Genomic DNA, 71,652 nt, shown 5'->3' with positions numbered 1-71,652 from the left:
AATATTATTGATGGCTCTACAGTCACAACACATTCTCCACTTGCCATCTTTCTTAAGTACTAATAAAATAGGAAGAACATAAGGGCTAAGACTCTTTTGAATCCAACCCTAATCTAATAAGTCTTTTACTTGAGTCTCTATCTCCTTTGTTTCTTGGAGATTTGTCCTATAGGCTAGTCTATTTGTAAACTAGCCTCAGGCACAAAATCAATTTGATGCTCAATTCCCTTAAAGATGGAAGACCAATAGGACCTTTTTAGGATATTTGAAACCTTTTGTAACTCCTAGATCCACCAATTTCGGATCACTTGCCAAGTGGCATGTCACGCCTCCCTCATTTGCTCCATGTGCTAAATGTGCAAAGCAAGGAAAATGCTAGCTAGCTCTCAGCCTAGCCTATTGAAATTGCGCTTGGATGGATCCAATTTCAATGGTTAGGTGATTCATGATTAGCAACGTCAAAAAAATCCATACCCGTGGGTATCCACGGATAAAACCTGCAACAGGTAGGAAATGGATATTGTAAATGAATACTTGCGGGTAATAGGTACCGATATTTTTAATACTCGCATGTTAACGAGACAAATACAGGTATCATAGTATCCGTACTCGTGAATACCCGTACCCGCTATACTTTAATTTAAATTAAAAAAAAATAAAAAAAAAACATGATGAAAATTTTAACATATTGATTTTGAATGAGTTATTTTTTTATCTATTAGATTTAAAAAAATCATTTATTTGTAAACTGTCATTCAACACTATTTAAATGAGTTATTTGGACTTTGTTTAAAATTTTTGAATATTATGTATTGTATTTTAGTTGAATTTATATTAAAATATGTTGTTAAATATTTATTTTTATATTTTTAAATACCCGCGGATACCCGTGGATATCCGTGGATATTATTAAAAAATTATGCGGGTACCCATATAACGGATACCCGACGGATATGGGTACGGGTACGAGACAAATATTTATCCAGTGGGTAGGGTATGTGGGAACTACTACCGTACCCTACCCGTCCCGTTGACATCCCTATTCATGATCCAAGCTACGTTTTATAGTTTTTACAATTTATTGAAAGCTTGGCCTAATACATAGCCCAATTTAAACTAGACTAATAGACTATTAGAAAGCTCATCAAATCTTGATATCCTCCTTGGCCATGATAAAAGCATTTGAAGCTCATTAAGTCCATGGTGCTTTTGAAGCTCCATGTCTTGTATTCTTTTAAGCATGATTAAAGTGACTAGGACTTTGATTTCACCTATGATTGGACCTAAGTCATCAAATGTGCTTCAATCTATTAGAGCAACCATAAAATGTATTTAGAACTCAACAAAATTAACTAAATCACGAAATCCTAGTGAAAACCAAAGAACTGAAAAATAGTGTTGAGGTGTTGTGAAACAGGTTCCATGAATGTGCAAGACATGAATGATTTGAGCTATGGAATGAATCAAAGCAGGAATTGGCAATGAAAATTAGTTCGAACATTTGGGAAAATAAAAGATGCTTCGCGAATGGCGGCAAGAGAAGCCTAAGAGTTATGTCTTCTCAAAATTAAGAAACCTCCAATCAGAACATGCCACTTGTCAAAAAAGGTAAGTGAAAAAACGTCTATCAAATATCATAAGAAAGTAATCACAACTATAAAAACCCCTCATTAACGAGGACAAAGAAATTAAATGCTTTTAAAGGACTGCCCAACAAAATATTGGATCGATCTAATGCTAAGAAAGGCCAACAATGTGCCAAGAATTGGTTGATCTAGTGCCTATAGAGTTGAAAAACCGAGTAAAACTCAATCATATGCTAACAACAACACATAAACTCGTTCATTAATAACTGGGTCTACTTGTAATAGTTATTAAATTTTAAGCTCGAGGATGATTCAGAACTCGACCACACGTCAATAGTGAAGTCGACCTACCTTGAAAACTTCTTGGCCAAATCTAATAAGAACATACACATTATGAAAACTAAATAATTATGAGTATAGATATTAAAATGTTAGTTTATATATATATATATATATATATATATATATATATATATATATATATATATATTATAAAAATGAGAGGATTCTCTCATTTATGTCTATATTTCATAATTCTAATTTTATTCTTTATAATATAATTATTTATTAAAATTTTAAAAATTAACCGTGTTTCTCATAAAAATGTCTATATTCTCTTCTTTTTTTTTCCTATTTATTGATAATTATTTTCTCATGTTTTCTTCATTCATTTTACTTTATTTCTCATTTATTTTTTGACTTTATAATATTATGTACATTTAAAAATTTCATAAACACAAACGCTATCATATATATATATATATATATATATATATATATATATATATATATATATATATTATATATATATATATATATATATTATATTATATTATATTATATTATATTATGTAAAGAAATTTTGATTTTTCACATTTCATAATTTTAATTTTATTTTTTATAATATAATTATTGGTTAAATTATTTTTTTTCTCTAAGGTGAAGGATGCAAATTTGGTGACAAGTGACATTTTGCTCATGGTGAATGGGAACTTGGTAAACCTTTTGCTCCCTCATTTGATGATCATCGACCTTTGGGACCTCCATCAGCTGGTCGAATGGCTGGTCGAATTGAGCCTCCTGCCTTGGCTGGTAGCTTTGGCGCCATTTCTACGGCGAAGATCAGTGTAGAAGTTTCTCTGGCAGGAGCTATGATTGGGAAGGGTGGTGTGAACTCAAAGCAGATCTGTCGCCAAACCTTAGAAACATTGAACTTGAGGGAACTTTCGAACAGATAAAGGAGGCAAGTAATATGGTAAAAGATTTACTTTTGACTGTTTCAATGTCGGTGTTCCTGGTGCCCCTGCTCCACCTGTGTGAGAATTTTGCAAAAGGGTCTTGCACTTTTGGAGATCGATGCCACTTTGCTCATGGAGCTATGATTTTGTTTTTTGAACTTGTATTAGCCAGGTCTATTATTATCATTAATGCAGTTGATGTTGTTTTGCATTGTTACTTAGTGGTTGGTACTCGCATTAATTTTCCTTTTATAGTTTTGCCGAACTAAGTTATTTTTCAAATCATCTTTTTTGTGGTTGCAAAAATGAGTATCTGTTCTTTTCCTTCACATGATAATTTCACGACATTAAATCTCGTGCTTGACGTAAGAAAATGCCATGTTTTTATTTCATTTATTTTGCTTTTAATCATAGGTTTGTTCTGTGTTCAAAATGTTTGAATGAGAAACTTATACAATGACGAAAAAAAAAACGCATTTGAACTGCTCGACATCTAACTGGGTGGAATTTTATAATTTATTCAAGCAATCGATCTGAGTATACTTTTTAAGTGGTTAAATTGTATAGTCCAAATATTACTTTTAACTTCTCCAAAGTTATATTTTAGAAAAAAAATGACTTCCATTGTATAATTTAGAAATCAATTTTTTATTTCTTTTATTGTACAATAAAAAAGAGAAAATGAATTTTTTTTTCTTGAGAAGGCAGGAAAAAATATATGAAAATAAAATATATGTCCTCAAAGATGGAAAGATTTGGGAGAGAAAAACGCAGGAGACACTCTTTATTACCAATTGTCTGTGCTTGGGTAAAATTTTTTTCAATAAAAAATGGTAACTTTGGAAAAAGAGAATAGAATCAAGTTTCTTTTATTATTTAGAATCTTCATATATGTGTGGATAACACATACATTTTTTTCTAGTTTATTCTATAGATACAGTTGAAGAAAAATTTGATTAGTGCTCGAGCCGGATGATGAAAAATTATCATATCCGGTTCTTTTGGAGGATGGATCTATAAGAATTCACCTATCCCAATAACAAAAAAACCTGACTTGAATGATCCTGTATTAAGAGCTAAATTGGCTAAGGGAATGGGTCATAATTATTATGGAGAACCCGCATGGCCTAACGATCTTTTATATATTTTTCCAGTAGTAATTCTAGGTACTATTGCCTGTAACGTAGGCTTAGCGGTTCTAGAACCATCCATGATTGGGGAACCTGAAGCAAAATAGCTATTAAACGATTCTTTTAGTTTACTAGAGACATCGACATTTTTTTAGCTCGACGGAAATTTTCTTCTTTTCCTAAAGATTTTCTGAAATAGAAATAGAGAACGAAGTAACTAGAAAAAAAACATAGATTGTTAGAATATTGCTCTTCTAGAGGGATCATCTAAAAAGCAAGATATTTGAAACCTATTCATACAAAAAGGCTGACATAGATGTTATGGGTCAATTTTTTTTATTGTCCATCTCTTCATTCCGTAAAGGAGCCGAATGAAACAAAAGTTTCACGTTCAGTTTTGAATGGAATAAATTTGAAGTGCTGTCATGCAATTATGAATGCAAGAAAATTATGTGCACCCATTGGAATTCCTTTGAGATTAATTTCTTGATCAAACTGATATAAAATTCAGAATGAATGTGTAAACATGAGTTCAATATACTGGACAAAATTTAGACTTAACTACAATCCCAACCTACCTAATCCAATTCATATCAAGACATAATACAAGAGCCATGACAGATTCGGGATTCAAATCACAACAACAAACCAATTCAACTCATCCACTTCTAGATGCAATGTTAAAGCTTGATATGCCATGTATATGAATTAAGTGGTATGCATAGAAAGCTCTAAAATAGAAACTCACAGTTGTTAAACTGCATAAACTTATCAAACTACTTGAAATATGGTGGTGTGGATGCAGAATGTGAGTGCAGATTAAATAGCATGGATGGATTAATGATGTAAATATTAAAATGAATTTAAGTACTGCGTGACAACAATAGATGAAATTATAGCAAAGTGCTACATGATAAAATGCAGAATATTAATTTCACCAAGAATGTCGTGTGAAATTATAGCAAAGAGTGTATATAACATATAGCAATAACAATTAAGCACGTGACAACAACAAAATACCATATTAAACTCACTATGCATTATTAGATTTGTTGTGATAAAGTGCTACTACATGACAAGAAAATCAAAGTCCATATTTTATATGCTAGCAGAGAATCAAATTTTGGCAGCAGAGAAATAATTAAATTCAGAACCAGATTTATGCATCAACATGATAAATGGAATGCTAAATGATGGAAGAAAAATGAAAAGATGAATTAAACTAATTGAGAAGAAGATTAACCTAGATGTAGTGCTAAGCTAAATAAGAAAATGCTTGGAATGTCATGATAGTATTCAATCAGTGCAAGATAGTGGCAAATAACACAAGACAATAGTGAATTTATCACATTACAGCAGCAGAGCACTCCCCATTAATTCATACCAGACCGTAGCATATGCAAAATGAGTTCAAAACAAATCATATGCAATTAAATAAACATTCCAACACCTAAATGAATAAATATTTTTCACATATAGAATGCACCTCCCACTAATTCATATGCATGAAAGTAATCCAATCTATGTTGCAAAACTGAATTCATATGTTAAGCATCCCACCGTGAATGGAATAAACTTTAAGTGCTATCATGCAATTATAAATGCAATAAAATTATGTGTACCCATTGAAATTCCTATGAGATAAATCTCTTGATCAAACTAATATGAAAATCAGAATAATGGTGTGAACATGAGTTTAATCAACCAATTCACAACAACAAACCAATTCAACTCATCCACTTCTAGATGCAATGCCAAAGCTTGATATACGATGTATGACTTAAGTGGATATGCATAGAAAGCTCTAAAAAGGAAACTCGTTTTGGTTAAACTGCATAAAGTTCCTAAACTACTTGAAATATGGTGGTGTGGATGCAGAATGTGAGTGCAGGTCAAATAGCATGGATAGACTATGAATATGAATATTAAAATGAACCTAAGTACTCTCAAATAAAGATGGATGCATTGATTTGAATATATATTTGATTTCATATAATCAAGCTTTCACCTTTCTTATACACTAATCATGAGAGTACGATCATATAATTACTTTTCTTTTCCCCCTTCTCTGATCATAATGAGTCCCCTAAGAATGGTTATTCGCTCCTCTCATTCTTCCTTCTAATTTTTATGCTTTTCTTCCAATTTTTTCCCTAAATTACAAAGTTTGGTATCCAAGTTTTTCTTCCAACGACAACAGTGGCCAAAATAGATAAAAAGGAACAAAGAATGAACAAAATAGGAGGTAGAAGGAGAAAAATAAGAGAGTTTGGTACTCACTGTAGTGGTTGTTGGTCGTCGTCGTTCGTTCGCTGCCAGAATACGAGAGAAGTCGTCCGCCGCTGCAAAAATTGATGGAGAGCGCCCACTCGCTGTCGCAACACGGAATACTTTCCCAAACCCTTAATCGACAACACCCGCTTGAAGAATGAAAGCTATTGTGGTTGGAAAGGGCTATGTTCTTGTGGTTGGAGAACGCAAATGCTACTACAGTAGGAGTCGCGGGTGCTGTTGCGTGAGGGTTGTAGAAGAGAAAACACGAAGTTATTGCGCAGGGGAATATTTTTTTTAATACATATGATGCGTGAGGGTTGTAGAACAGAAAACGTGAAGTGTATGGCGCGGGGGAAAATTTTCTTTATTACATATACGTCCTGTTATACTTAAGCGCTCTCTATTTTGAATACATAGAATACACTTTTTTATTTAAACGCTCTCTGTTTGATCTATTTAAAATGTTTAATTTTATTTTTAAAATAATTAAATATAAATAGCGTTTATTTAAAAAAGCGCTATCTATGGATACTCATTTAGACAACATTTATCTAATAAAGCGCCGTCTAATGTTCCACATTTCCATTTATAGCGCTTAATTAAATAAGCGTTGTCTAAAGTGCGCTGTCTATTGTTAAATTTGGCGTAGTGTACCATTGTCACGTCTTGGACTGATGAATTGGTCATTGTGGCACTTGGGACAACTTGGTTAGTACCAAGTTAATGTTAATTTATTGCAGTAGTGGGACTAACCCAACTGTTTGATTCAAAATTTCATTCCGAAAAATGTTATTAGAGAAATTCCGAAATTAATAATTCAAAAATCAAATTTACAAGGGTCAAAAATGGTCATTTTTTTGAAAATTGATGGGGTGAAGTTATTGCCATTACTTGTTTATTCTGAAAATTGGGCCGGTGTAACATATCCAAAACAGAAAGCCCGTACCATTAAACGCTGAAACTGAAACCACATTCTTTGCAGAAATCAAGAGTGAAGAAACGATAATGAGACCTGTTTCTCAGAAATGGGGCTACATTCGAATCATGGCCGGTACAATCCTTGGAGGCATCCTCGGATTCTACGTTATGCACCGTGTTGAATCTAACTACAAGGTTAGCATACCATCACTCTCTTCTTTCTTCCCAGTTGCTTCTTCTGCCTCTTCAATTTTATGGCTTTCTGAAGCTAACTAATGGAGGCTTGAAAGAATATTTTGAAACCCTTTTCCCTTTTCTCTTTAAAGATTTTTTTCTTTTTTCGTGTGTTTGATGTGGGTGTACTTGTGCTGTGTGCAGGAGAGAATGAACGAGAGGCTGAGAAACTATGAGGCTGAATTGAGGAGGAAGAAGGACGAGAGATTGAACGAGTTTGAGGAATCCTCCAAGTTTTGAAAAATTGTGGTTTTCTTTTCTTACTTTTTGATGTTCTCTTTTTCTTTTTATGTTTGATTTATGAGAATAATTGGAAAAATTCTATCTTTGTATACTAGAACATCTTTAACGATGTATAGTTTCTCCCTTTTCATATGCTGTTGAAAGGGCTTAAAAGCCTTACTATTAACCCAATTTCATAGAACTGAAACATGCAGCTTGCGTCAAACCTAAGAAAGAGATTTGTATAGTAGAAGATAATGCAGATAAATGTATTATGTTTGAATTTAATGGTGATTAATTTATGTTGGAATATGTTTGATCATATGGCAATATGTAGCATGATTCTAATTCAAATCAAACCAATCCCGTTTCAGTCCTTTGATGTCATTTTTCTTACATTACATGAATGCATTTGTTCAGGATCATTGTATAGTTGAAGGGCTTCAGTGGTTTGTTCATGTTTCCTCGGCATCAATTTAATAGACGCCCCTTTGCTTTGTTCATGTTTCATCTAATGCTTAATCAATACAACCTAGGAAAGAACCATTGTATTAAGAGTAAATATTATGTTAAAAATAAGTTTCATAGATATAACAGTCATACTTTCATTTTATCCTTTATCATTTTAAGTAGTTACATTGATTAACACTGGTGGTACTCATCTCTTATTATCATGTGACATCAATTTGGAGTGACTTGTATCTCTACTGAATTTGCTGATACAATGCAGTTACAACACAATTTAATTGTCTTTCCGCTTATTTCACACCTTTTTTGTTAATGACTTAGAGGGCTTGAATAAATACTGTATCTTTTTTCATTCGCTGATAATTCAAGTTGCTAATGTTGAAAAAAGCTCAAGTATAGCTAAATGTTCAAGAGAACTTGAAATTTAGGAAAATTAAATGAAGTGAGATGTCACTCACTCTAAAAATTGTTGGACACATATTGTTGTGGAAAAGAAACATCTTTCACACGCCCATACAATTTAGTTGGACACATAATAATTTGGAGTCTTATTGTTTTTGTCCACGAAATCACTTCAAAAGGTATCTCTTCCCTAACAATTTGTGGTTTTAAAAAATTATGACTACTTTCAGGTACATATCGAGAAAATTGTATATTATGATTCCAACGAAGGGTAGTTAACAAATGCTCTAAATTAAAGAATATAAAAAAAAATATTTTGTACGTTAATTAAAAAGGTTTTAATAACTATTGTATTTTTGATTGTGAAAACAAAGGACAATGGATAAAATTTAAGAAAATGGAAGATATATCAATTTACGTCTACTTTAGACTCATTTTTCATAAGTGTTACCAAACTAATGATGATAGCAATTTATTTGCGTTAATATGGTTGGAAAGAATTTGTTCAATGTTTTGAAATGTAAGCCAACAAGCGTCGTTATCCAGAGGTATATAAAGTTTGTTGGAATATAAACTCTTTGAGAGAATAAATTAGACAATAAAAGACTATTATGTCTTTCAAATTCATACCTCTTGGGTGATTCCGAGCATTTGGATTATTTTGAGACAATATAAAACTAGAATTTGAACAGTTTTTTGAACTAGGAATATGGTTCTCTTTTCTCAGCCTAGGTAATTGAAGTGGATGCATTACTACTTCCCTTGGTGAATTACGAGATTTTGCAAATAGCTTTTAAGATAAAGTTACAGTTTGATTTTAATTTTCTAAGGATTTCTATATGAATGTGAACTCCAAAATGCTTACTCTTGTACAATAAAAAAGAGAAAATGAATTTTTTTTTCTTGAGAAGGCAGGAAAAAATATATGAAAATAAAATATATGTCCTCAAAGATGGAAAGATTTGGGAGAGAAAAACGCAGGAGACACTCTTTATTACCAATTGTCTGTGCTTGGGCTGTCATTTTTACTCGCAGTTCGTGGGCCAGCCGTGATCGGTCCCATTTTTTTTACCCACGAAAGGCCCCCAACTCCAAAAGCCTCGCATGAGATGGAATGGGAGAGGGCTAGTGTGGTTAGTCCACTTCTCTTCGTTCAAAACATTTTCTTATCTCCGCAAGATCTTCTCACTGAGTCCTTCAACACGAAACCCTTACATTTCTTATTCTTCGGTGCTGGAGCTTGACAGCAGCACACATACCGGTTCCCGAGGTGGTACAAGCGTGGCGGCAGCGATAGCATCGAGAGAGGTTAGCGTTCATTTCAACTACGTCAGAATTAGATAGAACTATTATGTGATATATGCCTTCTATTTATCATTGAGTTTGTGCAAACACAATCATTGCCAAATCGCTTTCTGGTCCTCTTTCACCAAAGATTAAAATTGATTTTTGCTGTTTTTTTAAAATTATGGTGAAATGAAATTAATGGAGATCGAAATTTCGTGTAGTTAAGACCAACATGATTCATCACATCATCATTGATTGACAGCTGTTGAACTCACAGAATAATTGAGACAAATTATTAATGGCATTGATTATTCTGCGTATCCAGCAGCTTCATTATGCTTTGGTAAAGTGTGTACCAACTTCTTATGCTCCAAAGCTTGGCCTATTCCTCTTGGGTGATTCCGACCATTTGGATTGTTTTGAGACTATAAAACTATAATTTGCAAATAGCTTTTAAGATAATAAAGTTACAATTTGATTTTAATTTTCTAAGGATTTCTATATGAATGTGAACTCCAAAATGCTTACTCTTGGACGCAAATTTAAATCAAAAGATTATATAAGTATGAAAATTTACATTTAAGACAAAGATGATCATGTAAACAATCATAAAATGGATTTAGAACAAGATAAAGATAATTAGATAATTAAAAAGAATAGAAAAAAATCGTAACAGATGAAGGACTCATGTGATTTATGCAGTAACATCACTTGGAAGATGATTCAAGATATATAAATGATGATGATGCAATGTAAGACTCAAACTAAAATATTTATTTTTTTTCTAACAATCCACTAGTGTAATAGTATTGTCCTTACCAAAATTTGGAACATGAATATTTTGGCCAAATTACAAATTTAAGTAGTGGCTTAAATTCTTCTAATAAATGGAAGCTAACTTTTTGTTATTCCAAAGGAGAAGATCACCTGCTATGTATAATAAAAAATTACATAGAAATATTTTAATGATTTAAAATATTAAAATTCAAATATTACAAAAGATACACAATTAAAGAATATTGTTTTAAATACAATAAAATTACGAATTTTAAAAGTTAAAATAGTAAAGTAAAGTAAAAATAAAGAGACTAAAATCGCATGAGAAATTAAAAGAGGTTTAATTCTACCCTATGCCACCCTCTCTCATCAACCAACTGCTTCGTCGCTTGCGCCATCACTGTTTTCCGGTCCGTGTCACTGTTTTCCGGTCCGTTCAGAGGTTAAACTTCCGTTAACTTTCTTTTTTTCTTTTGTTGCATCAACCGTATTCAACCTTCCATATATGAATTTGGGGATTGTTATGTGCCAATAGCTGTAAATATACGAACATATGAAGAAGAGTGATTGTTTCCTATAAATCAATGTGTATTGGAAAAAGGGTTTGGAAGGATCCTTATGGGAGAGTTTGCAGTAGAGAAAGGCACCGTTAATGCCCAATGAGGGTGTGGGACTGAGAGAAAGACATATCTTACTCTTTTATTTTTTCGATTTGATGTTGTTGTGATATTTCTATGTAGTTTTATTGATGAGAACGTTTTATTTAAGCTTGAATTACTGGTACATTTGATATTTATATATATATATATATATATATATATGTATATATTTTGTGGAATAATTCGTGAATGGTCATACATATGGAATTGCTAGGTTTTCCCATTTAGATATCGTGTGTGGGATGTGAGTTCAGCTAAATTATTATTGGGGTCAAACATATCCTGACAACTTCATGTAAGTTCCACCAAATTAGTATGTTAATTGGATGCAAGCTATGGCAGTTTAAGACAATGTATGCTGAAGATATCCTGACAAACTGGTGGAAATTGGAATTGAAATCAATCAGATTGGCAAGAAATCTTGGAAGTTGTTTAGAGTGATAGGATTAACATTAGATATTAAATATGAGTAAACTTGGGGCCAAGAGATGATGCAATTAAATTTTGTATTTGAAATTTTCTAGTGCTTTAGCTTTTGAAGTAGACAGTCAAGGATAAGATTGATTGGAGGAAGCTATTCTTTTTCCTCTCTGGTGTGGATGAAGAAACTAACTGCAAATTAAATAGTTTTCATAAACTTATTTCCCTTTACATTTTCATTTTTTATGCTCCGTTGAGTGAGAAATTTGAAGTAGCTGCAAGCACTTTTAAGTTGCGATCTTTGAGCTTATGTATTTGTTCTATGCTTTAGGTGTTGGATTCCTGTCTTAAGGCTTTCATGACTGTTATTTATGGTTATTCTAAATTCTTCATGTGATGTGCTCTGTCTCTTTCCATTCATATCTCGCTTTTTTTTATCCAGTTTTTCTGTTAAGATGTTTGGGTTTTCTTTGTTTTAAGCTGTGGGATGATAGGATAACTGTGTAATAGCTGTAGTTTTGTAAACAATAACACTGTGCAGAGAACTCACGTGAATTTATTGGAGGATTTTTAGTAAAATAGTAATCTTTTTATCGAAATTTGGAACATGAACATTTGAACAGATGGTAAAATCTAAATGGTGATTTAAAATATAAAAATTAAAATATTAAAAAAGATACACAATTAAAGAATATTGTTTAAAAATAATAAATTACGAATTTTAAAAGTTAAAATAGTAAAGTAAAGTAAAAATAAAGAGACTAAAATCGCATGAGAAATTAAAAGAGGTTTGATTCTATCCTATGCCTCCATCTCTGATCAACCAACTGCTTCGCCCCTTGCGCCGTCACTGTGTCGCTACATCACTGTTTTCCGGTCCATTCAGAGGTTAAACTTCCGTTAACTTTCGATTGTTTCTTCTATTGCATCACCGTATTCAACCTTCCATATATAAAATTGGGGATTGTTATGTGCCAATAGCTAGCTGTAAATATACGAACATATGAAGAGTGATTGTTTCCTATGAATCAATGTGTGTATTGGAAAATGGGTTTGGAAGGATCCTTATGGGAGAGTCTGCAGTAGAGAAAGGCACCCTTAATGCCCAATGATGTTGTTGTGTATGTAGTTTTATTGATGAGAACGTTTTATTTAAGCTTGAATTACTGGTCAATTATATATATATATATATATATATATATATATATATATATTTTTTTTTTTTTCTTTTTTTTCTTTTGACCTAGAATAATTCGTGATTGGTCATACATATGGAATTGGTAGGTTTTCCCATTCAGATATCGTATGTGGGATGTCAGTTCAGCTAAATTATTTTGGGGTCCAACATATCCTGACAGCTTCATGTAAGTTCCACCAATTAGTATGTTAATTGGATGCAAGCTAGGGCAGGTTAAGACAATGTATGATGAAGCTATCCTGACAAACTGGTATTTGATTGCTCACGGGGAAATTGGAATTGAAATCAATCAGATGGGCAAGAAATCTTGGAAGTTGTTTAGAATGATAGGATTAACATTAGATATTAAATATAACTAAACTTGGGGCCAAGAGATGATGCAATTGAATTTTGTATTTGAAATTTTCTAGTGCTTTAGCTTTTGAAGTAGACAATCAAGGATAAGATTGATTGGAGGAAGCTTTTTGTTTCCCTCTCTGGTGTGGATGAAGAAACAAACTGTAAATTAAATCGTTTTCGTAAACTTATTTCCCTTTACATTTTCAATTTTTATGCCCCGTTGAGTTAGAAATTTGAAGTAGCTGCAAGCACTTTTAAGTTGCGATCTTTGAATTTACGTATTTGTTCTATGTTTAAGATGTTGGATTCCTATCCTAAGGCTTTCATGACTGTTATTTATTGTTATTCTAAATCCTTCATGTGGTGTGGTCTGTCTCTTTTCATTCATATCTCGCTTTTTTTATCCAGTTGTTCTGTTAAGATGTTTGGGTTCTCTTTGTTTTAAGCTGTGGATGATAGGATCACTATGAAATAACAGTAGTTTTGTAAAATTAGAAGTTAATTTAATTAAGGACATTAGTGTCTTTCTCAAGGTTTCATCAACAACCTTAAGGTTACTTTAAGCTATATTGATTCTTTAGGAAGACCAATGGTAAGAAGCCAGATGGAAGAATTGGGATGTGTGCATATTATAATAAAAGCCTTTACATTCTTTTGTTGTGATTTGTTGTTACTGGTGCATCTTATTCCTATTGTATGTTGTTATATATCTTCCTTTAAACTTTTTAAAAATAGTTTCTTTAGGGTAGTGATAAATTGATGGAGATGTGACAATGAGCAAGGACAAGGATCCACTTGAAGAACTTTGAGTACTTATGACAAGGTCTAGAACAAAGAAAGCAAAAGAAGCTCTACAGCAAGTGTTGTCAATATTATTTGAGTACAAGCCCAAGTTTGAAGGAGAAAAGACAAAAGTTGTAAATTGCATTGTGGCCCAAATGAAAGAGGACTAACGCGCCAGATAAATGTAGTTTCTTTTATTTAAATAAGGGCCCAATGTTTTGTAAAATTTGCTGACCATATTATGTTTTGGGTTAACCAATTAATGGGCTTTAGTTTTGCTTTAATTTCAAGTGTAACAAGGGCCCATTTGACATCTTAAGAACTAGCCTTTGGAAGACTAAGAGGACCTTGCTAAATACTTTTGGATGACTTTTGGCTGCCACAATTTCAGTTATAATCAGCCATTAAGTAATGGACCATTATTAGCTTGATTGGATTATTATTAGCACTAGTAGGATATAATAACAATTAATGGTCTTTTGTAATCCTAATGGTTAAAGCTCCTATATAAGCTGAACAATTTCTTATCAATGAAATCAAGTTAAGTTTTGTTTAGAAATTCAATTTTCTATCTAATAGTGAGAGTGATTCTCCTAATTCTTGAGTGATTCAAGAACCCTTGGTTGTATTAAAGGATTTTGCCATTCTGATCATGTGGTGTTTTTGGGTTTTGTTGTGAGTGCTAAAGGTGTACAAGTTGATGCAGAAAAGGTCAAGGCCATCCAATAATGGCCTGCACCTAAGACTGTTAGTGAGGTGAGGGGCTTACATGGTTTAGCAAGTTTTCACAGGAGATTTGTTAAGGATTTTAGTACCCTGGCTGCACCTCTAAATGAAATTGTTAAAAAAAGATTATGGGTTTTAAATGGGGAGAGAAACAAGAGGAGGCCTTTGCTGCCCTTAAGCAAAAGCTAACTAATGCACCTATTCTTGCCATGCCTAATTTTGCAAAATCTTTTGAAATTGAGTGTGATGCATCAAATGTGGGTATTGGGGCTGTTTTGCTGCAAGATGGACATCTCATTGCTTATTTTACTGAAAAGTTAAGTGGGGTTGCCCTTAACTATTCTACTTATGATAAGGAATTGTATGCTTTGGTTATAGCTTTAAAGACTTGGCAACACTATTTGTTACCCAAAGAATTTGTCATTCACAGTGATCATGAGTCCTTGAAATACTTGAAAGGACAAGGTAAGCTTAATAAGAGGCATGCTAAATGGGTAGAGTTTTTGGAGCAATTTCCATACATAATCAAGTATAAAAAGGGGAAAGGAAATATAGTGGCTTATGCACTTTCTAGGAGGCATGCATTGCTTTCTATGCTTGAAACTAAATTGTTTGGTCTTGAATCCTTGAAAGACATGTATAAGGATGATGCAGATTTTGCTGAAATATATGTTGCATGTGAAAAGTTTTTTGAAAATGGTTACTATAGGCATAATGGATTCTTGTTTAAATCAAATAAAGTGTGTGTGCCTAAGTGTTCCATTAGAGAGTTGCTTGTGACTGAATCACATGAAGGCGGTTTGATGGGTCATTTTGGGGTTCAAAAGACTTTGGAAATTTTGCAAGAGCATTTCTTTTGGCCTCATATGAAACGTGATGTACATAAGTTTTGTGATCACTGCATTGTTTGTAAAAAGGCTAAATCTAAGGTGAAGCCTCATGGATTATATACTCCTTTACCTGTTCCTTAATATCCTTAGACCGACATTTCTATGGACTTTGTTATGGGGCTGCCTAAAACAAAGAATGGAAAGGATTTTGTCTTTATTGTTGTTGAAAAATTTTCTAAAATGGCACACTTCATACTTTGCAAGAAGGTGGATGATGATTGTATGTGGCTGACTTGTTTTTCAAGGAAATAGTAAGACTTCATAGACTATCAAGGAGCATTGTGAGTGATAGGGATACAAAATTCCTTATTTTGGAGGACCTTGTGGGGTAAGATTGGTACTAAATTGTTATTTTCTACTACTTGTCACCCACAAACAATTGGTCAAACTAAGGTAGTCAATAGAACTTTAGGCACATTACTTAGGACTGTTATAAAGAAAAATCTTAAGTCTTGGGAAGCATGTTTGCCTCATGTTGAGTTTGCTTATAATAGGGTTGTCCATAGCACAACTAATTATTCACCTTTTGAGATTGTATATGGATTTAACCCTTTAACTCCTCTTGATTTGCTGCCTATGCCTAACATTTCCATGTTTGAGCATAAAGAAGCACAAGCTAAAGTTGACTATGTGAAGAAGTTACATGAGCAAGTAAGGGGTCAAATTGAAAAGAAAAATGAAAGCTATGCAAGGCAAGCTAACAAAGGTAGAAAGAAGGTTGTCTTCCAACCTAGAGATTGGGTTTGGGTGCACATGAGAAAGGAAAGGTTTCCAGAACAAAGGAAATCAAAGCTTCAACCAAGGGGGAATGGTCCATTCCAAGTGCTTCAAAGAATCAATGACAATGCTTACAAAATTGATCTGCCTTGTGAGTATAATGTTAGTTCCACATTCAATGTGTCTGACTTATCCCTTTTTGATGTAGAGGAAAAATCTGATTTGAGGACAAATCCTTCTCAAGAGGGAGAGAATGATGGAGATGTGACAATGAGCAAGGACAAGAATCCACTTGAAGAACTTGGAGGAACTATGACAAGGTCGAGAGCAAGGAAAGTAAAAGAAGCTCTGCAGCAAGTTTTGTCAATATTATTTGAGTACAAGCCCAAGTTTTAAGGAGAAAAGATAAAAGTTGTAAATTGCATCGTGGCCCAAATGGAAGAGGACTAACGCACCAGATTAATGCAGTTACTTTATTTTTAAATAAGGGCCCAATGCTTTGTAAAATTGGCTGACCAAATTATGTTTTGGGTTAACCAATTAATGGGCTTTAGTTTGCTTTAATTTCAAGTGTAACAAGGGCCCATTTGACATCTTAAGAACCAGCCTTTGGAAGACTAAGAGGATCTTACTGAATACTTTTGGATGACTTTTGGCTGCCATAATTTTAGTTATAATCAGTCGTTAAGTAGTGGACCATTATTAGCTTGATTGGATTATTATTAGCACTAGTGGGATATAATGACAATTAATGGTCTTTTGTAATCCTAATGGTTAAAGCTCCTATATAAGCTGAACCATTTCTTATCAATGAAATCAAGTTAAGTTTATTTCAGAAATTCAATTTTCTTTCTAATAGTGAGAGTGATTCTCCTTGTTCTTGAGTGATTCAAGAACCCTTGCCTGTATCAAAGGATTTTGCCATCCTCTATGTATTGCCTCCTTTGGAAAGAGTGATTATTTCCTTCCATTTTCAGATTCACCCCTTATTCCTTTCTTCTCACCCAATTTTCAAAAAGAATACCTAATTCTGCCCACAAAAAGATATCTTGTGGTCATAACTGGTTCTAACCCTAAAGATCCTAAGTCAGTCCTTGTGCAATGAGAATCATATCATAAATCCTCCTAATTGTTGTTATTTCTTTGATGGAGACAAACCCAAGTTTGCTTTGTTTTGGACTCGTCATCGTCTTCATTATGACGATTGGCCGAGAACGATGACGACGGTCAAGGATAGTAGGATTCTTAGTCAGTTAGACACATTTCCTCGTCCTTTTCCCGCTCGTCAGATGGTGGCCATATTGAATTCCACTCACCCATGTGTTGCTATGCTTGGTATGTATTCGATCTATTTCTTCAATATGTGTTGTAGCTCACTTTTTATGTGTTTTCTATAGGGCTTATGGCTTCTCATGAAGGTATTGGCACTAGCAAGAAGAGTCACTTTTAACAACTGCGTGACCAGTTAAGAGCTTGCAACAAAGGAGCTGGAGTCTCCAATGTTCAAGTTGATACTCCAGCGATAATGATCGTTGAAGATGAGGTGAGGAGTCCTCAAACTTCTCCACCTACTAAAAAGGAAAGAAAAAAGAAAAGGTATCAGGGTGTTGGTACATCTCGACATACTTCTCTTAAACGTCCTCGATTGGAGGAAGATAAAGCTTATAGTTATAGCACTTTGACATCAATTTGCTTTTGCGACGTGTGATAGTCAGAATGTAGTTAAAAATATCCAAGGGAGAATCCTGGGTCGAGTATACCTCAACGAAAATCTGGAGGTATTTTGTTGCCTTTATTTATGAAATTATTGGTTTATGTAAAGTAGGGGTTGTAAAAGTCATCATAAGGACAATCTATTTTTTCATGTCTTTTGCATTTCATGTAGAGATGGTCTCTACAGAGGCACTTAGGTGATGGACCTATTCGCAAGTTTATAATGTCGATGAGGCTTCTATAGAGAATTTTTTTATCTTTGTAGGGATGTGTATAGGAGGTCTCTATAATAATATTTTTCACCAAGAGGTGTAACGTAAATCTCTACTAAAATTTAATGTGTATACCTAGTGAACCTTGGTGGTCTAAGGGGGGGAAGAGGTCGAGAATGTCTAGGATGCCCCATGTGAGGTCCCTATTTGGTGTTATCCTTAGCCTTGATCTAGAGAGTCGTCCCCAATTAGGGACACCTTCCAGGCATTATTATGAAAGGCTTAGTGTCTCCAACTGGCATGACATTGTCTTCATCTTCCACTTTAGGATCCAGATTTCTTGCTTCAAAATCTCCTTGTGGAATAACCATCTCCACATTATTAGAAGAATGATGAACATGAGGCGCTGAAAGATGCAAGTTGGCAATATAACATTTTCACCCTATCTTCTAATTGACATGAATTATGATAATATGAACGAAGATATTCAAATATCAATATTATACATTATACATTATACATATATTACAAATGAATATATTTTAAGTTAATGATATATTAAAATATACATATTTTATGTAATAATGTGAAATAAGGATTTTGATATGGATTTGTGGTTTTGATTGTGTTATACTATGCATATATTGAGGTTCAAAGATTTTCGGATATACTTTGTTTTATTTGATACTATATGATAATATATGACTTGCGGAGTTGATTGATTTTGTTTGGCACTTCAACGAGTTGAGGTTATTAAGTCCATTAAAATTTAATTATATATATGATCATTTGGTATGCAATAGTCTTGTATAGACTAATAAATATATTGTGTTTTGTTGATAGTGCAACAACTCTCAAGAATAATACTTTTTCTCTCTTGTTTGATTATGCTAGAAGTCAATATTAGCATTATTTCTAGTACTACAAATATAATTGAAGGCTCTAGAAGAACTATTATACTTCTATCAAGAAGTTTAATAGAAACTTATTAAGTTCCAAGGATATTCGTGTAAATGGATATCATATTAAGACAAACAATGAAGGAGATATAGAATATCTTATATTACTAAACTTGGATGGAATGAAAAATGTGTATTGGAGAAATTATCAACGTTCTCTTATGGCTTGTACTACACATATATTAGTACAATTGAAACACATGTCATTGTAAATCAGAAGTTTATGAATCAAAATGAATTCTTTGTTTGGCATGATTAGTTGGATGACTTGTACTACACATATATTAGTACAAGTGAAATGAATGTCACTATAAGCTAGAAGCTTACGAATCAAAATGAATTTCTTATTTGGCATGATGAGTTAAGTCATCATGGATCAATAAAGATGCGAAAAATAGTTGAAAACTCATGTGGACACCCACTTAAGACTTAAGAGTCAAAAACTACTTCAGTCCAATGATTTCTCATGTATTGCATGTTCACAGGGAAAGTTTATAATAAGACCATCACAAAAAAAATGAGTCAATCTCATTTTGAAAACAAATATCAAGTTATATTTGTGGTTTAATACACCTATCATGTGGGTCATTTAGATATTTCATGATTTTAATTGACACATCAACTAGATAGTTACATATTTGTTTATCATCAACTCGCAGTCAGACATTTGAAAAGTTATTAGAAATATTAATCAAGTTAAGAGCTCATTTCCCAAATTATTCGATTAAGAAAATTTGTCTTGATTATACTAGTGAATTTACATCTCATGCCTTTCATGAGTATTCTATGTCAATCGAAATTGAACATCCAATAGCACATGTTCATACTCAAAATGGACTTGCAGAATCATTAATTAAACGTCTAAAACTAGCACATGTCTTCACTTACAAAAAAACATTGGAGTAGAGTAAAACATATACTTTGTTACCTTAAGGGTACAAGAATATGAGCTTATTTTTATTCAAAATCATATCTAACGGGTTATGCAAATGTATGTTATTTATCATATCCTCATAATGGTTTATCACAAACACGGTATTTGTTCACATTTGGTGGCATAAAGATTTCATGGTGGCCTGTGAAATAAACCGTAACAACAAATCATGCAGTATTTTTAGCATTACATGAGGTAAATCATGAATGTGTTTGATTAAGGTCTATAATTCAACATGTGTGACAAACTTGTTGTCTATCCTCTGGAAGAATGGAATCAACAACCATATATGAAAACAATAGTGCATTATTCAATTGAAAGGGTGATAAGATTCATTCATGTAAAAATATGATAGATCTATTTATAATGTCCAAGGAGAACTTTTGAGCATTTGATTCACAAGTTTGAATTCCATCATCTTAATTATGTGAGTTTACATAAGCGGAGAAATAGAACATGTGATGAACAATATTATATTGAAGAATAAATAATGATATACTATTTTTCCTTCACTAGGTTTTTACCCAGAATTTTTTTCCTAATAAGACACATTCTTTACTCAATGGATACGCAAAAAGGATGAGTGTTATGAATAAATGATTTTCTATTAATTTACTACATTTACTCATATAATTGATTTGCTACAATTACTTTTATGATTGATTACTCTTGAAAAAATTTAAATATCTGTATTAACTTTTTATTTGTATCATTTTTTGACTTACATTTTGTATATATAAATAAGACTTTTCTTATTTGTAATAATACACACAAAAATTTCGTTAATATTCCCTTTTATGTTCTCTTATTTTCTTCTCTCTATTACTAATTTTATTTTATTATAATAAAAATATTACTTATAAAGATTTAAACGAAAAAGAAAGGTTAATGTTGTTGATAAAGCTATTTCAATAAATGATAATTGTTTGTGTCAATTATTTTAAAAGAAAACGGTCAAAAATTAAGAAAAGTGAAGGGTGAAAAAAGAAAAATATCCTGGAAATTTAATATATTTAATTGTACTACTATTTAATATTTAATCTTTATAATTAAAGATAAGTCATCCACTGATCATCCATAATAAATGTTGTGTAATTTGTTTTTTTAATATAATAGATATTTCAAAATAATACATAATAAAAAATAATATATTAATAAAAAAATTATACCACTCCTTATCTTTTGACTTAATTCAAACAATGTTAAATTTATTTTTTTTTCTTTTTCTTTGTTGATAGTTCACTTTCCACTTTTTAATCCAAATAAAATATTAGAAATAAAATAAGGTTAAAATACTGTATTGGTCCACGTTTTTGTTCAAAAATCTCACTCAGGTCCTAAGATTTTTTTTAATCTCAATTAGGTTCATATTTTTTTAAAATATGTAACAATTAGGTTGATTTCGTTAGTATGGTGGTAACGATGTTAAGGATGTGTCACATGTCAGCTTCTCATTTTTTTGATTTTTTTTTTGAATTTTTCTGATTTTTTTTTTAAATTTTTCAAAATTTAAATTTTTTTATTTTTTGTAAATTATTCATGTCACATGTCACATCAATATTGTGCCACATGTCAAGTCATTGTCTCAATCTCAATTTGGTCCATATATTTGTTATTTTGATTACTTCGGTCCATTTATTTTAAAATTTTAAATATATTTATTTTAACTTTTTACAAAATTGTTTTAAAATTTTATATTTAAATTTATAAAATTTTTATTTTTAAAGCAACTCTAACATTTGTATATAAATTATTTAAAACAATTTTGTAACAACTTAAAATAAATATTTTAAAATTTTAAAACAAAATATAAGTAAAGTTTAATGTAAAATAAAAATTTAAATAAAATTAATATTATTAAAATGTTTAATAAAAATATCATTATAAAATTTCTATAAAATTTAAATTTGGTCTCAATTTGGAGATAATGAAATTGAAAATTAAAAAAAATGGACTGAAATATAATCAAAATAACAAATATATGGACCAAATTGAAATACTTGACACGTGTAATTTAAAAAAATTTAAAAAAATTTAAAAAATGAGGAGCTGACACGTGGCACATCATTAACACCGTTACCATCATACTAACAAATAGACCTAATTGTTACGCATTTTAAAAAATATGGACTTAATTGAGTCTAAAAAAAATCTTAGAACCTAATTGAGATTTTTGAAAAAAACGTTGACCAATGGAGTATTTTAACCTAAAAAGAATATTTACCTATATAATTTAGTTTCAACAAATATTTTCAAATTTTAAAACAAAAAAATATATTTATTTCATTAAATATTTTTCTGCTTTCCACATATACTTTTTTAACTCCTACATTTTTCTTAAAATTTTATTATATTAAATAATTTTTAAAAATAAAAATTAAATATACGAAAAGTTTTTTTTAATTTATTGCAACTAAAAGAAAAATAGAAACTCTTTATATTTTATTTATCGAAAAATAATATTTTTAAATCTCTCAAAAGAGTAATCCATTTTAATAATTATTTTTAAATCTCTCAAAAAAAATAATCCATTTTAATAATGTAATAGTATGTTTTAAATTTTTAAATTAAATTAAAATAAATATAATTAAACTGTGAAGTTGGTTTTGTATGGGATAATAATAATTATAATAATAATACTTTCGATATATCACCATTATTGTTTATTTTAGGTTTAATTACTCGGATGATACCCACTTTAGGTGAAGTGTGTCAAATTGGTATCCTGCGAAAAAAAGTGTCAATTTGGTCCCAAATAAGTTTAAGTGCATCAATTAAGTCCATCCCGTTAGATTCTCACAAACGGCGTTAAAATTGTGGTGATGTGGCAATGAAGAACGGATATGTGTCAATTACTGAAGAACATGTGTAAAAAAATAATAATTGTACAATGTTATGTGTATAAAGTATTTAATCAAAATCAGTTTTGCCCTAAATCATTTTTGCCTGTTACTATCTTCTTCTTCCTCTCCTTTTTGTTTCTGGTTCAGACTTGTAGTGGTGGTTTTCTGGTTCGTGTCGGACCTTAAGAAGTGGTCTTCAATCAATTATCCAATGTCTCATAGTGAGGGTTGTGTGTGTTCTTCATGGGGTTCATAAAAGAATAGTGTCTCTTTCCTATTGTTTCATATAGGGGTGTGGGTAGAACACCAATTTACTACGTTATTGTAATGGATTTTTATTATGGAATGAATTTAGAGTTTCAGTAAGTTCTCCTGTAACTTTATTTCAAGAAAATTCATGGAATAAATGAACATTGTAAGTAAATTTGGAAAAGAAGTTTCACATGGACCTTGTAACTAAAATATTTGGTACACAATATAAGATTGATAATAAAGACATCATCATGCAGTAATATATTGGTTGAATCATTAAAGTCAATTTGTGCATAATAAGGCATCATTATATTCATCCAAAATGCATCTCAATATTCTTCTCCTAAACACAAAAGTTGTTAATTGAAGTGGATACCCAATCGATGTTCAAAATACATAATGCTAACCAAAATCATCTCCTAAGCATTTAAATACATATCAAGGTTCTTCCAAAATACCTCACAATCCAACAACAAATGAAGTACAAAATGACCTAACAAGGTTCTTCAAAAGTCTTCACGAATTCAATATTGGGCTCCTCCTGTATGACAAATTTTCTCTATAGGTGGTTGTTGTAGTTGACTGAGTTTGATGGACTACAGTACTCTAACTTGTTTATGTGGGAAGAGTCTGATTATGTGTTTTAGGTGGTAGGGTTGGCTGAGTCGAAGTAATCTGACTTGGCTTTGTGACTTGAGTAGGCTGACTTTCTTGAGGATCTTGATTTGTTGGGGTGCTTTGGTGTGTACTAGATGGAGCAGGTTGTTGTGGCGCAGGAGAAGCATGTTGGTAATTAGTTCTTTTGTGTCCAACTTGTCTACATAAACCACATTTTTACGTGTTCCACCTAGCCTCAATTGAGTGTCGTCCTTCTTCAATTCCCATGACTCTAGTCTTCGTTTCTTTTTTGGTCTTCCTGGCAAGACCCTTTTAATAGGTGTAACATCCCGACCAAATATTACGGATTTAAATAAATAAAATAAAGAAATAAATAATAACTTCAGTTATTGAAATATCATTTCCTAAAAATACGGTAAATTTTAAAACTTTTCTTACATTAGCAATAATCCAAAATCCATAATTATAAACCATTATAATTATAAAAGTCTAGTAATGTAAAAGATTACAATTTATTCAAAACATAGTAAAATCATCAATACTCTGATAAATTCTTTTCTCAGTCTAGCCCCGCTCCGACTCTATGTCTCACCTAATCCACTTGTAACATCATCTGCTCACGTGTACCGCGTACACGATCATCGCCAACCACAAGAAAATAGGGTGAACTAACAGAATAAACATATATATATATATATATATAGAATATACATATATACATACAACACAACAAAGGAATTCCATCCTTTGATTCAATAATACATGACCACCACCATGTTCACCGTGTTCTACGTCTTCTGATGGGTACCTCAAGATGTCTTGCTGCCACACCTATCACCCACAACTAACAGAGCACGGGCGGGAAACCATGCTACGGATCACACACCGTAACGCCAGGTGGAGTTCCCAATACGAATAACATTCGTAATGTCCCGAGACTACCAAACTCGTCAGCTTAATACTGAGGAGGGCGATCTAAATTGACCCATCCGTACACGCCACAACGTGCACACTCATACCGGCAACACTCGCCAACTCGAGCCACAACTCAAGAGTTCCTCGTGTTCATCCGACATCCCGAGGCACAACTGAAGGGATGTCATTCCAAGCCACAACTCAAAGAATGTTACGTGTTTAACCCCTATCCCGAGCCACAAGTCAAGGAACATCAGTAAGTCGACCTTAGAGACATCATTAAAACTTGTAGACCACGCACATTCAAAACAAACAAAGCACCCTTGCTTCATCAATATCGCCTGGCGCTACACACCAGGCGCAATAGGCCTCCAGACTGCTTGGCAAGGGACGCGTACCGCCAGGCACCTCTACACTTATTGTTCCTGCAACTATCGCCTGGCGGGACTATCTATGCCGCCAGACGCCTCGCTTCACACAAACCCCCTGGAACAATGCCTATCGCCTGGCGGTTTGAACCATGTCGCCAGGCGCCACACCAATACGACAATTATTCTGGTTTTTCTACACTTCGTTCAATTACAATCTTCCAGTCACGTACTTGCACACCTCCAGAGTATCTATCACCCCTCTATTCAGTACTCATTGGTCTATATATTGTATTCCTTAGCATACACATACCTTCTTACCTTTATTTACTTATATTTCATTGATTCAAGTCTTAGGTTTGACATTGCTAAATGAAATAACACTATTAGCTTCTTGCCCTTACCCTCTATTAATTAACCAATTGTTAGCTAAGTCTCCACCAAATTCTATATGACATAACCACCATCGCCTAGTCAGGTTTACCTCATTCTTCCCACTTGGCAAATCCAATTACTCATACAATTCCATATTTACTCTAGCAATGTCTTATTATGACTAATATTACAGTAGGTTATCGAACACTTTATGTCTCACTCAAACTGAAATTCCTACTGCACTACAATGACAATTCTCTTCCATTCAAATCCTAGAAGTTACACTTCTAACCCCAACATATGCCATGCTTTGATTCAATTACTATTTCCAATTCCCTAAGTAGAACGAACCTGATTCGCCAAAAGTCCAGAACCATCAATAACTCTCGCGACCATGTCAAGTCCCAAGCCCCTGTGATGGCGCCTGGCGGCATGGAGCTTGCCGCCAGGCGGTGCATGTAGTTCTGGGCAATTTTCCTAGAATTTTTGCACCTACGTTGCCTTCCTACATTTTTTCTTGAACTAAACTCTACCTATCTTCATTGTTTCGTACGCGAGCATGGTAACCGAGACCCAATTATTCAAACTTAACTATACCTACCCAGCACAGTTCCAATACCAATTCACAATAATTATACTCGAATCATAAAACCCCGAAATGTTCAACCCTAAAAGGGTGTTCATAGCAATTTTATCGAATTTAACCTTCAACCACACGTAATTTGACCATGTAACCCATCATATCAGTCACAATTACTTAGGACTTACTTAGGACTCGAGTTGCCTACTGAGTGTTCATCACTGCCAGACAGTTCATCAAGAAAACCCAGAATTGGGTTGCAGGCTCGTGTCGCCTGACAGTATAGGGTTTCACCGCCAGGCAGTTCCTCGTAGGAACCCAGCAAAACACATAAAATGGTAGGTATGCGTCGCTTGCCGGGGGTTCATAGCCCGCTAGGCGGATTCTGGAAATTTCCAGAAACACAAAATTTAAACAGTGCAGAAGGGTTCATGCATAATCACAATATATTTATCATACAATTCATGCTTAAACCTAAATTTAACGCGTAAAACTACCCTAACATGGATTCCTTTGCTTAGAAATGAAGATTTTTGAGAGTTCCTCTTTGATCACTAGGCCGCCTAGCACCTCCCTTCAATTCAGCTTCCAATTTCACTCATTTCTCAGCACACACTCTCTAAATTCGTTCTCTTCTTCCTATGCAATAATGTCAGCCACAAAACCTCTCTCTCTCTCTCCCTTAATTGGTCACTAAATGGTGTCTTAATGTGGGTTAAATGATGCAAAACGAAAATACCATTAAACTAAGTTTAATTGTCATTCAATGGTTGTCTTATGATGGTTTTCGAGCCCTCCCTTGGCTGCTAGGGTTTCTGGCTTTTCATATTCATGCCAAAACTAATCTTAGTAAAAATAAAGTTTAATGTGAAACTACCAAGGTTTGAACCCATAACCATGCCTATGTCCAAATAAATGCACAACTATTTAACAAATTCACATTTAGTGATAATTTCTATAATTATAGGATCACATCATCACTCATCATAGTCAAGCATATTATTAAAAAAATAATAATAATTTAAATAATACACAATGGCATACATAGGACTTGAACCCAAGTCCTTTCACACAATAAAGTACTATCAACCATTTGAGCTAGTACTTTTCCACATCACACAGGTCAGGATTAAATTCCATAAAGGCTCCCACTACCTGTATTTATTAATTAAATTTCGCGGGTCTTACAGTAGGAGGCAAGACATCACAGGCAGAAGTCATTTCCCATAGATGAGGATCGTTAACAGGGTATATTAGTAACAAATATGTTTCTTCATAAGTTAAGGCAAGAAACTAATGTGGAAGGAAGTCTTCGGCATTCAGATTTAAAAATCTGATTGTAGTAAGTGTGTATTAGTAGGGAATTGTTGTTATGATCCACTTTCTGCAGTTGCATTCTTAGTTATCTATGTCAACCACAATTTTTTCTCCAATCATTAACCTATGTCTGACCTCAAACAGTCTTTGCCCTAACCAACTGTTATTAGTGAAAGCACACAAAATCAATTTATATTGGAACTGACAAAAATCATTAGCAAAATAATGTTATTAGCAGAATAATGTTATTAACAGTATTACCTTGGAAGCCAATGTTTAGTCTTTTTGGCCTCCTTTTCCATTCTATTCTTATTTTTTGGGCAAATGGAGCATTCAAATGTACTAATCTTCTTTCTATTGCTTGCCCATCTCTTCATGAGGTAAATTCGAATTTCTTCCATCATGCTTATGATTGCCTTTCTCCTTGCATCAAGTATTGTACTGTTGAACCCCTCAAACATATTATTCACCAGGGTGTCACATACAGGTTTGGCTGTGAATCTTGACCTCGACTAAAACCTACTTTACAAAACAAATTTGACTTTAATAACAGATCATAATGTAAACAATAAAATATAGCAATTAGTAAGACATGCCTTGGGGGGATGGCTATCAAGTGTTTGAAAGCGTCCACATTGAGTTGTTTGATTTCCCTCATTACTGCCTCCCACGATTAAGGATGTGTATAGTATGTTGCTTTCCATAACAACAACTTCAGATTTTTCCCAAGAAATTTCTTCCTTAAATTTGAATAGATGTGTTTCACGCAGAACCTTTGGTCCACACTAGGCAAAAGTTCTTGCAATGCTAGGAGTAGTCCGTGTGAAATGTGTTAAAAATGCATTACTATAAGCACAACAGTGGAAGATGAATTCTAAACATGTGAAAAAATTTCCAGAAAACTTACTTTTTGTTGGTCTGAAATAAATGTATAAGTGGAACACACTTTAGGCCCACAAAGGTCTCCAATCATTAAATCTAGAAACCAACTCCATATGCGTATGCCAAAGGAAGCATTTGGTATTTCCATTTCTTCCCACAGTTGTCAACAACTCACCACCACATTTGCCCTTCAGAAAACAACCATCTACACCAATGATGGGCCTACAACACACAAAGTTGTCTTTGCAAGCCTTGAGACAGACATAAAGTCGTTTGAATATTGGGTTCCCCTCATTCTCCTCAACATGAACTTTAACAATTGAGCTCATATTAGACCTTAAAAGTTCGTGTGCATAATCATAAATTCATTTATACTGTTCCTTAAATGATCCATCAATGTTTGTATATGTCATTGTCCTTGCCCTAAAGGTCATAGACCTAGAAACACCAATGTTCCATTTTTTACCTATCTTGTTTTTCAAGTCAGTCAATTTAACACTTGGATTTTCTCTTAATGTCTTCTCCAACCTTCGACTCAACCATTTAAAAGTCATTAACCTAACATTGAATTCCCAACTATAGGTGTGCTTGTTGATAATTTTCCTCAATTGCCAAGTACTTTGGGCAGCCTTATAAGCACAATAGGCATACCACTTACACTTACCTTTCGCACCCAAACATTTAACACAAATTCTTCTTTTATCATTTCTAAATATTTTAAGCTTCCTACCACTATGCACCCCATAAGTTCTTATTGCCTCGGTGAAGTGTTCCTTTTCCATGAAGTAAGTCCCAACCTCCCAGTTGTAGTCCTCCATATTTTTGGGCTAAGAAAATATACCAAAGTTACCATATATGTCTCTATCTTCCTCACTTGTATCACTGTCTAATGTTTCAGACTCTCATTCGATATCAGAGAATCCTCTTTGATCCACATGTTTAAGCTTGGGCTTTTGGCCAGATGAACCTCTCAATCCACCATCCTCAGCTTCTTTAATTCTAACTTCATATAGATCATCATCCACTTCACCATCGCCTCCAACATATACATCATAAATATCATCTTCCACTTCATATCCTTCATTATTAGTAGATAATTCCTCCTCATATTCGTTCCAACTATTTCCATCAAACTCATCATCACTCTCATTATTTACATCAAACTCCTCCTCAGACCCACCTTGTAAACAAACTTCACCTTCAATATCCTCTTCCACGGCGACCTCTGCAACACCTTTAGTGAACACACCAACATCTACATCAACTGGATTAACTGCAATTCCACCCTCCACCCCAACCTCTGGATCAACTCCAATTCCAACATTCACCCTAACCTCTTCAGTAGATGCAATCTCACCTTCTACCCCAACCTTTGGATTAACTCCAATTTCAGCATCCTTTCCAACCTCTACAGCACCTGCAATCCCAACCTCTGGATCAGCTGCAATTCCAGCATCCACCCCAAACTCTACACCAACTGCAATCCCACCACCTTCCACACTAACTTATGCATCAGCTGCAACCTCATTACCACAATATTCCAACAAATGAACTATTTGAGGTTTGGACACCATGTATACAACATAAAGATGCATTTGGCTATTCAGTGTGCCAATATTCACCATATGGAATGCACCTTTGTCATCACTTAGCAATTCCAACCTTCCTTCCAACAAGGAACCTCCACCTACTGAATACCACATCTCTTTGACATTCACATATCCCATCTCTTTCAAAATTGATAATATTTCAAAGTAGCTCCACTTGTCTGGGTCACATGACAGAGTATTGGTCTCACCCATGTATTTCAGTGACCCATCACTGATAAACTTCCCCCATGGTGGAAGACAACTTCAAAATATGGCTCGTCCATCTCTCTATAAATCCCTATGAAGTATGAAAATGTCCAAACAATAATACCAAATTTACAATCAATACCACCTACACACCGACAAACACTTTAAAATGGGGGACCACAACTAAAACATCGTCACTTTCACACAAACGGTGGACCACCACTAACATCAAATTCATTAAACAAATACCCACTAAACTGCATTACAAAAAGTGGCACATTGAAACTACAAACACATATAAAACCACAACCCTAAACAATACCACTAGAGCAATTAAAAAAATGCATACAAAACAAAAAAACCCTAAAACCATCACATGAACACAATCAAGCACAAACGTGGCTAAGCTTCAACAAACACACCTTTGATCCAAAAAGCACTGCTCTACAATGTCAATCACACCTTTAGATATCGATTTCAATTTCGGATTGAAGAAAAATCCCAAATCGCTTCTGCCTCTGCTAGCTTCTCACTTCGCTTTCTCCTTTTGCTCGAGTAAGAACCTTAATTGCAAAGACCCCCTTTCAAAATTAATAATACAATTTCATTATTTTTAGTATTTTCAATTTTTTATTTGCAATTCCAATAAATTATTTAAATACCACATGACGAAAAAATGTGTCAATGAAGTACCTTAAAGTCAACATTAATTATTTTAACGGCGTCAATGAAAATAGACTTGATTGATACACTTAACTCAATTGGAGACCACGTTGACACTTTTTTTTGTTTAATTACTCGGATGGTACACACTTTGGTTCGGATGGTACACACTTTGGTAGGAGTGTGCCAATATGGTATCTATGGGAAAAAAAGTGTCAATTGCGTCCCCACTTTTTCCAAAGTGTCTCAATCAGGTCCCTTTCAGAAAAAAAAACTAACGTCATTAACGGCACGCCACATGTCACTCTCTCATTTTTTTTATTTATTTATTTTTTTTGAATTTTTTTTTGGAAAATTTTTTTGTTGCCACGTGTCAAGTCCTTGTTGTGACATGTGACAATGTCAGTGTCATGTGACAATGTCAGTGCCACGTGATAATGTCACGTGTGACAAATGTCATTGTACTGATTTCAATCTAGTACCCATATATACCTGATTGTTTCAATTTAATCTCCACTTTTATGCTTTTGGTTCAATTTTATCTCAATTCTTTTTAATAATTAAAGAACATTTTTTAAATATTTTTTATAAAATTAAAAATAATTAAGTATAAATATTTTTATAACATTAAATACTTGATTGAGGCACTTTTGAAAAAAAAAGTGAGGACAGTTATTCCGCGGATACCAAATTTATACAATTCTACGATACCATTCCAGTAATTAATTTTCTTTTTCTACGAGAGTTGACGGTGGGTAACATACCGTTGATTAAACCTTTATTTTACTATTCCTTTTCCCTTTGTTTTCCTCTCGGTTTCACATGATGGATCAGTAACAATAAAATTCAAGAAACAGCTCACAGTGATTTCTCTCAGCGACTTAAAATCTCTGCATAGCTCCATTGTCACTGCAACCACACTCACTATCTTGCTTACCCTAATAAGCTATCACCTTTCTCACAGTCAACCTCAACTTTCTTTTCTCTTTCTCTCTGCATTCCCAACAAAAGATGAAGCAATTGCGTTGAGAGAATGTGAGATTCTTTGGTTCAAAGCTAAACTTCTCATTAGTGTTATTTTTATTATTCTTCTCTTCTTTTGTGATCGACGTTTCACCTTTTCTCTTTCTCTACCGGCTCATCTTTTGGTTCACGTTCTTCTTCACCAACAAACCCAAACCTTCAAGATTTGGTTTTTCCGTCAATGTGTTATGCAAAATTGAAAATTTCCGCAAACCCGTTTCAACTGCGGATCTCAATTTCACGGGACTCACCCCATTGCTTGGATTTTCCGGTGATCGAGATCTAGGGTTTCTGCTTCCCCTTTTCAAAACTTTTGATTAAATCAACACTCTCGAGTTCGACTGGTTCCGATTCTTCCTTCATGGGTTCGATTTTCGTCTGGTAGGTTCGTAAACAGTTGATTTCAGCTTCTGGGTCGCAATGCTCAAGCAAATCCTCAGCAAGCTTCCTCGGAAGTCGTTGAAACCCGACTCGGACGAGTCGACTTGGGGTGACTCCGCGCTTTCAGCCGATTCGCCGCGCGTCGCCAGTAAAAGCCAAAGACCGCATGGCGGCAGTTCCACCGCTGCGAAGCGAGCTTCGTCATCGGCGGTGTTTCCGGCGAGCATGGTGTCCGGATTTGAACCTTTGGTGCCGTTTAAGGATGTTGCTAATGCGGAAAAGATGAACCTGTTCGTGAGCAAGTTGAGCCTTTGTTGTGTAACGTTTGATTTCAGTGACCCTAGTAAGAGCGTTGCAGATAAAGATGTGAAAAGAAAGACTTTGGTTGAGCTTGTTGATTTTGTGGCTTGTGGGACAATGAAGTTTAGTGAGCCTGCTATCCTTGCTTTGTGTAGAATGTGTGCTTTCAATTTGTTTAGAGTTTTCCCTCCTAATTATAGGACAGGTGGTGGTGAGAATGATGATGATGAACCTATGTTTGATCCTGCTTGGCCACATTTGCAACTTGTGTATGAATTGCTGCTGAAGTTTATCTCATCTTCGTGCCTCGATGCGAAGGTGGCGAAAAAGTATATTGATCATTCGTTTATTGCCAGATTGCTTGAGTTGTTTGATTCGGAGGATCCTAGGGAAAGGGATTGCTTGAAAGCAATTCTGCATAGGATTTATGGGAAGTTCATGGTGCACAGACCCTATATTCGGAAATCTATTAACAACATATTTTATCGATTTGTGTTTGAGACTGAGAAGCACAGTGGGATTGGTGAGTTGTTGGAGATTTTTGGGAGTGTGATTACTGGGTTTGCTTTACCCTTGAAAGAGGAACACAAAATCTTCTTGTGGAGGGTTTTGGTCCCCTTGCACAAGCCGAAATCAATTGGGGTCTACTTTCAGCAATTGTCCCACTGTGTTATGCAGTTTATAGAGAAGGAGCCCAAGTTAGCGAGCATTGTCATAAGGGGTTTGTTGAAATATTGGCCAGCAACAAATAGTCAGAAAGAGGCGATCTTTCTGGGTGAGCTGGAAGAAATTTTGGAAGTAATTAACATGGTAGAGTTCCAGAGGATCATGGTTCCTTTGTTTTGGCGGATTGGATGCTGCATAAACAGCTTACACTTTCAGGTAAAATTGTTGTACTCAATTCATTTGATAAATCCTCATCAGTTGCACATTTCTAGTTTTGTGTTAGTTTTTCACTTGAAAGAAATAGATCCTTGTTGCATCTTTTTCATGCTTGTATATTTTTTCTTTCACTTACTGGTTCTGGCAGCTTTTATTTCTATTAATGTACAATACAATCTTTATTAGACATTAATATCTTGCTTATTTTGTAATATATTTTGAGTATGGAAATATAGACAAATGCTTGATAAGCTCAACCATATTTGTCAATGTGGTTGGATTAGTTCTTTTACTTTTCTTGGACTTCTTCTCCCTTCTTTTTCCATATTTGAGTAAAATTCTTCCGTAGAATTTATGCCCTAATACCCTCTTTATGAAGAAAATTCTGTGTAAGATGTAATGACATTTAATTAAATATTAATGGTACTGTAAATGGTAATCCAGTTAAATAGCTGTATTTGTTTGAACATTGTTTACCCAACAAAGATTTTGAGAAAACTGTGAATGTGATGCAAGCTGGTGGCTGAGCTACCGATGTGGAATTATGTTATAATAGTAATAACTTAGATGGTGGTATTGGAAGTTTAAACTAAGATTTTTCTGAGACACAAGGTCATGTGTCTTTTTATTGATTTTTAAAAGGGGAACAACTGTACTCGATGATGGAACAAACTTGGAGTTTGCTTCATCCCACAAGATATGAAAGCAGTTTGTGTTGTCATCCATAGTTAGTTTGAAATTTCTAGTTGGACCTCAAACGTTCATGGGATTGAGGATAAACAACACTCTTTCTTGTGTGTACAGGGCGTTATATGAACTTGTAACTTTTTTGGCGCTTGTTGCCATTAACCAGCTTGTTAATTGCTGAATGATACATTTTTCTGTGTGTATTGAACATGGATTGTTGCAGGTAGCTGAAAGGGCCCTATTCTTATGGAACAATGATCACATTGTGAACCTGATTGCACATAACCGGCAAGTGATCCTGCCCATCATATTTCCAGCTTTGGATAGGAATGTTCAGAGCCATTGGAACCCGGCAGTTGTGAACCTAACTCACAATATTAGAAAGATGTTTTTGGAAATGGATGAGAAGCTCTTCATTTCTTGTCATAATCACTTTAAGGAGGAAGAAGCAATCTTGACATCTGCAGCAGAGAAGCGGAAGGAGGCATGGAAACAACTAGAGCATGCCGCCAGTCTCAGGCCTGTTACTGGAAATACTGCAGTGTTAGTGTCCTGACTTGTATTGCATACTGCACATTGTCAATTCTCTTTTCACTTGCCTCATGTTATGGTGGAAAATTGTAAGAGATGTGGAATAGCTGGTAATTGGGATTGCCATTTTGTTTTTGAATCCTATGTTCTATGATGCTTCTGGTTGCCAGATGAAGCAGTGAGAGGGTTTTCATTGGGAGTGTGGTACATGATGAGAGGACCATGCAGTGAATTAACTCATTTTCTGTGTAACTTTATTTCCAGAAGCTTCTGTGTATGTCGTCGTACTAGTACCAAATCAAGGACTCGTGCTCTCCTGTATTAACTATCTGGCCAACTGAGATTAAGTATTAGCTAGTTATAATAACAAAAATTGAACAATTCTGTCCTTGGATTTTGTAATTTTCTTTCTAAAAAGGTAAATTGATGGTACTTTCACCAGAACAGTCCCGACTATTATTCAATTAAGCAAAATTTTATTATCCAATTTAGGTAATAAAAATATCATATTCTTAATTAGAAAAATATTTTGTATTGTTTAAAGAACATAAATGATGATCTAATAAGATTCAGTCAGTCTGATTTTATATCCTTAGTAAGAAGATTTTGATGCCCTTTCAAAAATGATTCTGTCGTATAAAATAAAAGATAAAATAAACGAAAACCAGTTTTAGACAATTTTTACTACCGCGGATGGTGGTTGGTACGACACAAAACTATTCATGAAACACTTGTAGAGCTTGTTGCCTGAAAATGAAGCTTAAATTTGATGCCTTAAACTACAATTCTCTGCTTTAATTGTATCCTGATGTAACAATTTCTCAGTACAATAACAATATGCAAGTACCAGAGTTGGGTACCTACCTTCCTACAAGTTACAGCTATTAATCAGACTGCAATTGGGAATTAGATGGTCAAATAAATAGTTACAACCAAGGGTAATACACATTTCTTGTATCTGAAATTCCAAAAGTCAATATTTAGTCTTCAGGGATACCATCATTTACAGCTTTATACTTCAGCCTCAAAAAGTGACTGCACTGGTTTTGGAGACAAATTTGCCACACTCATGAACTGTCACAGGAAGAAAGATTCACTGTCATTAGCATCTTCATTGGGCTAAAACTCACTTGTTATGGTTAAAAGGAAGCAAAACAAATAAATGTGAAGCACGTGAGAAGTTCATCTTTTGGCTTTGTATATCTACCTTCTGCTGTTTATATTTTTCACGTATAGCATTCAGAGGACAGCCTTTGGTATTAAGTTGCAAATCTGCCAGTGCCAGGACAATAGTTTTAAGTTCTGACACTTTGTAATTCGTATAGTGTTCCATGGTTGAATTCTGAAAGTATATGCACAGATGAGTCTTTAATTTAGATTTATTTACAAACAAATAATAAGGTAAATTTGTCAACATTCAAATAGTCATATTAAAGTACAGACCCATGGATGTTCTGACTGGTTGAGGGTCCATCTGGCTAGTAAAACAGCAGACGCAGCTATCATGGATGGTCGAAACTGCGAGAAGCTGTATTCAACAAGAGTGAGTTCTGCTAAATAATTTGCCAGAAATTCCACTTCAACATAAGAAACCTGTATAACATGGAAAATTTACAACACAATGGGTTTTGTTTGTTACCCTTTTCTTTAAGTACAATAAAAAGTTAAATTGTGGATGTTTAATTACAACTGCAGTCTACGGTACCTTACAAGAATATTGTGCTGCTAGGATGAACCTCCTGAAAGGCAGACAACATGATCATAGCAGTTAAACTCTAACTAAATGACGAACAACGCAAGTCCACAACAATAATAACTACGCCACCTCCATGGCGCCGGTCGGCTATGTGAATCAAATGACTTCTTGTTCTATTGTAAATCATATTTTATAGACAAGTTATTTACCTAGGTGTTTCTTAATGATTTTTCATATTATTTTTGTCTCCGTTTGCTATGGTGATGAAGTCATCCTCCACAAGACATACTTACTCTGTTCACTGGGGCTTTACAGCCCTTCTTTTCATCGTCTCTATAATAAATGCTGCCCTAACTTTATAATGCTTCATTCTTAACCATATCTTGTTTAGTAGCTATGCTCATCCAACCAACATTTTCAATTCTACTACATTGAGTTTATCCTCGTTAGCTTTTACTACCCAAATTTTTGTTACATACATCCAGGGTGTTTTTCTTAGAATTCATCACTTTGCATTAAAATTTCCCATTAAGCTTGACTACTGTCTTATTTCTATTAACAATATCATGTACTTCCAAAGCTTATCTTTACATTTCTAACTTCCCATATATTTTTTCTGAGCTCTTCAACCACAAGTATTAGTGTGTTTGAGTATCCAATTCAATTGCCAACGTGAGAGTACAATTGACATGCAACATTGCCAGAAAAGTGAGAAACGTGAAAAGAAAAGCCATACTATATCATCTGCTAAATGCATGCATCATGACATCGGCTCTTGGGATATGCTTAGTGAGCATTTGAATCGAAATTGCAAATATAATACACACCTGAGAAATGTTTTAGCCGTGGGAACAGATAATTGAAAATGCAACAGATTTAGAACCTCACTCTCCATTTTCAATACCTATCAAGTGTCAACGATCAGGTGTTTTATGTCACTATCAGCCTTAATGAATATAATTTGAAAAGATGAAGATTCCAACAATATTACCAAATGTTACCTCCGCTTTTGAGTACGTATTATCTGTGATGAAGCAAAATTCTTCCACTCGAGGAGCACAAATCTCTTCATACTTTCTTAAAAATTCATGAAAAAGAAAAACATGACGAGCAATTCAGAATTTCCTCAAAACCTTCGAAAAATTTGGGATCATATCTTATATTATCGGTTGTCCCAGTCAGATTCACCAATAGCATTCAAAATCAACATAGTCTAGAATGAATTATAATAGAGTAGTTTCACTACATTCAAACTCTTCACTGCTATGTAAAAATAGCAAAGTAAATCAAGACAAGTGACACCTCTTTGCAAAATGATTATAATCCCAGCGAGAATCACAAAACAAATATCAATTTTTTTTTTTTGTAGAGCCCTCTACATTTCCAATTGGGACTCAAGGCAAGGCTCTATAAACCTCACTATAATTCTATATTTAGATTGTACTCAATCCCAGCACAAGCACATCTTACACTTCGCTGTGCTTTGCAGATTTATTAACGAAAATCCAACCAAAATTTACATACAACCTTTTCAACATTATCATATAGAATAACAAGAATAAATTTAGACCATGTGAAACCTGTTAATGAAAAAACACATAAAATTTAAAGATATACAAATAAGTAATAATCATCAACTCATCGTCACATTGAATTGAGGATGTAAAGTATATTGTGATACCAACCTCATTATAAAGTGCCTCAGTATTCATAGTTCTGAGTTCAGAGAGAAGCATCAAAAAGATTAAAGAAGAGCACGTGGAACTTTCATATTACTTAATCAGGGCCAACTGGACATTTATAAAGTATTGTACTTACGATGCAATCAGCATGCAAGTAACACCCAGCAACTGTAGTCCTTGTTTCTGAATCAAACTTTGAGAAAGAAACCGATCAATGAGATTCACAGTAAGGTAAAGAGTATCTGGAACTAGCTTATATTCCTCAGAAACCTGAAAAGAAGATATAACAAAGCTTCAGCTATAACCCATTCAGAAGCCAAAGATTCACGCAACTCAGCTAACAGCATTTAAATATATATTTTTTAATTTATTTCTAAAGTGCGTTTCATGAGAATGCATAAGCAATTTTTTACTGTTCATAATTGCCAAAGGCATGATAGTGATAAATTGATAATGCTTGAAAAGACATTGAAGTTGAGTACAGAAATGTAACACCAGGTTTTGCGAAATTATAAAACTATTACATGTATAAGAAAAGGAAACTTGGGTTAGAAATTTGAGGTTAACTGAAAAACTAACACGGTTGGAGAGTGTTGAAAAGTTTAATTGTGAAGGGAAAAAAACATGGGTTGGTACTCTTTGATTATTTTAAAAGCTTCTCTGCAATAAACTGGAGTCACAATTAAAGAAGTGCAACCGTCAAAACTATACATAACATTCAAGCAGTTGAGCAACACAAACAGAAATTTGCAACAAGTGATAATAAGGGAAAAGAGCTTAAGTTGTCAAGTAGCAAATATTTAAAAAGTGCCACTAGACTAACCTCCACAAGCCAATCAATCAGAATTGCGCGCATGCTTGGAGTGACGTCTTTCTGTAGCTCGCCCATGTAATCGATTAGTCTCCTTTCAAACTGGAAATATTTAACCAAAATTTATTATCAATTTTTTACAGTGAAACTTATCCAGTTTTTCCCAAGTTCCATACAGTCTATATTGTTAAGAATATAAGCCGTCAGCAGTCACTGGTGAAATAGAAGAAAAACAGAAACCATAACACCGATAAAGAGAAGCTAGTTACAATGTCACCAGTAAACTAGGAGAAACAATCCAAATATAAAATGACATGTCTACAATACTAACCTCTCTGACACGTATATTATTGTATATATCAGGGGCATATGAACTCCAAACTTGAGGATCCTTTAATTTCACTGAATCAATGTCCACAATTCCCAAACCATCCGAATGCTTAAGTTTCTCCGAAATCATATCAATATCTGCACAATCCAATCAACTTACAATTAATGAAATCAGGAATTTATGAAAAGCTAAATTGCATGTCATCTTTCTTGTAAAAAATTTAATGAGAGCAATCACATAAATTGTAACTCTTCAGAACTTGAAGTTCCTTCAATAGAGTATAATTTTTTTATGGTGTCAGTGTATAAGATTTTTACAATGTCAACCAATTAAAAAATACACTAGGTATGACGTTTAAAGTAGTTGTTACAATAGTCAACATATTGCCATGCATGACAGTCTATGAGTGAATGACAGTTATATTCAAATTAAATCCATACTATAAGCATAAATACATAAACAGCCGTCAGGTAAAGTGATAAATAGCTTCTATATTAAGACCTGTAATCAGATAGCATTCAGTGCTTCTAGGTAATAATAGATATGGTGGAATATTTAAGATGATATTTTAGTAGATTGCATAAAAAGTTATAGATGAGAGTAAACGATTAAAAATGGAGACATACAGAAGAAAAGTGTACAAACTGCGTTACAAAGAAACAGTTACCTCATTCCAACAAGACAAGTACGATTATAAATGTCAATTTTACAATTATGATCTCGTAAATCGGTTAACTATAGTCTAATACAGCAGAAATGCATACAAGCAGTGAGACGAAATTATTGAAAAAACCTTTGTTCGGAGAGCTAAGGAGTTCATGGGACAGCATAGAGTCCTGCATTGAAAGCTGGGGACCTGCCATGACAGACATAGAAGGTGGCACTAGCTCTCTGTCTTCCAGCCTTTCAGCAACAACAGGTTCATGAGACTGTACCATCGACATTGTGGATAAATCTTTTGCTGACTTTGCTCTAACATCTTGAGTTGACAAAACTTGCATGGAGACATTGGAAGCTCCCTTTGTGTTTCGCTTCTTATTCTTATAACCTCCTCTTGTCTATATAGTGCGAAGATATCACTAACTTGTGTCAGGCAACTTAAAATTAACCTCCCCAATCTCTGAGTTTATTTTTTACAATCTAGTGATTCTCAAATTCATACAATCCCTGCTGAGCTACTCTTTTTTTATAAGAATCGAAGTGTTGGAGCATTACAATTTGAAACTATCACATGCACAATCAATAGTTGCAAATCGAAGTAGTGGAGCATTACAAATTCAAAACTATCTTGTTCGCAATCAATAGTCATAAAAATCGCAGTTTCAATCGTAATCATTGCAGTTACAAGTATTGTGGTATGAAATTATTTTATTCTTTAGGTCCGTGAATACGATCCGCAAATATATGACGGTTTCACTTCAAACTAATCTGACGTCGTCAGAGGTAAATAGATCTCAATGATTGTTTTCCTCAAGGATAAAAATCAAAAGCATTCGACCATGGGTGAATGCAGAAAAGAATCACATAGTTATTCTACTTACTTAGACCTTTTCTTTATAAGGATGGATAGATATTTTTCTGTTTTAAGATTATGTATAGTTTTCCACCTAACCAGATGCCTCCCGCATGCCTTTAAAATATCCCACATTATCCATTCACTCAACCACCAAGAGATAAGAGTAGAAAAATCGAACTTTGAATCTTTATTATTTATTTATTTATTTTACCACAAAAAAAAAAAAAGTGGCAGTTGGGCCCAGCTGTGGTTTTATTGCTGCCAATTATGCACGCTTGACAATTCATGTGAGCTGAATTTATGTTGCAATGGATGACTTTGCGCAATTGAAGAAGTCCATGTGAGTTAGAAAAAAAATAAAAATAAAAAATAAAAGCAGTGGATCATAGGTTTTAAAAATACGATCCAGGACCAGGACTGCGATTTTGGCCACAATGCCAAGGCTTTTAGGGTGTATGCCGCCTCAACTGTGACCACACAAAACAAAATTGCAACTCCAAAACCACAATTCAACTTGCACGGTATACCTTAAAGCGGGAGACAGCGCACTTATTGAGCTGCGGTTTTCTGTATTCATTGGTTACATCTGCCAGCGCTGCTCTGCTGCTCTTCTCCAATTTCCGCTGTTTCTTAAAGCATGGTCTTGAAGAGGCAGAGACCTCTCTCAAAGCTCTAGCCATTGCTCGCGTCACTCGAACACTGTCTCTCACACCGATTACAGCATTCTCTCTATCCATCTTTCATTCCTCAAGATCAACACCGACCTGAAAAATCAACAACGAACAAACCACCGTAACAATAAGACAATAATTTAAAAAAAAAAAAAAAAAGAAAAGAAGCAGAACAAGAGATGTTGGTAGACCTGGTGAAAAGCCGAGCTCTCTATTACTAGAAATTCAAGCAGCGATTGAAGAGGTGATGGTAACAGAAATTGTGGTGATCCTATATGCGAGTGAAAATTGGGTGGAAGTTGAAATTATAGGTCAAAATTGTGGCAACGGAACGCAGCGATGGCAATGGTGGTTAGATCTGTGCATGAGAATCGTTAGAAGAGTGAAGGAAGGTTCTGGAAGAAGTTTGTTAGAGTTGGAAGCTATGGTTACTCTGGTCTCATGAGATTGAAAGATGGAAAGAGTGAAAGAGTGAGAGAGAAAGCAGGGAATTGAAGAGAGAGTGAGAGAGGCGGATAATAGTGGAGTGAGTAGTAATAAAAGCAGAGCGTGAATGAGAGCGGGAGTCACAAACACAGTATAAACTCTACAAAATCTAAACGCCTACATTATCATTTCATGCCTCTCTCTTTTATTAGATTTTCTAGAGTATCTTCCAGATACCACATCGACTAGAATGAAAAACTCTGAAATGATAAGTCTAATATAATTTAAATAAAGTGTATTTTAAGGAGGTTTAGGATTTAAAATTATTCAAATATATTTTTTGTTAAGAGTTTTTTCTGCCATTAAAAATCAAAGTTTTATTTTGATTACAACCTTAAATGTTTAGATTTTTTTATGATGATGTTGTATGGGAAGTTTTTTTTTTTTATTGAATTTTCCTCACATATTTTTATTTTTATTTTAAGATAATAATGTGAATGTTATTATTTGTTATATTGATTTTATTAGGCATAGACTTATGGTGTGGTGAAGTTTGATTGCGGTTGAAGTGGTAATGATAAAGATTTCAATATGTGAATGACGGTGAAAGAAGAATTTTATTACAAAAATATTACACTTAAATATTAAGGAAAAATAAGATAATTTTATCATGTAACATAATAGAACAAATGTTAAAAGATGAAGGAAAATATAAATTCTTTTGTTTACTATAACAGAACAAATATTGAAAAAAATAAGGCAAAATATAAGTTTTTTATTTGTATCAAGTGATATCAAGGGATAATGTATTTTGTGTCTATAAATTCAAATACATTTACTAGTTAAAATAAATTTTTTTTTCATTTCATTATAACAATAACATACTCTTTATCTAAATAATGAAAATGAAGTTGTAATGTATAATTCATAAAAAAATACAACTTTTATTGATTGATTTTTTTTCCAATAATAACTAATATTTGTTAAACCAAATTATATGAGTCCCTTTTTTTAATTTAGCTATTTTTTTTTCATCATTAAATTTTAATTTTTAAAAGCTTACTCGGGTGATTAAGTTAGTTCTACTCATATCTGTAGGTTTAGATTTATAATAGTTATAGAACTTTAATTTAAAAAGATATACTTATTCTTTTAATCTAATTTTTTTTCCTTTTTTTTTTACATTATAGTATATGGAGAAATTTTCCATCATAAGAATTTTAACGCGTTTACATCTATTATATAAGTTGAGAAATTAAAGTGAATTAATGGATAAGATTTTTTTTTTCTTTTTATGTGATCTAAAAAATATTTTCCTGTAAAAGAGGTACAAGTCTTTATCAGTTTATTCAAGTGTGACATACATGTTGTCTTTCTTTATAAAACATGTTAATTATGTAACTTTTTAGGTCATATTAATAAGGAATTTCCACTTTTAGAAAATTTCTGAAAATGCATTAGTTTGACCAAATTTGGCATAAAATAAAGAAAATGTCCAATTTTTAGATTATTTTCCTTATTCTTAAATTGAATACCCCCATTAGGCAACATGACACATTTCTTTTATTTATACCCATTTTGTCAAATGAGTATGTGAAATAAGGAAAGTAAATTATTTACACTGCAGAAGCCGACAAATTAATGAGAGTAACTCAAATATTGTTGTAATTATTTAAAATTTAAGGGATGAATAATTATATTAACTAAAACTCATATCCATGTACTTAAATTGTAGATGATAAATCATTAAACTGCATTAAAAGAAAGTAACTGTTTTTTTTATTTATTTATCATAACGTCTTTTTTATTAAATATAATAATAACTAGCCAAATAAGTTATAAAAAAAATCATTACAGCTTTCTTTCTAGAAGTCTTAATTTAATTTTTTGGGTTCTGATGTCATATATCACTATTAATTAAGATGTTTCTGAATTTTTATTTTAATATAATGGTAGATATTTAAATTGATTAATGTATAAGTTATTTATTGGTAGAAATATATATATATATATATATATATATATATATATATATATATTTTAATAGAAACATAATTTTCCATTTTATAGTCCTGAGTTTTATTTTAAATCTCAAATTTTGTTTGTTATATTATCTCTAATATAATTCTGATATTAATTTTAAGATTGAATATTTTCTAATTCTTAAATTTTGATTTAAAATTAAAATTTGTCATTGTTTTGTTTATTATCATAAAATATAAAATATGTAAAATATAAAATATGTTTGCTGAACTTAAAAAATAAATAAATATAATTTCATAACTCATACCTTAAGTTTATTTATTTATTTGATATTTAACTATTTACACGTGTTATATTTTCCAGTTCATATGTCTTAATGAAATCTCACTTAACTAATAAAAAAAATGAGTATTGTTGAGTTAAGAGGATTATGTAAATTTTTAAAGTTTTAGACTAAAATATATATAAGTTTAAAATATTGACGAATTTTAATTTCACGTTTAAATTTAGAGATTAGAAATATATTTAATTTTAATTTTATAATATAGTGCACATTCATATTGTGAAATGCCGAGAGATTCAAATCTAAATTCTCTATCGAATTTTTGATATTGTTATATAGGATACTTTAAAATATATTAATTTTAATATATTAAAAAACTAGTATATTTTAAAATACCAAAATAAGTAAATATATCTTAAAAAGAAAGTAGAAAGATAAAGAAAATTAAAAAAAAAAAATCAAATTCTATCAAAAAGCTCAGTAAATAAATTTTTAAATTTAGTTTAGTGTACAAAATCAAACATTGTGGTTTATAATGACAATAGATAATTTTATGATGATGACCTTTTAGTAAAGTCCAAAAAGCAGGAATTTTGGTAAGATAATAAGGTGGAATTTTGAAAAGTAAAAGAAATGGTGAAATGAAGACATCAAAGAGATGTGATGCATGTGGAGATTTTTGTGATAGTGAAGGGAACGGTTTAACTACTATGTTTTATAATGGCAATTTATTTAAGTGTTGTTGCGTGTGTGCAAAACTATCTTCTAATTGTAAACAATTAAATTATTTTTTATTAACAAATCTCAAAACCATTGACCAATTAGACGTGAGTGAGATCTGAATTCGAAAACTCACTTCACCATTGGTAGAATAAATTAACCCTAGTTGCATCAGTAACTAATACATTGATTTACTATCACAAATATATCATTTTTTTATACTGTCATTCTATTTTTTTTAAGGTTTAATTAATAAAAGAAATATTTGCATCAAAAGTTAAATTTTAAAAAATTATTACAAAAAGTCAACGAAATTACCATCATTGTTATTAATGTGTTATCTTTGTTTTTTCTACGCTAATTTACTTTTCTTTTCACACGTCACATAAACAATACAGATCTACTTCCATTAAACATCTATAATCATGTTATAAATCTGAACCAAACATGCATTACAAATATTGAATATAATTTTTAAAATATATAATTTAGTTTTGTTTAATATGTGATTTCTCATATTTCCTTTTATAATTCGTTCTCATATAATTTAAAAGAAGTCAACATGGTCACTTTTATATATAATATTAACTTTGTTTGGAAAATATCAATAATATTTGAAAAATATCAATTAGTACCTGATTTCAGATTTTTCTAACCTTTCACTTTCTACTCATTGCACATAGAGATAGTGAGTAAAAATAAAAATAATAAAAAGTTGGAGAAATCTAGAGTCACTCACACGTATAGATGAAAAGTTGGGTTTGGTATGGATAATGTCTACATGCTAATCAACCAACAGAATAAAAAAAAGTCAAATTCGTTACCATCATGTTACTTGTCGGATACTGTTTAAAAAATATTTATGGATTTTAAAAAATTCGCAGGTATCCATGGATACATGTGAATATTTCAAAAAAAAAATATTATATAAATTTTTAAAATAAAATTTAAATAAAATTATAATAAAAAATAATATAAATTAAATTTTAATTTTTTACCGACAAGAAATACGTGTGGATATAAATAATATGATATTTGCACTTAATCCATTTATAAACGGATATTAAAATACCTATTCCCACAAGTAATATATACTAATACCAATTATTCGTCGCAAATTTAACCTATTGATATCCAGAAACATAGATATTATTATTTGTACTCACATGTGATTACTTTCCAAACTATATCAACACCAATTTAATAAAAAAAATACATCAATTAAATAAAATGGAAACCAAAATAAGAAAAAAAAATCACATTGAATAAATCTTTGGGATAGTAGGACAAAAATGTATGAAGAATGCTAATGAGCACCCTCAAAATACTAGTTAAAGAATAATTAACATGCATTGGTACTATTATTTTTATATTAAAAACTGAAATAATTAAGTACAGGAACTAAAATAATATAAATACATATAATAAATTTTATAAAAACAAAAATATTTTTTATAAAACTTTTAATTATTTGTGAACATTAAATAAAATATTAAACACATTTATATAATATTTATGGATATTTTTGTTCTTTAAATAAATAAAATTATATTAATGATTATTAGATCAAATCTTAATTATTGTTAATTAGAGTCCTAGGAGACCGGTTAGCGATAACCAAAATGTAGTGAGCAAGTGTTTAGTATTTAGGTTTGGAGAGATATAGTAATGGTTGTGAGATGTGGGTATTAAATGTTCCGTTGGAGTGCAATTATTGAAACGTGAAAGTTGTAAGAAGGTGCAACAATAGATTAAGTTTAAAATTGTTTTATGACCCACACACCACTGTAGGCGTCTCCTTCATTCCCCGCTCCCCGTATGTCCTTTCTGCATTCCTCAACCCTCCAAACATAAACAACCTCATATGCTTATTGTCCACCACCATCTCATCCCAATCATTTACTTCTTCTTCTTCTTCTTTTTCTTTTTAATTATATTACATTCTAATCACATTTCAATTTACTTTAATGGACTTTTTTATATCCATAACCCTTCTAAATGTCAATTTAAATTTATGTAACTACAACTAACCTTTATTTTATAAATTGATTATTAGATAAGTTAAACTTAAATTTATTTACTAATATTATATTAAAATTTATCGTAACAGGATTTGTTAAATTATCATGTCGTTCGTTATTTGATTAATCATAAATATATCGTTTCACATACAAAGGGAAATTCAAATGTTAATCTAAGCCTTTTATTAAGTAAAGATGAAAAAGTTAAACACTGTATAAAAAAAAATTCTAAAAACTCATTGTAATAATGTTTTAAATTAAAAGTAGTATCAGATATGCAAATGAACTATGCAAAAATTAAGTTCATGTCTTATTAGTATCGTTTCTTTTTAATTATAAAAAGGTCCATCAATTTTATTGTGAGAGATGTGTTGAAAATTTTGTATTAAAGAGATGAAAACTAATTCACTTTTTAAAAGTACTTTTAATTTTATTTTTCTAATTCATGGAAAAGGTTAATTCATTCATATTACAAATCTATCACAAATCAACAAAAAATTGTCAATAATTTGCAAGAACCCTTTTTCATTTTTCTCAAATCTCTTAAGTTTAATCTTTTTTTTTTCAAATCTTAATTATTCTTTTATCTTCCCAATTTTGAAATGTACACTTCTTCTTATGTTTCAAGCTCTATCCAAACCACCTTTGTCCATATGTAAAACCTATCCAAATTACTTGGAGGACAAAAATTGGTGTACGTGAAATTAAAAAAAAATACAACTTTTATACACATTTAAACACATGATACATACATATACATACATAATATATTATTTATATATTATATATGAATATATATCCAACAAAATGTAATTTGTAGCATTGAAATGCTAGGGTCCCCTTGGATACATGATTCCCTAAGTGCAAAGGCAGGCATTGGCATGTTGTGTGTGTTTTTGAGAAAGGGCAAAGAAAAAGGGTACAAATGCTTATCCCCACACAATAAAAGGCCAAGAATTTGAGGGTACCCACTTTTTTTGGCTCTCTCTGGTTGTTGAGTACAACCAATTTTGGATCTTTTATTTCTCTCTTTCTACACTCAATTTCAAAACCAACTCTCAAAATTGGGAGCTTCAACTATAACCAACCATCTTTCCACAACCCCCAAAAACAAAACAGTACACTTTCCTTTCTTTTCACTTACCATCTCATGTGAATGTTGCACTTCCTCTTCAATAATTCAATCCCTAAATTCAAATAGGATTTCACGTCTTTGTGTTGCAAATATGAGAAAATTTAGTTCTGGTTTTCAAAAAAGTTGTTAGATTTGGTAATAAATCTTTTAGAAATATTAAATGATATTTTGATAATTAAATTTTGATAACTTTTACTTATAACTTGAAATCTTTTAAATATTTTTTAAATATAAAAAAATAAAAATAAATAAATAATTACTTAAATGATATTACCTTAATTATAAAAAAATTATTAAAATTTAGTTGTTAAATTTTTTTATTGTTATTTAAATATCATAGATCACCTGTGGTTTTAGAATAGAAGCAACATTTAATCTTTATATGCATGTGATGTCATTACAAAATTATAATAATCACTTAAAAAAGTGAACTTTGGATAGGGCAATCCATAGCTTTAAAAAGAAAAAAATTTACCATTTTATACATGACCCATTGAAGTATATGATTTTATTATGATTTAGGTTTTAAAAAAAAGTTGAAAAAAAAAGTGAAGCTTATAATTGTTTATAAGGTTAAATATGTTTTTTTTTCCTTAATTTTAGTGAAAATTGAAATTAGTCTCTCTTAAAAACTTTGGTCGAATTTAGTTAGTCCTTCAACTCTAAAAAACCTGGATTTAAACATTTTAACCAAATTTTGTTAAATTTATTTGACGTTTTAAATGCATTTCATGATAATATTTGAGTTTGTTTATACCGTTTGACACATTTCCGTTTCAATGTTAGCTAAAAAACGTGTTTGAAACGTCAAATAAACTTAAAAAAATTTGATTTAAAGAACTAAATTCACGCATTTCATGATAGTATTTGAATTTGTTTACACCGTTTGACACATTTCCGTTCCAATGTTAGCCGAGAAACACATTTGAAACGTCAACTAAACCTAAAAAGAAAATTGATTTAAAGAACTAAATTCATACATTTAAAAAGATGAGGGACTTAATTGGTTTAAAGTTTTCAAGAAGGACTAATTTCAATTTTTACTATAGGGACCAAAAATACATTTAACCCTCGTTTATATTAAATTGACAACTAATTAAACTTTTCATGTACACTAAAAAATAAAGTTCTTATTCAAAGGTATATTATATAAGCATCTAAATTTAGTATTTTATTCTATGCATTAATTAGAAAAAAAATGTAATATATATTAACACTTGCCATAATGAATGGAAAAAGTGATTGGAAATGATGTAACATGTTTTGTGCTTGTGGGAAGTCTTTTGAATTCACAATGTTGAAAAAGAAAGAAGATTGTAATTGAAGAGAAACCAAATTTCAAAGTTCGGCAAAGACACAAAGCAAAATAAATAAAAGTGAATATATCTACTTTGACCAATGAATATAATATATGTGTTGTCACTATTTACTATTGTCTCCTTTACACTCCACTTAGCACGGTAAAGGAAATGTTTGACAAAAACTTATAAATGAAAAATAAATAATTTTTCCATAAATTAAAATTAGTTTATGCATATTTTTAAAGTTTAATTTTGGATAAACTAATATAGAATATTTTGATGAATGTTTAGTTACATAATAGAAAAATAATTAAATATGTTTTTGTCCTTTAATTTTTAATAAAAGTTAGAATTAGTCATTTTTTAAAATTTTAGTCCAATTTAGTTCTTCAATATTAAAATTATAAAATTGTAATTGTGTAAATTTATTTCTTTTAACTAAATTTTGTTACATTTTTAATTAACTAATGATGTTTATCCAACAAGTTATCTAATAAACCAATGCAACATTAAACGTTTTTTTTTTTTTTTCAGTAAGAGTCTTCATTTACCTGGTTTTAATTTATTAAAAATAAAAATATCTTATTATCCACATACTTGTAATTCTTCTTGGGATATCAAATTCCAATTCATAGAAAACTAAATAATTCCAAAAATAAATTAATATTAACAAATTTTATAACTAATTCAGCCAATCTCAAATAGTGAAAAATTAATATCATTTTCGAATAAGAGATAGGAACTCTAACTTTATTCATCTATTGCTTTAGTTCACCTATAACTTCAATAAATGTTTATTTATTACTAAACGTTCACTATAATCTCCCTTAATCAAATAAATCAAGCAACAAAGATTTAGGCACATTAAAAATACCATTTTTCAACGTATCTTTTCCATATTTATAGAACTCATTTTCATTATCAACAACACACACGATCACAACATTTAATTATTTGAAATATGAAGGCATCGCCCTCTAAAATAATATTACATACCAAAAAGAATATGCTATATTTTTTATTAGCTCATTGTACACATATATTAAATCACAAGATGCAATAAAATTTTAAGGGTAATTGAGCATGATGCAATAAAATCCTTTTATGTAAAAGAATCTAAAAATTTCAAAGGGAAACAATAAAATCCGAAAGAAGAAAAAAAGTAAGTCAAACCTATAAGAGTGTTCAATTTGTATGAGGATTTGCTTGGAAAAGATAGAAAGAATTCACAAAAGTTGTTAAAGAACTTTATAGATGACTTTTTATTCTTTAAATATAAATTTTAATTGTTTGTCAATAATTGACTCTTTAAAAAAAATGTATGTTCCTAATAATATTTGTAATCATATAAATTGCCTCCAAATAAAAATTACACAAATTAAACAAATATTCTTCAACAAATAAAATCATATAAATTGTCTCCAAACAAAAATTACACAAGTTAAATAAATATTATTCTTCGACAAATATTCATAACCACCTAAAGAGGTTATTCCCAAATCTTTTTAGAATTTATTCAACAAAAATAAGTAACATAACAATGTAGAACAAACTTATAAAAATTTAAAGATGCATGTCTAAAGTCTCACGTTGACTATAAATAAGATAATTTTATAATATATAAATAGGTGTAATTATTACTTTATAAATTAATTTTATAAAATTAAATTACACTTAAAATTCAATTCCTAATTATGACAGTTTTTCTATTATGAATCCTTGTATGGAAAATTGCAATAAATGTAACATCATATTTAATAAATAAACTTAATTAAAGAAAATATCACATACAATATAATATAAAGAGCCATACAGTGAAGTATGTAACGTCCCTACTGGATATTACTTAATTAAAATAAATAAATAATAATTTAAAACAAACCTCATGATTTTATTATTTCAAAATGCGAGAAAATTTAAATCATTATTCAATGCGCCATAATTTAAATAAAACTAGGGTAGTAAAATTATTACAAGTTCCAAAATCCGACAAATGAAGAGAAAACATAATAAAATCCCTACCTCAAGAGTCCCTAAGCTAGCTCTCACTCTGTCGCTATGCATCAACAACATCACTTGGAATATCATCTGCTCCTGTATGATAAATCACACGATCATCGCCAAACACAAACAAAAAGGGTGAACTCATAAATAAATAACACGTCAGTTAATAATATCAAAATACACCCAACTGTTTGATTTTAATTAGTTCTTGGCCAAGACCTTAATTACCATAAGGATTTTCAACCTTCAATTCACACAAATAGTTAACCTTGGACTCAAGATTTATGATGCTCACACGAATCTGCCCGCTCGTGGTCCTGCCTCTATGAACCTCCCTGTGACAACAATTTTTGTTTTTTATTTAATTATTATTATTATTATTTCCTATAATATACTTATAAAATTTAAAGGCAAAATTATACATAAAATATTCATATATATATATATATATATATTTATTTACAATACTGTATGCATCTTATATTTACACTGTTTAGTACATCTTATATTTCCTACAGTACAAGAGGAAAAAAAAAGTTATTTATTTACAGTTTTCCCCTCATATACTAGCTTTCAAACAGGTGGAGGGAAAAGGTTATGGATAAGGTTCACTTGGACTGTTGGGGGTAAATAGAAGGCAACTCCAATTTGTCCTTCAATGACAATTGGCGCGTTTGGAGCAGAGAGAAAAGTAATAGTAGAGTTTCCCGTTCCCTCAAATAAAGAACTCAAATAATCAAAGTAAAAAGATAAAGTGATAGATGTCCCCTCCCCTTACCTTATTTATCATGGAAATTATACCAAGGTTGTACTAAGACTTTGATGATATATAAATTTATTTATTTTTCCTCTTTCTTCCTTCTCACACGCACAACTTCTTCTTCTGTTTCACTTTTTTTTTCTTTCATTCTCAATATATCTCCTCTCTTCCCATTTCATCCTATTTATACTATTATTTGTAATGATTACTGTTAGAATAAATAGTCTTAAAGGAGATTCATTTTCCTAGGAGCATGCTTTAGATCTAGTTCCTAGAAGCATGCTTTAGTCCTAGTTCCTAGGAGCATGCTTTAGTTCTAGTTCCTAGGAGCATCTTCTAGAATTCTCCTCTTTCCTCTCATCCATTGTATCTCATGTACTATAAATATTGAAACCTAAGAGGAGAGAACACCCACTCTCAAATTCACTCTAAAATCTTCTTCTCTTTAATTTCAAGTTGGTATCAGAGCGGGTCGATCCCGCTCTGCCTGTCTCTGTCAAAGGACTGGTCTTCCGTCGTCCGCCGTCCGTCGCTGTCCGCCGCCGTATTTTTGCCATCCAGCACCTGGGTTCGGATCGCCTCGAGGAGCGCAATCCAACCCCGATGGTCGCGCCTTCGTTCGCTGCTTCACGCGCCGTTCAACGTCGCTGCTTCCATAGGCGCGTGGGTCTCACAGATCATCTCCAGACCACCTTCGTCTGACTCGTCGGAGCACCGTGAGTCCATATCTGTCCTTCGTTTCTGGTTTCACAGCGTTTTGGTGAGTCTCCTAGGGTTCTCTCTCCTAAAACCCTAAGATTCTTTCTTGAAGCCCTGTTTTTTGTTCGGTTCTGTTGTTTTTTTTTTCAGATAGTCCACCAGCTACTGTCAACTTATCATGTCTTCAGGGAGTACTCCATCTTTTTCGGGCACTACTTCCATAATTTCGGAAAAATTAAATGGAAAAAATTACTTGTCTTGGTCTGCATCTGTGGAACTTTGGTTCCTTGGTCAAGGGTTTCATGATCATTTGGAAGAAGATGGAAGCTCAGTGCCACAAGATCAAATTCATTAATGGAAGAAAACTGATTTTCAGCTTTGTGCTATACTTTGGCAATCAGTAGAGCCTAATATTTTGAGTACGCTTAGGGCCTTTAAAACATGTCATTCTTTTTGGAAGAAGGCCCAAAATATATTCGCAAATGATATCTAACGGCTCTACAATTTGGCTAATCGACTATCTTCTTTAAAGCAATCTGACAATGATATGGTAACTTTTATGGCTGAAGCTCAATCTGCTGTTGAGGAATTAAAGGTGTTCTTAGAAGTGGACTCATTAGAAGAAATAAAAGGAAAGTTGGATAAGTTTTACATGGTTATGATTCTTCGAGCAATGAATCCGGAATTTAATCATATTAGGGATCAAATTCTAACTAGTCAAGAAGTCCCTTCTATGGAGAACCTGATAACACGTCTCCTTCGTGTTCCATCCCTTAAGCATAGAAATGTCTAAGAGAATGCTGAGTCTTCTGCTATGATTTCATTTCGTGGTAAAGGAAATCGTGGTGCTAGAGGGCGTCCCCAATGCACATATTGTAAAAGAATGGGCCGCACTCAAGAGAATTGCTACTCACTACATGGCTTTCCTGGAAAGACAACCAATATTTCCAAAGCTGAAAGTTCTGAGACAAAATTCTCTGAAGAAGAATATCAGGAATATTTAAAGTTGAAATCCAGCAACCTAGCTCAATCATCTACAACTCCTAGTTTGTCAACTGCCTGCATTTCACAATCTACGGAGAGTCACAACCCATGGATTATTGACTCAGGTGCATCTGATCATATTTCTGGTAATATCTCCTTGTTCTCCCCTCTCTCCTTTCCTAAAACATCTCATTTCATAACCCTTGCTAATGGATCCAAAGTAGCTTCCCAAGGAATTGGTCAAGTTTCTCTTTCTCCTTCTTTGGACTTAAAATTTGTTCTTTTCGTTCCTGAGTGTCCCTTTAGTCTCATCTCTTTAAGTCAATTAACAAAATCATTAAATTGTTCAGTAACCTTTGATGCCAACTCTTTTGTCATACAGGAACGTGGTACGGGTCAGATGATTGGCGAAGGACATGAATCTAGAGGCCTTTATTACCTTGGTTCTAGCCCATCTATATCTTGTGTTGCTTCATCTCCTAAATTGCTACATGACCGCTTAGGACATCCTCATTTGACGAAACTAAAGAAGATGGTCCCTGAACTCAATAGTCTCCAAACTTTGGAATGTGAATCATGTCAATTAGGGAAATATGTGAGGTCTTCTTTTCCTAAACATTCTGAATCTAGATGTGATTCTGTTTTTTCTATTATACATTCTGACATTTGGGGGCCAAGCTGTGTGTCATCTTCTGGCTTCAGATATTTTGTTACTTTTATTGATGAGTTTTCTAGATGTACCTGGATTTATTTAATGAAGGATCGTTCTGAACTTTTGCAAATTTTTAAATCCTTTTTAAATGAAATTCGAAATCAATTTGGGAAAATAATCAAAATTTTCAGAAGCGATAATGCTAAAGAATATTTTTCCTCTGAATTATCCAAGCTCTGAAACTCACATGACATTTTGCATCAGTCTACTTGCCCTCATACACCTCAACAAAATGGTATAGCAGAAAGGAAGAATAAACATCTAGTTGAAATTGCTCGTACCTTATTGCTTGGTGCAAATATGCCGATTCATTATTGGGGTGATGCTATCCTAACTGCATGTTATCTCATTAACAGGATGTCTTCTTCTTCTCTTAAAAATAAAGTTCCTTATTCCATTCTATTTCCAAAAGAGCCTCTCTTTCATATCACTCCACGTGTTTTTGGTTGTCTATGTTTTGTCCATGACATGTGTCCAGGTCTAGACAAACTCTCAGCAAGATCTATCAAATGTGTCTTCTTGGGTTATTCTCGTCTTCAAAAAGGATATCGATGTTACTCTCCCGATACCAAGAAGTACTACATGACTGCCCATGTCACCTTTGTTGAGCAATCTACCTTCTTCCCTACTACTACTTGTGATTCAAATTCTATCCAACATGTTCTACCTATTCCCTTCATTGAGTCTCCGGCTCCGATAGTCCAAAATACCGTACCCGATCCTATTGAGTCGTTGTCGCCACCCATTATTACTTATCAACGCAGGAACCAAATGGCTAGACCAATACTCCAAGGTGAGTCCTCTTTTGAAGGTCATTCTCCATCATCACCTGGTACCACGACTCCTGATCATGATGATTTGAATTGGCCCATTGCCATCTGCAAAGGTACACGATCTACTCGAAATCCTCATCCTATTTACAATTTTCTTAGTTATCACAAGGTATCTCCTTCCTATTTCTCTTTTATTTCTTTTGTCTCTTCCATTACTATTCCTAAAACTGTGAAAGAAGCACTTGATCATCCTGGGTGGCGACAAGCCATGATTTCTGAAATGCAGGCTCTTGAACACAACAAAACATGGGAGTTAGTTCCTCTTCCTTCTGGGAAAAAGACAGTAGGTTGTCGTTGGGTCTATGCCATTAAAGTTGGACCCAACGGTGAAGTTGATCGACTTAAGGCACGATTGGTGGCCAAAGGATACACTCAAACCTATGGACTTGATTACAATGATACTTTTTCACCAGTAGCCAAAATGACTACCGTCAGACTCTTTCTTGCAATGGCAGCCATTCGTCATTGGCCCCTTCATCAACTAGACACTAAAAATGCTTTTCTGCATGGAGATCTTAAAGAGAAAGTTTACATGGAGCAACCTCCTGGATTTGTTGCTCAGGGGGAGTCTGGTTTGGTTTGTAAGTTACGTCGCTCTCTCTATGGTCTCAAGCAATCTCCACGTGCTTGGTTCGGGAAATTCAGCCACATTGTTCAAAACTTTGGGCTGAAACGCAGTGAGGCAGACCACTCTGTTTTCTATTGCCTTACCTCTTCTGGAAAATGTGTGTACTTAATAGTGTACGTCGATGATATAGTGATCACAGGCAATGATGTTGGTAAAATCTCTCAGTTAAAAGAACACTTATGCCATCATTTTCAAACCAAGGATCTTGGAACTCTAAAATATTTTCTGGGTATAGAAGTAGCCCAGTCAAAGGAAGGAGTTGTAATTTCTCAAAGGAAATATGCTCTTGACATCCTTAAAGAGACAGGTATGATCGACTGTAAAGCAGTGGATTGTCCCATGGATCCAAATCAGAAATTAATGGCAGAACAGGGAGAAGTTTTCTCTGATCCAGAAAGGTACAGAAGACTAGTTGGAAACTTATTTATCTTACTATTACCAGACCAGATTTATCCTTTGCAGTTGGTGTTGTGAGTCAATTCATGCAGAATCCGTCTATCGATCATTGGAATGCTGTCATTCGTATTCTAAGGTATCTTAAAAAAGCTTCAGGACAAGGACTACTTTATGAGGATAAAGGGAATACTCAAGTTTTTGGATATTGTGATGTTGATTGGGCTGGTTCTCCTATGGATAGACGTTCTACCACAGGATATTGTGTTTTTCTTGGAGGAAATATAGTCTCGTGGAAAAGTAAAAAGCAAAATGTTGTTGCACGATCATCTGCTGAAGCAGAATATAGAGAAATGGCATCCCTAACATGTGAATTTATATGGGTTAAACAATTTCTACAAGAAATAGGTTTTTTCAACATTCAACCAATGAAGATGTATTGTGATAATCAAGCTGCTCTCCACATCGCTTCTAATCCAGTGTTTCATGAAAGGACCAAACATATTGAAATTGATTATCACTTTATTCGAGAAAAAGTGATGACCAAAGAAATTTGCACAGAATTTGTAGGATCAAATGAACAACTTGCAGATGTATTAACAAAATCCTTGAGAGGTCCTAGGATTGAATTTATATGTTCCAAGCTTGGCACATACAATTAGTTCAAATTTAACCCCATTTCCTTTGGTTTTTCTAATTGCGTTTCAATTGAATTATTGGTTCGCAATTTTTTTTTCTCCACAGTAACATAATAGAATGACATTTATTGTTACTTTATCCTTTCATTTTTTTTATAATTTTTTTAGCTTATATGCGTTATCCACTTGTTACCCTTTTATTATATTTTTTTTTATTTTTTCTTGCTTTAATAGAATTACCTTATACAGTAATAATTTAATATTAATTTCAATGTATAAAAATCTTAAGTTTAATTTGAAAATATATATTTCATATATAAGTGATTTTAAAAAAATCTAATTAATCTTATTAGGATATATTTTAAATTTGTCCTCAATAATTCTTAAATTATATGAAAACGATAATTATAATTTCATAAAATATTCTTACTAAAAAAATATATATCTCTTTTATTTTATTTGTTTATATTATTTTTATTTATTTTTTTTGATGTTACACTCCTCGCTCGTAGTCCTGCTCTACGAACCTCTCCGCTTGTAGTCTTGCTCTACGGACCTACCCGCCCGTAGTCCAACACATGTGATCCACCAACTACGAACCTCCCCGCTCGCAGCATCTCTCAAGTGTGTGCAAGAAACATACGAACCTACCCCCTCGTATCCTCACACGAAACTAACAGGATATGAATCTCCCCACTCATATCATCACGTGTTCACCACCATCCATGAACCTACCCGCTCATGGCACAACATCTCCTGATCCAAGTCTCGCATCACTGCGTACAAGTAACACACGCAACCCATTACCTACAGCGTTATCGCCTGGCGCAACATAAGCGCTGCTAGGCGAAATTTTTTTGCAAACCGCCTGGCGGGACACCATTGCCGCCAGGTGCCAAGCCTCTCCCAGACGCACTGTTTAGGGTCTATCGCTTGACGGAGCACACCTTGCCGCTAAAAGCCACTCGTTGCAGGGACATCCCTGCTGCTCCTATCGCATGGCGGACACTCACAGATCTCCAGGCGCTATACCAGTGGCGAGAATCAACTGGTTTTTGGCACCCACTCAGATTTTCCTACACTCTCCAAAATACCTCCTAAGGTATTAGCGTACTCTCATTCCCCAGTGTTGAACTCTTGGTAACCTACCACCATTATATAAATCAAGTACTTATAATTCAAATTACTAATTCCTCTATTCAAGGCCTCTAACTCCCCAAGTACTCTCTCATTATATAAGGCTCAATCAAGCATATGGAAATAACCATCAATCCAGTATCTTAAATCAGACACCCTATTACTACTACTACTACTACACTACAATAGTATCCAAACTTTTCACTCACTTACCTCTCACGTAATATGTACAAACTAACACAATTCTTCACATTAAGGCATCGAAATCTTCATACCTCTCTCATTCACTTACACTATATTCTTCTCACTTTGTCTCTAACAACCTACACCACCAAGACTATAACATCCCGGTAGGATATTACTTAAAAAAAAAAGTTAAACAAGGCAGAAATAATCACCTCATTTATTAAATAATCCATTTCCCAAAAACACGGGAAATTTTCAAAACATCTAAATTTAATATCCACTATAAATAGACAAAATACTCATAATTCTTCCTTACAATTTGAAAATCCAAAACAATAATTTAATTACATGAAAACTAAAGGAAAGCATTTATAAAATCCCCTCGTACTCTGAGCCCACTCTCCGTCACTAAGCGTCTCCTGACTCACTTGAAACATCATCTGCTCCCGGATAATAAATTACCCGATCATCGCCACACACAAACATATAGGGTGAGCTATGCACATAAACATAAATAAATATGAAATAATCCCCCAGCCCATTCATAAATATTTAATGGTTTCCAAAAACACCCACTTTCCCACACTCATAACCAATATGAGTTCATGCAAGTACTCTAAATCTGGGATTTCATGTGCTTCCACGGCCATCCTCGCTCGTGGTCCAACCTACAAGCCTATCCCGCTTGTAGTCCTGCTTCATGGACTCTTACGCCCGTTCATCCGAACTCCTCGCTCGGACCCGAACACGCATACCCACCTTTCCTACTATGAACTCCCTCGCTCATAGCATTCTCAAGTTGAGCATAAGATGAAGTCCCTCACTCACTTATCCCAGCGAGAGTACCTTTAGTGAACTAAACTGTTCACATTCCGCATGCAGTCCACCCATCACGAGCTCCTCGCTCGCGACTCAAACCAAGCACATCCCAAATCCTAAGGACTTAGTCCTTCAAGTCCAAACACCACAAACACATGCATATAACTTCCTATATTTAGGAAAGAGTACACAAACCAGCTCATAAAACACACACAAACATAGAATTCGCAGCATTCTCGCTTAAGCCAGGGACCCTCGCCCAAGCTAGTCCATCAACTTCGCTCAAGGTAACCCGCCTCGCTTGAGTGAGTGTGTAATAGTGGTTGCACCACACCATCTCGCTTAGGCAAGCCCAGCTCGCCTAAGCGAGTCATACATTCGCTCAAAACACACAAACCTCGCCTCAACGAGAAATTCGACGCAAACTGCATCAGACCACAACGAGACCTTGTAAGACCCGGGAAAATTAAATAGTTATTTAATTAATTATTTAATTAGGACGGGTAGCGAGAACATTTAAAGCAATAAATACGAGGAGCTATGACATGAAAGAGTACTAGCTCAAGTGGTTGAGAGTACTTTATTGTGTGTGAGGACTTGGGTTCGAGTCCTATGTGTGCCACTTGGATGTTATTTAAATTATGTGTTTTTGTGTGCTTATATATTGAACTCGTATGGATGATGATAAATCCTTAAAATTGTGGGAGGAATCATGAAACATGTGTTGGTTGAGTGGTTTGGCCTTGGTTTGGTATGTGCATGAGAGTGGGTTCAAACCTTGGTGAGGACTAAATAATTTCTTTTTGCCAAATTTTATTTCTGCATGGAATTTGAAAGGGGCAGCTTAACCTAGTCGTTTAAGGGACTGAAAAATCAGATTGGATGATCCACCCAATGGTTATTAAACCCCTTTTTAAGTAATTTTCGTTTTGGAAAGTGAATGAGTGAATAGGTTACCCATAAGCCAAGAGAGAGAGGGAATTAGTGAAAAGAGAGGTGCGGTGGTACGTGGGGGACTTTGGACAGAAGGTTTGGTGGGTTTAGGATTGAAAACAGAGGGAAAGTAAGGAGAGGAACTAACGTGGGAGTGTGAGCAAGGGCAAGAAGATTTTGATTGGAGCGTGCTCACATTGATTCGTAACTTGAAGAAAATTCCAGGTAAGGGGAGTTGTCATTGATGTTTTAGGTATATGTATATTGCGTTGTGCCCTGTTTGATTGAAACTTCAACCTTTGCCATCTGTTTCTGCACTGTTTGATTGGAGTTTTCTGGATTTTTCCAGAAACCGCCTGGCGGTTCATTCCCTACCGCCAGGCGGCACATCAGGTTGTTGTGCTGTTCTTGTTTTGGCATGATCCGCCTGGCGGCGATGAATTTCTGCCAGGCGGCGCGACACTGTTCGCGTTCTATCTTCGTGGTTTTTGATACTGTATGTATGAGAACTATTATGGGTTCTGAAATTGATTCATATAGTTTTCATTGGATACCTTGTTGGTCTGAAATCAGTTGAAATTCGGGGGAATGGTAAGGTCCTAGGTATACTCGTGCATGAATTGAATCAGGTTATTCCAAAGGGTAAAGATCGAGCGGCCTATATGAATTGAATTAAGGGCAGGAAACTAGTCAATTATATATGTATTGTTATAGCTTGGAGAACATAAGTAATGGGAATGAGTACTGGAAAGAGGATGGACTCTGTCGTAGGTATGAATAAGCCTGGTTTGCGCAGGTACTGATGCTCCGCCTGGCGGCAAGCAAAGCGCCGCCAGGCGATAGCGCGCTCAGGGGCAGTTCTGCGAGATTTTGGAAATAGAAACTGAAGGAGAATTTGGAGTGTGTGAGGTTTACGATAATTTGGTAATGTAGAAAGGGACGAAATACTATGATGAATAATCGTGAGGATGGTAGCTTGTGATGTTGGATGGATTATCAAAGGAAGAAAGGGAGAGGGGAAAATTTTAGTTAAGAGATTCTGTTTTGGAAGCATAGTATTCGTTTACGTGTAACCGGATAGATACTGAATATGACTTACTGATGTTTAGGTAACAATTGAGGATACATGTACTAGGGGATGACCATTGGTCAGGTTATAAATTTCATGCGATTAGAGTTATAGGCACTAGAGAAAAATGTGATTGGGGATGATTATGCATGAGGAATTATGGGGAAAGTATTCTAACGATGCTGGGAGTAAAGCTTTGGCTATTACAGTGTAGCGTACATGGTAGCGTGAAAGAAGGTGTTGAACTTTGGACTATGTTAGTAGATATGAATGAAGTTGCTTTAATATGTTAATGCTCAGTCACTGTGAAAACTTGAATTTATGGTTTGGCCATGGTAAAGTTTAGGTGCTTGATACTTCTGATAGTTGTGAGACTAACCATAGTGTACGTCCATAGAGGAGTCTTTATTTAAGCGCTTGGAATTGAGTCACGTAGCAAATTAGACTAATTGAGATTATAAAGAAAAACCAGAGGGGTTCTGCTACTGATACGGCGCTTGGCGGCACGGGTAGGTGCGCCAGGCGATGAGACTAGCGCCAGGGGTCCCTGTATTGTTTGGCGCCTGGCGGCATGGTGAGCTCCGCCAGGCGGTGACGAGAAAACAGTGGGTCTGGAAGGACGCTGGCGCCTGGCGGTGAGTGAATACCGCCAGGCGGTCTGGAACAGTTTCGCCTGGCGGCGAGTGGGCCGAGCCAGGCGGTAACGCTGTTGTTCTTTGCTTCCTGGTGTTGTTTTAACTGACAATGATGCTTTGCTTGGATCGGGAGATGTTGTGCCATGAGCGGGTAGGTTCATGGATGGTGTGACATGTGATGATATGAGCGGGGAGGTTCATATCAAGTTACTCTCACGTGGGGATACGAGCGAGGTAGGTTCGTATGTTCCGTGCTCACGTTGAGAGATGCCACGTGCGGGGAGGTACGGGGGCTGGTGGATCACATGTGTTGGACTACGGGCGGGTAGGTCCGTAGAGCAGGACTACGAGCGGGGAGGTTCGTAGAGGCAGGACCACGAGCGGGCAGGTTCGTGTGAGCATCAGATTCCCGAGTTCAAGGCTAACAAATTGTTTGATTTGGAGACTGATAAGTCTTGGGGTTAGGGTCTTGGCCAAGAATTATATATATATAATGAATAAGATGGGTATATGATTTACCTGGTGTTCTACATGTTGTTATTTTATTTTCTCAGCTCATCCTTTTTGTTTGTGTGTGGCGATGATCGTGTAATTCGTTACACGGGAGCAGATGTTGATACAGGTGGTGCTGAGGATGCTCAGATGGCGGAGTGAGGGCTAGCATGGGATTAGAGCTAGAGTTTTACTCATATGTATTTTATATTTTAAATGCAAATTTTGGGAACTTGTAACATTTTATGAATTTAGTTATGAGTTTTGGCGCGCTATCTTAATCAATTGAAATTTTCCCGCGTTGGGATTTTTATCGAGATGGCTATTAATGCAATTATTTATTTTAATATTTATTTTTAAGTAATAATCCCTAGGGATGTTACAGACCTCGCTTAGGCGAGCCACTCTCGCCTAAGCGAGAGTATCTGTCGCCCAAAAACCAAAACCCCTCGCCTGGACGAGAAATCGCGCTTAACACGTACAGGTTTCATCACGACCTCGCTTAGATGAGCCATTATCGCCTAAGCGAGAGACCAAGTCGCTCAACCCTGACACTGATCGCCCAAGCGAGAAACGCGATCCAAAACTAGAAACGAGGTTCTGCAACTCTCGCTTAGGCGAGCGAGACTCGCTTGGGCGAAACTTGCAGGGTTTCGTCTCTGGTCACACACACGAATACACCAAAATCATGCCAAAATACAATGTAAACATTCCCATTCACTCTATTTCAACAATCAACCCATATGAACATGCTTTATATCCAATTGAGATCCCAAAACTCGAGACTTTACCCAAAACCACCCCACAATACCCCAAAACCCCCATCCAAATCATGTGAAACATAAAGGGCTTGACAACAACACCAAGTATACCAATTCTCAATCACAATACGCATACACTAAATCCACAACATTTAGAATTCAATTGAGAATAACAAAGACGAAATACACAATACATTTGATTTTATACACAAAAGGCAACTTCCCCTAACCTAGAATGCTTGATTAAAAGGGTAATAATTGAGATTCCTTGTTCAGCTAGGCCTTGTGTCAATCTTACTCCCGATGCAGTCTCTTGTGCACCCAATTCCTCTCTCACTCTCTAAATTTTCGTTCTCCTCTCAAAGCCAACAAACAACAATTGCAGAGACCCTTCTTCCCACCTAAAATTGGCCTTTTATAGGTGTCTTGATGATGGGTTTAAAAGCTAAACGAAAATGGGCTTAATTGTGAGTTTAATGCCTATTCAATGATAATTACACAGTGATTTTTCAGACCCTCTTGGCTGCCCCTTCTGCTAGGGTTCCCTATACCTTTTCACATTCACTCTAAGCTAAAATTAGCAAAAATAAAGTCTACTTTATGTCCATTAAGGTTTGAACCCATGACCATACCAACGCCAATTGAATACACAACCATCCAACCAACTTATCTTGAGTGATAATTATCAAAACACTATGATTATACTATCACTCACTAGGCACAAATATATTATAAAAAAAAAAGAATAATCCAAACAACACATAAAAGGCATACATAGGACTCAAACCCAAGTCCTTTCACACAACCAAAGTAATGTAACCATTTGAGTTAGTACTTTTTCACATCATACCAATTAACATTTAATGTCATAAAAGTCCCATTCTCTTGCATTTATTAATTAATTAATTTCCACGGGTCTTACATTCCCCCACCTCAAAAGAATTTTCGTTCTCGAAAATGAGACTTAGCAGAAAACAGGTGAGGGTAAGACCTCCTCATGACGTCCTCCATCTCCCACGTCATCTCCTGTGTCGTCTCATCCCAGAGTACCTTCACCGTCTTTAACTCCTTGCCCTTAAGTTGCTTGACCTGAGTATCCAGTATACGAACCCATCCGACTGGCATGATCAGATCCTCTCGCACTTGCACCCCATCTGACTCTAACACATGGTCTGGACTTGCAATGTATTTCCTTAATTGTGAGACATGGAACATATTATGCAAGTTGGCTAGGTGAGGTGGTAGAGCAATCTTATACGCCGATGTTCCTATTCTCCGTGTAATCTGATATGGTCCTATAAATCTTGGAGTCAACTTCCTTGATTTAAGAACTCTTTTAATACCGGTGGTTGGAGTAACCCGTAGGAATACATGATAATCCTTCGTCAAACTCCAGTGGTCGTCTCCTCTTATCAGCATAAGACTTTTGCCTACTCTGAGTTGCTCGCATCCGATCTTGGATTAGCTTGACTTTACTAGTCGTCTGTTGCAGAAACTCAAGACCAAGCACAAAGGCTTCACCATCTTGATACCAGCACAATGGAGTTCTACACCTTCTTCCATACAATGCTTCATAGGGCGCCATGCCAATACTAGAGTGGTAACTATTATTGTATGTGAACTCCACTAGAGGTAATACATCATTCCAGTTTCCCAAGTGGTCTAGCACACATGACCTCAATAAATCTTCTAGAGATTGGATGGTCCACTCAGACTGACCATCCGTCTGAGGGTGATAAGCTGAGCTCATTCTCAATTGTGTACCCAAAGCAGCTTGCAAAGATTGCCAAAACTGTAACGTGAATCTAGGATCCCGGTCTGACACTATGCTCTCGGGTACTCCATGTAATCTCACCACTTCTCGCACATACAATTATGCTAACTTGTTCATCGACCACTTTTGATTCATAGGTAAGAAATGTGCACACTTTGTCAGCCTGTCTATGATCACCCAAACTGAATCATGGCACTTTGTTGACCTCAGAAGGTGTGTCAGAAAATCCATAGGATATTACTTCAAAAAAATTAAACAAGGCAGAAATAATCACCTCATTTATTAAATAATCCATTTCCCAAAAACACGGGAAATTTTCAAAACATCTAAATTTAATATCCACTATAAATAGACAAAATACTCATAATTCTTCCTTACAATTTGAAAATCCAAAGCAGTAATTTAATTACATGAAAACTAAAGGAAAGCATTTATAAAATCCCCTCGTACTTTGAGCCCACTCTTCGCCACTAAGCATCTCTTGGCTCACCTGAAACATCATCTGCTCCTGGATAATAAATTACCCGATCATCGCCACACACAAACAGATAGGGTGAGTTATGCACATAAACAAAAATAAATATGAAATAATCCCCCATCCCATTCATAAATAATTATTGGTTTCCAAAAACACCAACTTTCCCACACTCATAACCAATATGAGTTTATGCATGTACTCTAAATCTAGGATTTCATGTGCTTCCACGACCCTCCTCGCTCGTGGTCCAACCTACAAGCCTATCCCGCTCGTAGTCCTGCTTCACGGACTCTCACGCCCGTTCATCCGAACTTCTCACTCGGACCCGAACACGCATACCCACCTTTTCTACTATGAACTCCCTCGCTCATAGCATTCTCAAGTTGAGCATAAGATGAACTCTGTCACTCACTTATCCCAACGAGAGTACCTCCGGTGAACTAAACTGTTCACATTCCGCATGTGATCCACCCATCATGAGCTTCTCGCTCGCGACTCAAACCAAGCACATCCCAAATCCTAAGGACTTAGTCCTTCAAGTCCAAACACCACAAACACATGCATATAACTTCCTATATTTAGGAAAGAGTACACAAACCAGCTCATAAAACACACACAAACATAGAATTCACATCATTCTTGCTTAAGCCAAGGACCCTCGCCCAAGCTAGTCCATCAGCCTCGCTTAAGCTAACCCGCCTCGCCTAAGCGAGTGTGTAATAGTGGTTGCACCACACCATCTCACTTAGGCGAGCCCAGCTCGCCTGAGCGAGTTATACATTCACTCAAAACACACAAACCTCGCCTGAACGAGAATTCGACGCAAACTACATCAGACCACAACGAGACCTCGCTTAGGCGAGCCACTCTCGCCTAAGCGAGAGTATCTGTCGCCCAAAAACCAAAACCCCTCGCCTGGACGAGAAGTCGCGCTTAACACGTACAGGTTTCATCGCGACCTCACTTAGGCAAGCCATTATCGCCTAAGCGAGAGACCAAGTCGCTCAACCCTGACACTGATCGCCCAAGCGAGAAGCGCGACCAAAAACTAGAAACGAGGTTCTGCAACTCTCGCTTATGCGAGTGGGACTCGCTTGGGCGAAACTTGCAGGGTTTCGTCACTAGTCACACACACGAATACACCAAAATCATGCCAAAATACAATGTAAACATTCCCATTCACTCTATTTCAACAATCAACCCATATGAACATGCTTTATATCTAATTGAGATACCAAAACTCGAGACTTTACCCAAAACCACCCCACAATACCCCAAAACCCCATTCAAATCATGTGAAACATAAAGGACTTGACAACAACACTAAGTATACCAATTCTCAATCACAATACGTATACACTAAATCCACAACATTCAGAATTCAATTGAGGATAACAGAGACGAAATACACAATACATTTGATTTTATACACAAAAGGTAGCTTCCCCTAACCTTGAATGCTTGATTAAAAGGGTAAAAATTGAGATTCCTTGTTCAGCTAGGCCTTGTGTCAATCTTACTCCCGATGCAGTCTCTTGTGCACCCAATTCCCCTCTCACTCTCTAAATTTTCGTTCTCCTCTCAAAGCCAACAAACAACAACTGCAGAAACCTTTCTTCCTACCTAAAATTGGCCTTTTATAGGTGTCTTGATGATGGGTTTAAAAGCTGAACGAAAATGGGCTTAATTGTGAGTTTAATGCCTATTCAATGATAATTACATAGTGGTTTTTCAGACCCTTTTGGTTGCCCCTTCTGCTAGGGTTCCCTCTACCTTTTCACATTCACTCTAAGCTAAAATTAGCAAAAATAAAGTCTACTTTATGTCCATCAAGGTTTGAACCATGACCATACCAACGCCAATTCAATACACAACCATCCAACCATTTAAGCTAGTACTTTTCCACATAATACCAGTTAACATTTAATGTCATAAAAGTCTCATTCTCCCGCATTTATTAATTAATTAATTATTTAATTAATTAATTTCCATGGGTCTTACAAAGACAATCCCTATTCTACGTGAAAACTCATTTTTCCTCATCATTAACACACCATTCATTGACTTTGTCACCATTAACTCTCACGTCCTTTTCATTCCAATACTATAATTACGATCCCACTCCAATTCAACTCTAAAAACCTCATTCCCCACCCATCAAATTAACCCTAAAACAGTGTGGTTTCACTACTGTTATTCATTCCTCATTATTGGCCGCTAGACGGCACATCAGTACCTGGAAAAAACCCAGGTTTTTTTGCACCTGAGAAAACCAATAATTTACCTGCAAAATCCAATAATTCACCCACGAACCAACAATTCACAGTTATTCCAATTTCTGATGCGTTCTCAACTAATAACGTCACACTAATCCAACCAAAACGTGATTGATTCATGATTACACTTAAGAAACCAAATACTAATCCCAAATCCTATCAAGGTTAACGTAATTGAATGTCTCTCATCAATCCCCAAGATTCATCCACACACATAGGCATTCATAATTTCATACTTTTCATGAATTCCCATCGTACACATGAACAGTTCTAGAGAACCCAATCTATCACAGAACTCAAAAACACATACAAAACACATTCACGCTTAAGTCGCCTGGCGGGCTCACCCTTTCCGTCAGGCGATTCATTTCAAAAACCCAGAATTGGGTTAACACTCATGCATCGCCTGACGGTACATTCAAAGCTGCCAGACGATTTCTAACAATTTTCCAGAAACACGAAATTAAAAGGATTGTGATTAAGTAGAGGCATCATAGTTACACATTCAATACGAAAATAATCACAACATATGCATACACGAAAAGGAACTACCTTAACCTAGACAATTATTTTTCAATTTGAAGGAATTAAGCCTTCTCTTGTGCCACCACTAGTCCAACCTTTATCTCCTCTCTAATGCACTTGATGTTCTGGTTTAATTCTCTCCAAATCACTTTCAGAACTCTCGTTCTCTTAGCCAATTTCGTTTGCCCTGTGCTTGCTCACTTTTTCTCTCTTTCTTCTCCAAAAACCACCTTAATTAGACTATTAACTAAGCCTTAATGCTTGTTAATGATATGAAAACGAAAATGGATTTGAATTGGGTGTTAATGGCCATTCAAAGACCATTAGTGGCTGCCTTTCTAGCACACTAGGCTGCCCTTCTTGCAGCTAGGGTTTTTCTGCCCTTTCATATTCATGCCAAAAGAAAATTTGGCAAAAAGAAAGTTTAATTTATTCTTAGCTGGGTTTGAACCCAAAACCATTCAATCACAAAGCAACAACCAATTCAACCAATTTATGTTTCGTGATAATTCCTAAAATTTTAGGATTACATTATTACCAATCATGTTCAAACATAGCCTTAAAATAATACACATATTAAAATAACATACAATTGGCATACATAGGACTTTAACCCAAGTCCTCTCACACAATTAAGTACTCTTAACCATTTAAGCTAATATTTTTGCACATCATAACACTCCACATTAAATGTCATAAAGGCTCCTACTACCCGCATTTATTAAATAATTATTTATTTAATTATTTAAATTTCTTGGATCTTACAAAGTATATCTATGTCAACTATTACAGTCATCCAAAATATACTCGAATAGGAAATGAGGCATACCACGATGCCATGAACAAAACTTGAATGAAAGTTTGACAGTTATCCAAAACGCTTGCTCATAGAGCAAGATAGTACATAGGCCACAATGCCTTAAAAGAGTACTTAGAGTAAGGGGATCCAACCCAAGATTAGCTACGCTGCGGAGTTTCCATCACCCCGGTGACCACTAGTGGTTTTCACATCTGCTCACATCAATAAACTGATGATCATTGCAAAAAGGAAAACTACTCCCAAAACACACAAGCAAACAGAAAGCGTAAGCTAGAGTATAAATCATTTTAACATGTTATGGCACACAGATACTTAAAAACAAATCATAAACATACAACAAGATAGGCAAACAATCATGTGATAGCAAACAAGTAGGACTCTAAGACTCAATTATCTGGATACATATAATTGGTCGGAATCACTGGATGCTTGCACTTGTGATGGCCTCTACTACTCTGTAGAGCCATTTCCACGCACAAGGTTAGCCTTCAAACATCTAAGACCATTATCCTGCCAAAGGCTAGGGCCTCCTGCTACTCTCACCACTTGAGTTAGTTCGCTCTACATGAGACTAGCTGACTCTTTAGAGTTCCTTTCACCTAGGCGAGAGCTCGAGCAGTGGAACAATGAGGTTTTCACGTTTTCTCGCTTAGGCGAGACCTCATTGCCCAAACGAGATGACTTCTCGCTCAAAACGGGAGCTCGTTGCTTGAGCGACAATATGAGCAAAAACTTGGGAGAGTTTCTAGTACTCTCGCTTAGGCGAGACCTACTCGCTTGCGTGAGAATATCAGATTTCTTCACTATTTGTGCAGACAAACCAAGAAAATAGTACAAGGCCACATCCAGTTCAATCTTAGGCAAGCATAAACGTCAATCAAGCATTTTAATCAAGAACCAGAAGCCAAACAACAACATATTGCAAAAATGCGAAAAACCCTAGCTTCCTTTACTTGGACAGAGGATAACTAACAACACAAGCACCCTACAGAGGAGCACCACAACTCCAGGAACAGTTTGGTGAGCTGAAAATACTAATACCAGAACAAAATGAAGTTACTGAGAGGAACCTGTCGCAATCGAGATCGTGGCGGGACGACGAAAACAATTTAAAAAAACAAGAGGAGTCACCACCATAGTTTATTATGGAAAACTATAGAAAAACCTTAAAAAGAATGGTCTTCGAAACCAAATTTGGATTCGGGAGTCGGTTACGTGTGGGGAAGGTATTAACACCCCACAAGGTCTGTCTTAAGACGGTTCCTTCTTTAATTAAGTGTGCAAGATAGAATTCGATGTTTAAAATATTTGTTATTCCCCACAAAATGAAACAAAATAAAAACACATACAAAAATATTAAAGATTAAAAAAAAATATTTTTTTATATTTTTGGCCGGACGAGGATTGTACCTCGCTCCTACGTATTTCCATTTGAAAAATCAGGGATAACGTAGTTCTTTATAAAAAAATTATTGTTTGATATTATTATTGTGTTTTTCTAAATTTTAGATTTATTATTATATATATATATAACTCGAGATTCTACATGATAAAAGGTTTAGTTATTAAGCAAATCCAAGATTTGACATGACATTTAAAAATGATTTTATAATTTTTTATTTTTTTATTATTATTAATTAAAAAAAATTAAAAGCCTACGAATGAGTGTTTTGATTATCAAGCAAGTCCGAGACTTGACATGACATTCAAAACTTATATAAAAGAAAATATAATTTTTTACTTTATTTATTTATTTATTATTATTATTATTTTAGAGAATTAAAGCCTACGAAAAAACACCTTTCTAATTACCAAGATAAAAATAAAGGAAAAGAGAAAGGTTGAGCACATCAATGACAAACCCAAAATCATCTAACATGAGAATCCCGAACACATTTAATCATATAACAGTTCAAACGATCATATATTTGATGTTATAAGAGAATCATGAAAAGCATTAGGAGCAAAGAAAATTTACCTTAAGGTGACCCCTTTTGTGTGTGCTCTGTAATAAAAAAAAGAGGGACTTTTCGAATTCCTTTTTTTTGTCCCTTACATTGGAGAACTTTTATGCTTATATAGGCATTTCGGGTACCAATGAATTCCTTGTCTTTAATTATAATAAAATATATGAGGAAGGAATTGGTGCTGATGAAACATATCATAGAAATTAAATAGTCGCATAATATTCATGGTGTTGATTATAATTATTAACGAAATATTGTCTGTAATTACTAGAATCATATTTTCCATCACATAAAGATCGTGATCAAATCATAACATATTATTCATATAATTGATTCTAATTATTACTAGGAATATTTTCTTTTAACTATTAAAATCATACCATTCTCTAAAAGCATTATTATCGGGAAATTTTGCTTCTAATTAAAATAATACCTTCCCAGACTGACAAGGCAAAAAGACACATCACATAAGTGTAAATGCAAGATATTTATTCAAATTATTATAAAAAAATATTGCTCCTAATATTATATCCTTCTCTAAAAACAGAAATTATGAAACGTCTTTTTTCTGACATGTCATGTGAAGAGTGTAAATAGCGAACAGTGGCGGTGAAAATATGTACAAAACATTTGGGCTTATCAAAAGAGTGTGATAATTAAAAAATAAATTAGATTCTCCTTCTCTTAACTTTTTTCTTCTTTTCTTTTTCCTTTTTTCCCATGGTAGAATTAAAGTTAAAAAAACCTACCATCAATTAAAACATATTTTTTATTTTATTTTATTATTTATTATATTATTATTTTATATATATTATTTTATTAATTTTTTTTTAACAAAACAAATGCATTTACTCGAAAGAAATTGGGTGTTGACAGAATCCTAGTTGGAACCACGAAAAACAAGCTAGAGAAGAGAAAGTATGAGTTGATGGCTAACTTATGTGGAATAAAAATAAAGTTTACTAGCTTGACGAAGAACGGGAGCCAAATCCTAGCAGAGCTCACTTCTGCAGTTCTAAAAGGGAGGAGGGGAACAATTTTCTGAAAAGTAGTA

At 34.0% G+C, this 71,652-nt stretch overlaps 2 protein-coding genes across 3 annotated transcripts; one reads left to right on the top strand and one right to left on the bottom strand.

The window, feature by feature from the left end:
- The first annotated feature begins 31,498 nt into the window (after positions 1-31,498).
- On the top strand, positions 31,499-34,830 carry LOC114194457 (serine/threonine protein phosphatase 2A 57 kDa regulatory subunit B' kappa isoform-like). The gene is made up of 2 exons (XM_028084683.1): positions 31,499-33,281; positions 34,192-34,830. Exons 1-2 carry the CDS (start codon positions 32,139-32,141, stop codon positions 34,522-34,524), a joined length of 1,476 nt encoding a protein of 491 aa, XP_027940484.1. The 5' UTR covers positions 31,499-32,138; the 3' UTR covers positions 34,525-34,830.
- Positions 34,831-35,242: 412 nt separating this feature from the next.
- LOC114194524 (cyclin-A2-2-like) lies at positions 35,243-41,822 on the bottom strand. Of its 2 annotated transcripts, none has more exons than XR_003606396.1 (12): positions 41,398-41,822; positions 41,063-41,299; positions 39,813-40,077; positions 39,020-39,156; positions 38,701-38,790; positions 38,014-38,147; positions 37,197-37,272; positions 37,023-37,099; positions 36,205-36,238; positions 35,943-36,027; positions 35,707-35,841; positions 35,243-35,573 (listed from the first exon to the last, which is right to left on the bottom strand). XR_003606396.1 is itself a non-coding variant. In XM_028084806.1 (12 exons), exons 2-12 carry the CDS (start codon positions 41,270-41,272, stop codon positions 35,511-35,513), a joined length of 1,371 nt encoding a protein of 456 aa, XP_027940607.1. In that variant the 5' UTR covers positions 41,273-41,299; positions 41,398-41,822; the 3' UTR covers positions 35,243-35,510. The 2 variants fall into 2 exon arrangements, 1 of the variants encoding a protein (XP_027940607.1); XM_028084806.1 differs by having other exon boundaries at positions 35,943-36,092.
- Between the last annotated feature and the right edge of the window lie 29,830 nt (positions 41,823-71,652).

Source organism: Vigna unguiculata, chromosome 8 (genome assembly GCF_004118075.2).
Source record: "Vigna unguiculata cultivar IT97K-499-35 chromosome 8, ASM411807v1, whole genome shotgun sequence".
In the NCBI taxonomy this organism is placed as follows: Eukaryota; Viridiplantae; Streptophyta; class Magnoliopsida; order Fabales; family Fabaceae; genus Vigna; species Vigna unguiculata.
This window is presented reverse-complemented; position numbering and strand designations above follow the sequence as displayed.

What these genes read in the sequence shown, in the direction of transcription:
- LOC114194457 (XM_028084683.1), top strand. Translation starts at nt 32,139, where the DNA reads ATGCTCAAGCAAATCCTCAGCAAGCTTCCTCGGAAGTCGTTGAAACCC. An exon ending in TAAACAGCTTACACTTTCAG is followed by an intron (nt 33,282 to 34,191) that starts GTAAAATTGTTG and finishes GGATTGTTGCAG; the next exon opens with GTAGCTGAAAGGGCCCTATT.
- LOC114194524 (XM_028084806.1), bottom strand. Translation starts at nt 41,272, where the DNA reads ATGGATAGAGAGAATGCTGTAATCGGTGTGAGAGACAGTGTTCGAGTG. An exon ending in TGATTGATTGGCTTGTGGAG is followed by an intron (nt 38,148 to 38,700) that starts GTTAGTCTAGTG and finishes TCTTCTTTTCAG; the next exon opens with GTTTCTGAGGAATATAAGCT. An exon ending in CAGCACAATATTCTTGTAAG is followed by an intron (nt 36,093 to 36,204) that starts GTACCGTAGACT and finishes CATGTTATACAG; the next exon opens with GTTTCTTATGTTGAAGTGGA.